At 39.0% G+C, this 72,089-nt stretch overlaps 1 protein-coding gene across 2 annotated transcripts; it reads right to left on the minus strand.

Moving 5' to 3' along the window:
• Window positions 1-791: 791 nt before the first annotated feature.
• On the minus strand, window positions 792-59,010 carry LOC139468084 (protein sidekick-1-like). 2 transcript variants are annotated; one of them, XM_071249801.1, is made up of 34 exons: window positions 58,371-59,010; window positions 38,708-38,977; window positions 37,676-37,972; window positions 36,427-36,538; window positions 35,919-36,142; window positions 34,532-34,682; window positions 34,078-34,205; window positions 31,201-31,317; window positions 30,149-30,316; window positions 29,340-29,633; window positions 28,660-28,800; window positions 27,702-27,890; window positions 26,669-27,292; window positions 25,492-25,590; window positions 24,872-25,063; window positions 23,898-24,268; window positions 23,305-23,545; window positions 22,588-22,703; window positions 21,905-22,091; window positions 21,127-21,414; window positions 20,567-20,765; window positions 19,952-20,055; window positions 19,099-19,169; window positions 16,336-16,561; window positions 14,758-14,873; window positions 13,985-14,165; window positions 13,353-13,490; window positions 12,713-12,871; window positions 11,970-12,095; window positions 11,396-11,569; window positions 7,962-8,093; window positions 6,187-6,337; window positions 5,435-5,564; window positions 792-5,174 (listed from the first exon to the last, which is right to left on the minus strand). In XM_071249801.1, the coding sequence occupies exons 1-34, from the start codon at window positions 58,492-58,494 to the stop codon at window positions 4,899-4,901; spliced, it is 6,516 nt and encodes a 2,171-aa protein (XP_071105902.1). In that variant the 5' UTR covers window positions 58,495-59,010; the 3' UTR covers window positions 792-4,898. The 2 variants fall into 2 exon arrangements, with proteins under 2 accessions (XP_071105902.1, XP_071105903.1); XM_071249802.1 differs by lacking the exons at window positions 792-5,174; window positions 5,435-5,564; window positions 6,187-6,337; window positions 7,962-8,093 and adding an exon at window positions 10,202-10,739.
• Window positions 59,011-72,089: the final 13,079 nt, after the last annotated feature.

The following is a 72,089-nucleotide window of genomic DNA, read 5'->3' on the forward strand; positions in this document are numbered from 1 at the left end:
AACGAGCATCCTAAGCGAAACTCGGACACTGGCTCTTTGTTACTGGCATTTACTGTACCATTTATTATTTAACATTCGAGCTGAATCGAGTCGAGTTGGCTGTGTTTGACTATGTGTTGAATCAAACTTCCTCGTTCTGACAGGTGGCCAATGGGCCTTCTCATGATTTCTTCCGTTGCACCGGCTTAACAGTTTGTGTGACTGGGCGTTTTTAGTTTAACAGCGTGCCCAGCACTATTCCAACGGCCTGTAATCCAATCTGTACCTGACAATACAGTGATTGACCATCCAGACCACTAATAGGAAAACTTCAAGCTTTTCAGTGTAGAGCCGTTTTATCAGAATATTTGATAGGCCTAAAATGAAAAGTGTAATTGACTTACGCTGTTTCCGGACAAACCCATTACAGTGAGTGACTGGGTAAGGCTTCTTTGAATAGCATTTCAAGTCCGCTTTATGCGGGGGGAAATCACAAAATGATGCCTTTACCACTTTGGTACCCACGAGTATGACAAGCCAAGAAACAAAATCAGGCAGAACGACAATTAAAAACCATGATCGTACATTAATGGTACATTTGAGGGGAGCAACTAAGCACTGGGATTTGGGGTACCTCAGATGACTGGGACACCCACCAATAATGATCAGATCACCAGTAACTGGATGGCAAGCAAGGTAAATAAATCATCATCAGTGACGTTGTGACGCCACATACTGATAGCTTTCATGATATGCATGGTTCCAGTGTACCATAGTTAATTATTCAACAACAAGAAACACTGACAATTTATTGGTCTTTTATTTATTTATATGAAAAACAGCTCATGCATTGTTCCATTCTCTCAAGCACATTTTTCACAACCACCAGTTTTCAATATTACATACAAAAGGTATTTCAAACAAAACACTACTATGGATTATTCTAGACAAAAAAAAAGAATATATCTTCCTCCAATCCAATATTCTGACTATTTCATCTTAATACTCCTAGGTTGTATTTCAAAGGAAGCCATGTCCTGGGAATGGAATGCTGAATTATTTCATGGAATCATATTTTATAGTTTTCTTCCAACAGAGACTGGACAGGACAATCATCATATTGCACTAATTAGGAACATGTAATTACTTGCTAATGACATATATTCATGATGATATATTCACCATTACAATGTACAAACTGTTATGAATAATTGCCATTGTTCAAATTTCATTTCCTACATTGATTTTTATATGAGAGAAAGTTATGTCCAAAAGCTCTTTGTCCCATATATATATATATATATATACACACAGGTATTATTGACCATTATTTAAGTAAAGTGTATTGACTATTGTTTAAGTAAAGAGTGCATATTTAGAAAACATAAAAGTACTGTAAAGTCTGTTTAAGAAATATATTAGATAACAAATATGACATGCAGCCATACTCATACCGACATAAGTTTGTACTAGAATAGGCATAAACAACAGGCTTCTAATTTATCCTTGATTACCAGTTATTAACAATTAAGAAGAAAAAATCATTCACTAATTTCTTTGAGATATTGTCCAAACATTAAATGAACTTCGAAAGCTTAAGTGTACAGCACTGATGGTAAAGAAACAGTTTCTTGTGCACAACTATATCTTGGAAATGCTGATGTGAGTGAGTTAAAATTTAATGCTGAATCAACATCGTTTCATCCACATAGAAACAGGAAATGATGAAGTTGGTAATATTTTATGCATGTACAACATTTGTGCCATATTCAGTACTGTATCGCATCGGAAACCTTTACCAGACCACTTACAAGCATTTGTATATGAAATATGTGACATATGAAAATGACACAGTATAAAGATAAGGATCATAGAAGCTACATTTACATTTAGGAAAGATATCTATGGCAAAATTCTAATGAAAATTGGAGAACTAGTAAAACACATCTCCAGATAAATATTCAGAAAACATACTTAGTTAAACATGTCATTCATTGAAGAAGTTCATATTTCATGACTGACTTCTATTATTAAGAGTCTGTACATTTCATCATATTTATCAAGTTTGTATCTGATATCAGGAGTCAAACCTGATCATTCTATTTGACAAGCAAACACCCTAACCACTGTGCTATCACACAGCCACTCACATGATACTATTTACCATGACAGTCACATCATACAGTCTAGCCATCCATTACTACTGTCTTATAAACACGGGTCATATACTGTAAAAATATTGCTTCTCTTAGAGCATAAAAATATTAGTTTCTATCATGTCTATGCAACTGTCAATGAATCGATGACAGAATATACTTTATCAGAAATAAAAAAGTCATGAGAAAAGAGTAAAAAGACAAAAGAATTAAGAATCTAAATAATTCAAGTAACAATAATACTTCAAACAGCAATGTAGTTTGTTCATGTACACAACAGTTTGTGAATAAAACAAACTGTAATATATTGCTGTTACATATAGGAAATCAAATGGTAATTGAATGGATATTATTTCTAATGTCCCTTCAATAGATATGAAGAGTGAGAAGAAACTATTCTCACCAAATCCATTACGTAGTTATCATGTGAAACAAAACATCAATAATAGTTAAAAATTATTCATACCTTAATTTTGAATAAACTACATCCTGAAAATGATAACATTTAGCAATGTTTCATTAAGAAAGATCATCCTGAAATATCATGGCTACTTGGCATAACATACAACTGAGGCCTTTCTGTATTGCTTGGTGTACAGATTGGTTGAAGTAAACTATATTTGTGGAAGTGATCACTTAAAGAATTGTTGTTGTGTGAATTAATGACAGGTCAAATGGTTATATCCACCTTTTGATTTATTTTTAAGTGTATAAATTACTAAAATAATAACCTGACAAAAGATGATTTCTGTCCACATTTGTGTCATTTGTTTAGCATAACTATAAAACAAGTATTAATGAATACACCCAACATCGTTCTGGTGACAGATTGTCATATCATTACCTTGGAGTCAGTGAGTTGGTTTGAACTGTACTGAAGTAATATCCCAGTCTGTCAGCTGGATGTGGGAAGGTAGCCCAAAGTGATGCAGGTCTAAGACATTTACCACTTTGGTGAAACCCACAAGCATGGGTATGGTGCTGACAAACCATGAAACAATCAGAGGTTTCTTGCAAAAAGTCACTCTGCATGTGTCAAGGAACACATTTTCCATTTTATACTTTAATCTCATTGAGGTAACAAATACCATTTCACATTAGGCAACAAACCAAGAAACCTTGTGAACTGCAATCAAGAACAATCAGAGAACATGACAAGAGTAATTACAATAACATAAGTCTTCTCACTAAATATTTTAACACTCTATGTGTATCTGTGGTTATATTTGAGCAAACACACCCTAATGGTTTTATCTTACAACAATTGGACCGTGTGTAGGTCAAAGGGAGACAACTCCAAGAAAACTGGCAACTGTAAGGCTAATTCTGGGTATCCCCAAACGAACCACTGTGGTCTCACTATCACAACATCAGAATTAACTTAACATTCATATTCATGAATACAGAATAATTTGATTGTACAGACATATGAAACAACGTTTTTAAATCACACTAAGAGAATGAATTTAGTCAAATATATGACATACATAAAGATCCGTTTTGGGGAAAGTCTTCTGATGTTAAAGTTCATAACAGGGGATACCCATAAATGTTTCTCCTCCTCCAACTCCATTGAGACACCTGATGCATTCTTTCATCGTATCACAGGTAGACTTGATACAAATCTTATGACATTTGTGAGATCTAAAATGTTCAACATAGGTATTCTAAAATTAGTAATCTGAATCAAACTGCAATTCACATTAAACCCATGGCAACTATGTGCAATATGTATAAGTAAAAATAACAATGATATGAGAAAACTAAAATCACAACCTTGATGAGTGACTCAATGGTTATTTACAAATGTGTATGGGATGTCATGTATTCAGTGTTGTAGTACTGAAGACTGTTCAGGATACACACATCCTCAGGTGTATCCAAGCAACAAATCTCCTAGCAACTGTTTCCTGGCAACTTCCTTGGTCCTACTTTTGCAAGATGAACTGGTCGGAATGATGATGTCCTCTGAATGAGTATACACAAAGATGGCTAGATATTTACAGGAGGCACCGATGGTTCGTCTATCATGTATGGATTTGCATACACTCATCGTGAGAGTTAGTATCCACATAGCATATGACATTTTTCTCCACACATGCTTTGATGATTGTGTTGCCTATTGTCTCAGAATTAATCCCTACATCAGGGTCTGAGCTTTTATTCACACAAGCTCTTTTCATATATGTAGCAAATTGGTCTGTTATCTGAGATATGGTCCATTCATATCCTTCTGATTAGTGTCCATTTGTCTTCTCAGCTATCGTTCTCATTTATCCCTCAAAATTGTGACCATGTATCTTCTGAGATATCTTCCTTGCATCGTTTAAGATGTCATCTTTGACGTCTCAGAATCTTCTGACAGGTAGTCATTCACTCATACCTCACTGTCTTCATAAAGCGCACAGTAGTCTCATACTGACATAAGAACTCACTCATTTTTTATAAGTTTTTGCCATTTGCTTTAAGCTTCAATTCCTAGGGAATCATTTCTAATGACTTCTCGTTCACTCTGTACAACTGTAACAAACTCCCAGTTATCCCACCTTGTGACTTAACAACACACAACATGACTGTATTCTGCATCAGTCCACACAAATGTGTACTTGACATAGCCATAACACAAACACACTCAGACTAACCAGCACCATCTCGGTACCAACGGTCCTCCCCACATTATTTGGGACTGGCTTTGATCATTTGGCTTTGTGAAGCACACATCTACATATATACATACACAAGTGTTAAAGAAGAAGGTCTTCGTCATACAAATGATGAGAATCCTGTAACAGGTGCACGTGACCCAGCACGGTTGCTGAGTAAGTCCCTGTCTCTGAGAACATGTCCACCTTGTAAACTTATGCCATAATGGCTGCTCTCAGCTTCACTGTCAGTATATGCATAAGCATTGGAATTGGTGGGGTATTTCCAGGACTGCCGCACATCATTGTTGACGTAATGAGCGCCACCAAATGGCGGCGGGGGAGGAGAAGATGGACTCTTCTCGCTGTCATCAAACTCGCTGTCATCATCCGATGGCTTGAAGAAGAAACACATATTATATAATTTCAAAAAGATTGAAAACATCCAGAAATTACTCTCTCTTTTTCCCACCTGAAGAACAAAGCCAACATACTGGGTGCAAATTCATTTCTTCAAAATTCATTTATTTCAATTTAAAAAATATCTAGGCCCTAAAACTATTAAGGGCACTAGATAATTTTTTGTGTCAACATATATAATGTGTCATGTCTTCAAAAACAGAATCCCAACTTCATTTTAGATAATAAAATACTCACTTCATCAGAATCCTCAAAATCTGACGGCTTCTCTGTGATGCTGCTGCAGTCATCATCAGGAAGAGGAGCCTTGGCAACAGCATCATCATCGGAGTATGTCACACTGGCAGGGCTAGGTCGCGGCGGCGATCTGGAACAGTCAGACTTCCGTGCAATATCATCCACGGTGGGTGTTTGATTGATCATGGTTTAACGCCCATTTGAACAGTATTTCAGTCATATCACAGTGTGTCAGCTTGATGTCGGACAAAATCCAAAGTGATTCAGATCTTAGATGCTTACCACTTTGGCGAAACCCACGAGTAAGTTGCTGACAAACCTACAAACATAATCAGGGCAAACCAGGATTCGAACCCACAATGATAGGTTCAGGCACACCTAAGAAGGGACACAACTCTGACTTAGACAACTGGGTCATCTGTGCACCCTATATCATTCAAGGAAAATATATCTTTTCATTTACTGTCAAACTTTTCACAACCATAATTATCAAGAAACATGTAATCGGTCGTGAATGAGGAAATGACATTGTTTTACACTTTGTCAGCTCTACCAAACTATTCCAAGGTGGCCTGTAAAAAGCAAGTCTGTTGACATGGATGACGGTTAAACAAACAGGTCATGCAAAATGACCAGTCATCCTTTTGTCTTTTATGAAAAGCATTGCATATCTGGAAATATTTCTGCACCAAAATCCCCATGGGCTGTCTGTAAGACAAACTTAGCTATGGCCATCAGGCATTCACACTTACCTTGCATAGATATTCTTGGCAGTGCCATTTCTGAGGTGCAAACTGCGCCTTGAAACTGGTTGAGTCAATTCCATCGAGGGAAAGCCTCCATCTTCTGGCTCGGCTGGCTCTGACATCACAGTGGTTGAGGTGGCAGAGCGCTTCATCTTGTCTAGAGGCAGGACAGACATGTTGCAAAATAAGCATCAACACTAGTTTACTGGAATGTTTTAAAGTCCGAAGGATGTGTGACTTAAACACTTCTAGTTTCTTTGTAAGATATATTTGATACATGTGCAAACGAATTAGAAACTTCTCACATAAACAAAAAATGAGACCTAACCATCATATTTACCACCTCACCACTATTTTTGTCACCTAACACTCACATTGGGCACCCATGCTACACATCCATAGTGGTCGCCTTACACCCAAACTCATCACCTAACACCCACAGTGGTCACCTGACATCCATATTTGTTACCTTACACCCACAGTGGTCACCTGACACCCATAATCATCACCTCACACCCATACTCATCACCTCACACCCACAGTGGTCACCTGACACCCATATTTATCACCTGACACCCATATTTATCACCTGACACCCATATTTGTCACCTTACACCAACAGTGGTCACCTGACACCCATACTCATCACCTTACACCCACAGTGATCACCTGACTCCCATATTTGTCACCTTACACCCACAGTGGTCACCTGACACCCATATTTGTCACCTTACCCACACAGTGGTCACCTTACACCCATAATTTTCATCTTACATCCACAGTGGTCACCTGACATACATACAAGTCATCTTACACCCACAGTGGGCACCTGACATACATAATTGTCACCTTAGACCCATAGTGGTCACCTGACACCCATATTTGTCACCTTACCCACACAGTGGTCACCTTACACCCATAATTTTCATCTTACACCCACAATGGTCACCTTACACCCATATTTGTCACCTTACACCCATATTTGTCACCTTACACCCATATTTGTCACCTAACACCCATATTTGTCACTTTACACCCATATTTGTCACCTGACACCAATATTTGTCACCTTACACCAACAGTGGTCACCTGACACCCATACTCATCACCTTACACCCACAGTGATCACCTGACTCCCATTTTTGTCACCTTACACCCAAAGTGGTCACCTGACACCCATATTTGTCACCTTACCCACACAGTGGTCACCTTACACCCATAATTTTCATCTTACACCCACAGTGGTCACCTGACATACATACAAGTCATCTTACACCCACAGTGGGCACCTGACATACATAATTGTCACCTTAGACCCATAGTGGTCACCTGACACCCATATTTGTCACCTTACCCACACAGTGGTCACCTTACACCCATAATTTTCATCTTACACCCACAATGGTCACCTTACACCCATATTTGTCACCTAACACCCATATTTGTCACTTTACACCAATATTTGTCACCTTACACCAATATTTGTCACCTTACACCCATATTTGTCACCTTACACCCATATTTGTCACCTTACACCCATATTTGTCATTTGATAATATTCAATGTCAATGGCAGAGGATAACCAGTCTCAGTTAGCCACCAAAGCAGATTCCAATGGGCTTAAAAAGCAAAATAGGTATGAACTTTCTATGAATGGATCACTGAAAATCAGTGTGACACCAGGTGTTCGCAAAAACCTATAATTATAAAGGTCACGATACTGGTACACGAGAATGAAGTCAAGATCTATCCAGTCCTGGATCCCAATGCTATTTTATCACCTTTGGAGTTCTTCCTTCGTCCAATGAGGCAAAGCAAGGAGATGATGATGAGGATGACGATGACCCCAGTCAGGGCAATGATGACCAGGAACCACCACTCAGAGTGGAAGGGTTTACCTACTGCTGCTACAGCTGGGGACAAAGAACAGCGTGTCACAATCAAGTATACAACAAATCCCAGCCCATGTCAGGGCCTAGTTTATGGCATGGATAACTACTGCTGTGAAACAAACACCAGAGAGGCACATACTGAAATTGCTTATTGCTTATCACAATTATTACTGTGGAACATGTATGTTTATCATAGTATTTGCCCAGGTGTTCATATAATTAATCAAATCATGACATATGCATGGTGATCGTTCAACTGAACAATAACAATGATATCTTCTATTATCTGTAACTATTATTTCAATGCATCTATTTGGGCAAGTGGATAAACATATTACATCTTCAATATTGTTGTTAACACGAAGATCACTGCAGTATCTCATCAATTTGATCAATTCCTTGTTAGACTTCTACAACTATGGCAGATGGTGTGCAGGAGCTGCTTGTGCATATAAAAAAGAATTGAGTGCAAACTACATCAGACTCACACATGTTAACACTAAGTCATTTTTGTGCCACAACGTTTAGATCTAGCCAATTCCTCCCATGTCTAAGTAGGTCAGGAAATGTTTTGCCACTTAATTATTTTACTAATCAATGGAAATTGGAGCCATTTGGCAACTTACATGTACCAGTGTGCATTACTGAACTTAGTAAAGTGGTGTAAAAAACGGATGAATGGAAACTACTCTCACATGAACTCTCAGAATCTTTAAAACAGATATATTACAAGTACATCACATCAGCTACCAACATCAAGCCATGCATTCTTGATACCTAGGCATAATAATGATACCCATAATATTAAATTGAAAAACTGGCAAAATTTTAGTTTTAAGTTTTGATTTAACAAACTTATGCTGCACACTTTCTTAAATGCATGTTAAGTGAATGCATATCACATTTAGTCCTAACTTCTTCTCATTCAGTCAGATCATTATTATTTATATTCAACCTTGAATGACAATTTGCACACTTATCATTTTGCAACAACAGCCACAACAAAGCAAACGACAAAACTTGTCACATATTAGTGGGTCGATATCTGTGGTGCATGAGACGATGCTGCAAATTCTTAGTAGTGTTACAGCAATACACGACTGTTCTGAATAAGTAATATTATGAATAAATGTAAAAGACATTAGGCATACATTTATCATCAACTGAGTTACAAACTTTTAAAGTTTTTAATTCCGTTCATTTGTTCATTCATTTGTTCATTCGTTCAATCATTCGTTCAATCATTCATTCATTCTGAAATGACTTGACTGCATAATGGCGGAATGTCATTCAAAATACACTTTACTGTATAATATATCTCAGTCTACCTCAACATACAATTTAGATCGGAAGCATTAAAGTATATAATCCAAGTCAAAGATTTGTTTGCTGTTAACAAATTATACAAATGTTAACCTTACTGTCTCAAGGATATTGATAGAACAGACAGATACTGAACAAACTCAATCAGGACAAAACCATGCAGAAACCTAGGTACTCTCTCACTGTGCAGTAGGGATGAAAGTAAATTTAATTTTTTGGTGCAGCTTTTTTTACAGCTATAAATGTGGCCTTGAAATTCACAAAGCAAACCAGTGGTTGACGGCATGAGGGGTGACCAATATCAATGGGGTGGCATAATCAATTAAGTCACACTAAAGCAAGCAGAATGGCCCAGAATGGCCACAGGGAGACCAGTGTACTGAGATCAGCCACAGGGGGACCAGTGTACTGGGAACCTGTCCTGGATCTGCCACAGGGGGACCAATGTACTGGGAACTTGTCCTGGATCAGCCACAGGAGGACCAGTGTACTGGGATCAGCCACAGGGAGACCAGTGTACTGGGAACCTGTACTGGGAACCTGTCCTGGATCTGCCACAGGGGGACCAGTGTAGTGGGAACTTGTCCTGGATCAGCCACAGGGGGACCAGTGTACTGGGAACCTGTCCTGGATCTGCCACAGGGGGACCAGTGTACTGGGAACCTGTCCTGGATCTGCCACAGGGGGACCAGTGTACTGGGAACCTGCCCTGGATCTGCCACAGGGGGACCAATGTACTGGGAACTTGTCCTGGATCAGCCACAGGAGGACCAGTGTACTGGGATCAGCCACAGGGAGACCAGTGTACTAGGATCAGCCACAGGGTGATCAGTGTATTGGGATCAGCCACAGGGAGACCAGTGTACTGGGATCAGCCACAGGGAGACAAGTGTATTGGGATCACCCACAGGGAGACAAGTCGATTGGGATTGGCCACAGGGAGACCAGTGTATTGGGATCAGCCACAGGGAGACCAGTGTACTGGGATCAGCCACACCCCGTGGCTGATCTCAGTACACTGGTCCCCCTGCGGCTGATCCCAGTACACTGAGATCAGCCACAGGGATCCAAGGATAAAATACTGGGGGTCTATCCTGGAATTTCCATATTTCCACAAGGATCTACTTTAATAGGTAAGACAGGTAAGTAGGGAAGGTGACTGAGCAAGCTCCTGGAGCCAGCCTACTGACTTAGACCTTCACAGAAGTTGCTAGTGAAGAAATCTACCTCTTTCATCCCTAATGTGCATATACACACATAAATGCCAAACAGAATTTCACAGAAAAAGAAAGGAAAAAGAAAGAGGTGTCACTAATACTGTGTTGGAAAACTCACAACTCTGATCTGGAAATTAAACAAATTCTCAAAATTAGTTAATGAATGGGTCAGTGTGAGGGGAAGGTTGGGATGGCCAGAATAGACAATCAGAGATGGCTGGGGGAAACAGACTGGTATCTGCCATTTGTGAACTTGGAGACAACTGTTCAAAGGAGTAAATTCAGTTCACTTCAAACAATATTTCAGTTACATCATAGTGTATCAGCATTTTGTGATGCTTCCAATGATGTTTGCCACTTGGGTAAAACCAAATAGCGCCGAGAGACATACAATAAAAATATCTGTAGCATGCAAATTTTATTACACAGATGCTGAATTTCATATTTAACTTTGAAAGTAGGTATGAAATCTGAATCAATGTCAATCAACTAACAATTGAAAATCCTTGAATGAATACTGATAGAAACTTTAAAGTTGTTAACTTGTATTAAACTGATGTCAGATACCAGAGTGAACTGAATCTGGAAGGTACAAAACAGTGAAGAGCAACGATCCCCACTAGCCTAGCAGGAGACATGAAGAGAGTACATCAACCTATTCTGCACCTGAATTCCAAAAGGGAGAAACATATAGGGGAACTATTTAGCATTGGAATTCCCACAGGCAATCTATTCTGGAAATCTCCATAGAAGTAAACATCAGAGACAAACATGAGGACTCACCTGGGCCGGGGGTGCGCCTCAGGGCAGAGGGTTCACTAGGGGGGCTGATTCCATCAGAGTTGATGGCGATGATGCGGAATGTGTACTCTGTGTTGGGGGTGAGGCTCTGGAAGCTTACTCGGGCCGTAGGTTCTCTGGAGTTCTTCTGCATGATTGTACTGTACTTCTCCTTACCTTGAAACAAAATGATTAAGATGTGTATGTTTTTATACCAGTTTGTGCATTCTCTATAAACATGGGTCAGATGTAAATCCAATATTACAAGAGCACAAACCACATATGTGTCTGGGTCTATGTGTGTACATTCACGGAACAGGATCATTGCTACGATTAACTACCTTTTGTGTTCCTTACACTGTTTACTGTTGTGCTGAAAACCTGCCTCATAATTAATCACATTAATTTTCAAAATTAACTGCATTTGTATGGAACATACATAGAATTCAACCAAAATTTGCCTTCAGCTACCAAATGTACACTATGCATCATGGTCATCAACATCAGCTGCTTCAGTGCCTGTCAATTCAAACATGTAAAGCTAATCCAACATAGTGTACATCCAATGGGTACCTACTTTCTGCTTTGGCTTGAATCATGTATCCATATATGGCCGTGTTGCCTTCAGCCCCATTGACCCATGAGAGGATGACCAATTTCTCCTTCTCCTCCAAAGTGGGAGCACTCGTGGACCCTGGGGAACCTGGAGGGCAGCAAGGATGCACATTTAGTTTGGACAATATCAAGCACAGACAAGGCCAAGACTGGTCCTCATTCTCGTGCCCACATCAGTAAAACACTCCAGCACATGGTATATTCATGTTCACAATACATTCTGAGGCTCCTTTGGCTCAAGTATACATCTTCTTAAGTAGCTGTTGATTGTTTGTTCACAGGCGGGTCTGTGTTTTACGGCAAGGCAAGTAGCATAGACGATAGGGGTGCAGCATCAATTCACATAAAATTCTAACATGATGCGGGAGTTGCTTCATTTAGGAAAGCAGTTGTTACATCTTGCTAAGCAGTTGATTCATTTCACTGGCAATTTGTTCAAAGAAGGTGATGTGTCCAGCACAAGACTACCCCACACCTTCTACTTGATGAGATTGTCTGAAGACGGTGATGTGCGTTAAGGCAACACTACCCCAACACAGATGATTTTATCAAAAGGAGGTGATGTTCGTTAAGGTAACACTTCCCCACACCTTGCAACAGATGAGTTTATCAAAAGGAGGTGATGTTCGTTAAGGCAACACTTCCCCACACCTTGCAATAGATTAGTTTGTCCAAAGAAACTGTCCCCCTTCAAGAGTGGCTTACCTGGCTGAGGCCCTGTGCTGACAGTGCCGTTGGTCTTGCTGCCAGTACCCTTGGCGGTCCTAGCACTGACTTGGAAGGTGTAGCTGCTGTTCTCCTCTAGGCTGTCTATGGTGATGTGGTGCTGACTGCCATCCAGGGTCAGCTTCACCAGCTTCGTTTCTATTGGAGTAAGAGGGTAGAGAGGTCAAGGTCAAAGTTATCTTGACATAATGTCACAAACAGGTTGTATCAGTTACACTGAATAGGATGAAATGTTGGCAGTTCTGGCTGTAAATGTCCCTTTTAACTTTTAATTAATTCATTTTTGGACATATTTAAAAGCAACTTTACACCAAAAAAATGCATAAATCACTTCTGCTTAATGTTTGTACAAGAAAATGGTAACAACTTCTGAACCATGTAATGTGTTTCCAATGCATACCACTATGCATGATACACCAAACAAATCAAGGCACATTCAACAGTTGGCTGGTTTAATGTTTCACACCATTTTTATAGATATTCAAGCAATATCATGGTCAGGAGACCAGGATCCAATGTCACACATTGTTACCAAGTTGGAATCAAACTCAAGTCTTCAGGGTGACAAATAGATGCTTCAAGTCAATGGCTACCATGTAGAAGGGAGTGCAGTTCTTACCTCCATCTACTTTCTGTAGGAAGTAGACCAGTTCATAGTTGAAAATGACACCGTTGGGGCGAGCTGGTGGGGACCACTTCACCGTCATCTTTGTCAGGGTGATGTTGGTAAACATCAGTGCACCTGGTGGACCTGGAACTGCAAACAACAGAAGTGTTAATCGAAACTGCATTAAAAAAATATCTGTACTTCATCAAAAATTACCTACAGATATTAAATGTCTGATGGGTACAATCACAGGTTCAGAGACACATTCACATGAAAACCTTTATCTCCAATTAAACCCATAGAAATACCAATTCCCATATGACATCATACTTGTATTTTGAATGTCACTTGTCTCATTCTTGAACCACAAATATTCTGGCAATGCATAGAAAGTATTGGCTTATGTTGATGAATCTAATGACATCATGACATATGTTGTTTGTTTGGTGTTTAACGCCGCACTCAGCAATATTCCAGCTATATTACAGCGGTCTGTAAAAAAATGAGTCTGGACCAGACAATTCAGTGATTGACATCATGAGCATCAATCTACACAATTGAGATATATGATGACATGCATCAACCAAGACACCAAGTCTGACCACCAATTCTAACCCAGAATATGACATATGTTAGTGACATACTTCCTTCCAGTGTCCTGCCCCTGAATACAGAGGTCTTGGGCCCCTCGCCGGCCAGGTTGTAGGCCTGTACTGTCATGTAGTAGGTGGAGAATGTCTCCAGGCTGGTCAGCTCCGCCCTGCTCTCCACCACAATGATCTGCTCCGCATCAGATGGCAGGGTCCCATTCAGCCAGTACAACACCTGCACACAGAATTACCAAGCGAGTTAGGATAATGCCTGTTTAAAAAGTATCTCAATATATAACAGCAATAGTCTGGATATCACTAGAGCTTTAGTTAACTGGACATTGAGCTGACTTGACTGAGGGCAGGAAAAATGTCTTATCCCTATCAATGGTGTTCCCAGTTTACAACTTTTCATCACAACCATTTGTTGTGGTGAGCCTGTTACGCACCTGCTCTGCAAAAACAAACATGGAACTGTACTGAAATATCCCTAGCTGAGCTGATACTGTGTATCATTGGTGGGAACATTGCCAAGGAGAATACATTACAATAGAAGACACTAACTTTGTAGCTGCACTAATATATACAGAAGGAAACCAATAAGTGAACAATGAAAAATATAAGGACATAAGCTTTGATGTCAGTACATTTGAAATAGCGAGCATGCAAATTCAACATGTTAGAATCAAATGTTGAGATGTGTTTGTGTCCATTGTTTCCAACACGTATTTAGTGGACAAGGATGCATATCAGTTTACTGTGTTCAAAACTAAGTGTTCCCTTATTAATTTCCTTCAGTATATAATCATGTTATCAATACATGATACCTTATAACCAGAGAGACCTCCATTTTGTGTGTTGGGAGGTGGAGGGTTCCAAGACACGACAAGCACCGAGGGGCTCTGGGCAGCGACCTGCTCATTTGAGGGGGGTGCTGTCGGTGCTGTAATACATACATCATACAGTGTGATTGTTGGCCTGAACAGAAATTCATGGCTATGACGTAATAGAGGAAGGGTATTTCAAGGATTATATACAGAATACACAGCCATAGAGGATGGCAGAGCCGAATTGTCTGGAGTCTCCAGTACATTGAGGAAGGAACAAGATTTCCTTGACAAGACATGCAAAACTTTGGAGTCTGTAGCCTTAATTTTTTGCTTATTTTTTCTTGTTTAACTGTCCACTCAGCAATATTCAAGCTATATGACAGCAACCACAATCAACCAAGTCACCAAGCCTGACTACCCAATCCACTGGACATATCCACCAGCAAGGGTTGCTGGGGACCTGTTCTCTCCCAGGATCCCCATGGGGCCTTATATTTTCTTCCAGCAATAAAAGCACACGTTTTTAGGCTTACTATATCAACCTTTTTAAAGCTGACTTTACCAGACCAAAACACATCTTCTTTGACTCAGATTTATATTCAGTTTACTGTCTCAATAGCTTATCATTACAAATACCCCATCTCCTCAGGGCACACAACGTAATTTTGCTTTAGAATACCGATCAAGTAACTAGCTGACGACCCATCAGCTCCATTCATCCATTTGAAAATCATATATAGACACAAAAACATGAACACATAATACATACACATATTTAAAATGAAACTTGTGTCTTTGTATTCTTGAAATACACATTCACATTATAAAGTAACTTTACAGTTTATCTTTAAGAACATTAATTTCACACTTCATGATATCAAGTACTGCCCAAAGCCTATTCTTGGTCAGGCCTCGACATATACTGATAGGTTGGGCTCAAAACCACTTCTAATAGTATTTCAATTGTATCATGTTGTGTCATCATAATGTGGGAGGAAATCCCGAAGGCCATATAAGTTTCCCTTTTTTCAGGTGCTTACAGACCAGGAATCATAATCAGAGCAAGTCTGGGACTCAAACTCATGATTAGCAGATCCCGACAGCTAAGAGGGACAACTCTGTATAGCAAGCTGTAGGCCAGTGGGTCACTCAAGGTAACAGAGAGGAGAAATACAATCCATCACTGAAACTAAGATTTGAATGTGCACACAATACAGACATATGCAAATAAATGTGCATGCACTGTCTGGAAAAGAAGATTGGTGATATGTTGTGATTGTGATGTGAAATAATGATAAAATAAGAGAGAAAAGAAAAATTAGCAGAGCATAGGTGTTTAAAACGGATCATGCAACGGCCATAGCTTCAACGATTACTTTCTATTTCCACCAACATCACATAACATTAAAGTCACAGATACCATCACAGTTAAACCGAACAATTATTTTTTTTATTTTCATTAAATTCAAAGTGATTTATTATATAATAGTGTTGCAAAACAACATTACAGTGTCGACTTCCTGTTACAGTCACTACAGTCAGGACAGTATGAATGAAGCATTACACAGATCTTACCCGCTTCTCCCACGTATATTGTCGCGGGGGTACTAGGAGGGCCCTGACCTATTCCGTTGAAGGCCAGGATTCGCACTTCATAGTGCATCGACACAATGAGATTCTGGAGAAGTATACTATTTTGTTCAAATGGTACCGACTCCTCCTGATAGTCTGGGAGTTGGAGCTGGCGGTACTGGATATTATAGCCTACAATCTGGCCGTTCCACGTGTTCCGTTCAGGTTGCTGGACAACAAAAAAAGCAGTGTGGGTACACACGTCACATGACAACACGTAGCAAGGACCAGATACATGATAGACAACAGCAGAGACGGAGTGTGGCCGTCCTAGATGGCGCAATCCTGTGTGATTCCACATCTTGGTTTCTTGCATCTTTTTTTGTTAATTTCTTTCTTATTAATGTTTCTTTATCAATTAAAAATGTCATTCCATCCATCTAAAACAAACAAGGGGTGGACAAATGTATTTCTAAAAAATGAATAATTCATTTTAAAACCGTTGGAATGAATATGAGATATGAAGTTGGTTCTGCGTTGGGGTTGCAAATACTCATTGAGAATAACAGTGCCCATTTCCAGTCTTGGTCTCCAACTTGGGTCTAGATGTTGCTGAAAGTGCCATGTGTGAAACTGAGACACTGACTGTGTAATTAGGATAACCAATAACAGCTAGGTTGAGAAAAATTAAACAACTTGACTTTGCAGACAAAATGGGTTTTGAATATCTTGATCAAAACATGGGACGTCTTGCCCCTTCATCTCCCCCATTAAACATTCCCTTCATTGGCATACACATTAGTAAAAATGCATCTACCCCCTCTGTGTTATACTGATGAAATAGATTTCAAAGTTGCACTTTTTACAAAACTTGGATACTGTTGCTCTGGGGGTTTCTTCAAAAGCATATTATCATATCTACCAAAATGAACCCAAAAATATTAAAATTTTGTTTTGATTTTAAACCACATCATCATATCCTCATGACCTCAAGTGTCAAGCTTACAAATATATGTGTATGTTCATGCAAAATGTCACCAAATGCACAACTGTTACTTAAATTAAAAAAAGGCTTCATACATTTCACAAAAGATACCAACAACAAGAATGTTCACAACAAGCTCATGCGTCAACTACGACGGCCATGTTCACACTATACTCATGCAGATCTGGCCATACCAAGTTCAAGGATAATGAACTCGCTCTTCCCCCATGGGCCACTGCCATTTGAATTAAGGGCCTGGACAGCAAGCTCAAAGGTATATCCACGAACCAAGTCCTCGATAATTATAAACTTTCCCTTCACAAAACGGAAACTCCAAATCCTAGCTGACCGAGTTTTGTATCGGAGCCTGTACTCTATTTCCATACTGTTCCAAGTAACTTCCTTTGGCGGCTTGGAAATACAATAGGTTAATTTGAAAACATTATCTATGGCATAATAAGCTAACATCTATAGGATAATGTGTTGCTGTAACAGAAACATAATATTACTTTTTCAAGTTGACGAAACATTGAAGAACTTAAAAACAAGGTTCATACAGATATAGAACACTAATACACAAGGCCTTAACCAGGCTTTTCAAGGCGTTCAACTGTCATATTCAAGGCTTTTGCACTTGGGTTATTAGATTTAGTCTGCCAATATTTTATTGAATCCAGGAAACTATATATTAGTCATGAGAGGCAGGCACTAAATTCTGTGCCATATCCACATGGAATGCTGCAGATATGTAGAGTTTGCTGTGGTGTAATGAAGGAGGGTTGTTCTATTACATCAGAGGCCATATTTTATAAGGTGATGGATTAGAGGGTAAATGGTCAAGGGTGAGCTGAATATACAGAATATCCATGGGAGACACATTCTGTCCCAGAATATCCGTGGGAGACACATTCTGTCCCAGAATATCCATGGCAGACACATTCTGTCCCAGAATATCCATGGGAGACACATTCTGTCCCAGAATATCCATGGCAGACACATTCTGTCCCAGAATATCCATGGCAGACACATTCTGTCCCAGAATATCCATGGGAGACACATTCTGTCCCAGAATATCCATGGCAGACACATTCTGTCCCAGAATATCCATGGCAGACACATTCTGTCCAAGAATATCCATGGGAGACACATTCTGTCCCAAAATATAGAACCATTCTGCCCAAGAATATCCATGGCAGACACATTCAGCTCCAGAATATCCATGGAACATACTGGAGAACCATTCTGCCCAAGAATATCCATGGCAGACACATTCAGCCCCAGAATATCCATGGAACATACAGAAGAACCATTCTGCCCAAGAATATCCATGGCAGACACATTCAGCCCCAGAATATCCATGGCAGACACATTCAGCCCCAGAATATCCATGGCAGACACATTTAGCCCCAGAATATCCATGGAATATACTGGAGAACCATTCTGCCAAAGAATATCCATGGCAGACACATTCTGTCCCAGAATATCCATGGAACATACAGGAGAACCATTCTGCCCCAGAATATCCATGGCAGACACATTCAGCCCCAGAATATCCATGGAACATACTGGAGAACCATTCTGCCCAAGAATATCCATGGAACATACACATTCTGCCCCAAAACTCAAAAACATGAAACAGGTCAGGTACATTAACCTACGCTACTGTTGCCTGTATTGATTCATTATTGTCAATGTTCTATCAAAGGAATTTTCACACGATTATTATCAAACTCTTCTGTAACTACTTCTTTTATTCACATGCAGTTCATCACAGCCATTACCTCCCAAGTTGCATTGATAGATGTTGTTGTTACTGCTGCCACCTTCAAGTTCCTTGGTGCTCCCTCAGGCTCTGCAAGACAGTTATGGAATATTTTTCAAAACTGTTATTCAAATTGTATGATTTTCCTTTTTCTTTTCAGGATATTCAAGAATACACAAACTGGTAATTGTATTTTCTTTCAATAATAATCTTCATCACATTAAGTTCAAAATATTTTGACAGAGGTAAAAACATTTGTAATACAACATTACTTACACATGAACATTTATATACAAAAACAACTTTGTCTTGTCTACAAAGTTCAAGTGGGTCATGAAGACTTTACTGCCTTGTCAGTGAGTGAGAAGGCCTTTCACACCAGGGACACCAGGTGAGGTGAGGTGAAATTGGGTTGAACGTCGCGTCCAAGATTATTGCACTTATATAGCGACGTGCATGTACGAGTGTGTGTTTGAGTGGCTGCTTGTACTAGTCCGGACTGATGCTGATTTATAGTGCTAGCTCACTGAGATACAATGCCGCAGTTTAACATGAATACCCCACTCAGACACAGTATACTGACTCCGAGCCGACCAGTCCTTGTTTTAGCCCCTTAATGCCGAGCGCCAGACAGGGTAACAACAAGTACCATCTTTTAACGTCTTTTGGTATGACGCGGTCGGGGATCGAACCCCGGACCTTCCGCTCTCCGGGCAGACGCTCTACCAATAGACCAAGGACACCAGGAATGGACTTCAGATGGTCATCCATATTAGGTATCAAAGCTAGGTCATCAGCATTGACAGCGAATGTTTAAACCAATATATTCAACCCACACACCTTCAAAATGATGAAAAAAACAACTGACTTACTGGCAGAGAGAGTATGGACTCCAGCAGATGCATTGCTATAGTCACTGGTACCAACATCATTTGTGGCCGCCACTCGGAACTTGTAGCAGGTGTTGGGGCGCAATCTGTGTTGTAAATATAATTATAAATAATAACAGTTCCATAATGAAAAAAACATTTTAAATTACGGTACATGTCCTTCTTACTGCCTACTTTTAACAGTATTTCAGGTATATCATAATTTGCAGTAAGATAATAGAGTGAGGATGAAGAAACTATGGGGCATTGGGGTAATATACTAATGCAGAAGGACCTGAAAACAAAAAATATATCATTAGTCTTGATGTAGTAAATACTTACTTTCTGACAGAGGCAGACTACAGTATATCTACTTTATATACATGTACTTGCCCAATAGATGGATGGGGGGAAGAGGTTTACAGTCGACAATAACAAGAACACACACCACATAGTCGCCAAATGTATTCACAGGTAATGGAGGAAGTGACAGTATACCAAAGAATAAGCTTCGAAGTATTGACAATGAGAAGAAACATAAAATCCATCAAAAGCAAGAAAGCATGGAAAAGAAAGCATGGAATTAAAATGGATTTTATTCATCTACCATCTACTGACCTTGAAACAATATGGGAGGTGGTGTCTGGGTGTACGGCATCAGGAACAGTGGTCCAGTCACCCCCGCAGGACTGATACTGGATGGTATAGTTGCGAAGTGGGCCGTAATTGTCATTGCCAGGACTCCAGCTGATTGTCACCTCACGGGCTGTCACTTGAGAACCACCAATTGTTGGCGTGGAGGGGCTGTCAGGACGACCTAGTAGGAAGAGGGAGCATGTTGGTCAGTCATAATAAGAGACATAATTATGATAAGTAGAAAACTTTACTTTATATGTTCCACTTTCTTCCATTCAAGGCAGTATCAGACCGAGTGAAACTTCATCACCTCCAAGTACTGGTAATCATGAATAATACTGAAAACCCTTCTATTCCATACTTCGATACAATCAGAATGTCAAAACCTGACCACTACTTGCAGGACCAAATTATTCCCTCAGAAAATGAAGTAACATTGTGTCACATAATATATCAAGTTTGAGTTAACAAGGTCTCTCTGTATAAAGAAAAATACTAATAAGAAATAAATTCCACATGCATTTGAACTATAAAGTTCATACTCCTGTCATTCATAGTGTAGACTGTGACATTGGCTGTCTCTCCCCATCCCAGTCTTGTCTTTGCTGTAACACTGAAGACATAGTATGTTTCTCTGATGAGGCCAAACACTGTATTCTCCAGATCCCCTGATGGCAGCTCAATTGAGGACTGGTTACTGGACCCCTGGATGGAGTAGGCTATCTTGTACTGGGTGATGATGCCGTTAGGCTCGGAGGGTGGGCTCCACACAATCTTAGCTGATGAGTAGGTGACATCAGGGAAGTAGATGATGATAGGGGGACCAGGAACTGAAATAGTAGTAAACCGGTAAGCAGGATGGGAGAAAGCATTGTCAACACTGACAAAGTACATGACACACATGGGATTTAAGACTGCACTTTTCTCTCTAATTTTCTGTCATGATTCCATGTCAAGGGAATGAGTGAGCTGTGCTTAACGCCATCATTGTCAGTATATTTCCGTCCTATCACACACTATGTCAGCTTGACTTTGAAGAATGCCATTAGCAAGGCAGATGGTAGGCCTATTCAATTTGGTGTAAGGCTGGCAACTGCTGGATTATAATCAGGGTGAAAATGGGATTTAAACCCATGACCAGTGTAATCTGACACAGCAAAGGGATACAACTCTGCACCTTATGTTGCTGTACCCAATACCACTGGACCACCCCATGTCCCCAAATGTCATGTGAAAACAAGTCAGGGAGAAAGGAGTCTAATCTCTAGCTTCAATATAAAAAGTATCACATTCATCGCTAAAATAACTGCATTTACTCACAATCTTCAAAAGTCTTGTCAGTTTCCACATTGCTGAGGACACCATCGCCCATCCTTGTGTAAGCCAAAACCTGAATTTGATAGGAAACAAACTTGCGTAGGTTGCTGAGGAGAAAGTGTGTGGTTTCGTTATGGTCCACCACCTCAAACTTGGCATCTATCCCTTCTGTTGGGGCAGAGTACTTTATCTGGAACACAATGAATATAATGAACAACAACAACATAACATTCAACATTCTTAATGCATTTCATCAAATATACTCCTCTACCAACCCCTTTAATCATTCCCATTCTGAATTTAAAGATAGTTAGAATAAAGAGAATGTTCTTGAAACCTTAGACACTGGCATATAAAAAAACACAAGCACACAAGCAACAAGTCTTTTCCACCCGGACAGTTATTTCAGTGTTTTAGCCTTTTATACCTTTGATTCCAGGGTATGCAATGTTTAGATTTATGATAATGACTTAAACTGCTATGTTTGACTGCAAATACAACTAATCCTAAAATATTTGTGCTTGTTTTCTTATATAACTTGTTTTCAAGAGGCATTTTAAAGAATAAGCTCAATCTTACTCTTGAAAAATTATTATTTTCACTTCCTGCCTTCTAGCATATTGACCATGCTTAAGAAAGACAAGATTGGTCTGGTTTTCCTAGATGAACTGATGTTCAAGATTCACCTTGTATCCCAGTATCATGCCGTTCTGCTGCAGTAGGGGCACATGGCCCCAGGTGATGTTGATGCTGGTGGAGGACTTGGCAACAGCCTTCACTCTGCTGGGACTAGCACTCGGCACTACAAGCACACAGCCAGAGAATCAGATATATACATGGGACCTGCTCACACCAAAACACTAAATAGAATAGCACTGGAATGCAGTTGTGTTTGTTTGACAGTATCATTGCAGGCAGCAATATTCCTGTTATGTCAAGGCTGCCTGTTAATAATCTGGAGAAACATTCTAACTCAGATATTTGACAGTTGGTCTCCATAGTGCCTTTCAGCACCATACAAATGCAACAGTTTATTAAACTTGAGATAATAAACTTACCTATGCTAGTAACAGCATTTTCTTTTACATTTTTAACAAATTATTTGAATTAAAGCACTAACAAAAGTTTCAGGGAGCGTTACACAACAATCAGCAATATTTTGGCTATTTCATGTTAGCAAGCCAGAGCCTGGTAAACAAGAATTTGCATGAACAATGATTCATCTGGGTATGATGATACACTTTCAGTTGTGTCAGACAGTGTAAGTATCTTCTCCTCATTAAGTCAACTCTTATATTACATTAAGTCAGTTCTTAGTATAGGGACTGGGTAAGTGTGATCAATTCTTCCCTGAAATTCCCATAAAGGAACACCATTTTGAGCAATGGTGTTGTGTCACTGACCTGACTCCCTCGTCCTCTCTATGGCCACAGGACTGTCGCTGCTGACTCCAACATCGTTGTAGGAGGTCATCTTGACCTCGTACTCCACCCACTCCTGCAGGTGGCCCAGGATGAAGCTCTCCATGTTCATGCCATTCTCCAGGGGCAGCACAGTAAAGTCAGCTGTTGGGTCAATCTCTTTCATCCTATAGTACAACTTGTAGCCCTGGGGCTCTCCGTTCCAGTCCTTGCTCGGAAGAGGCTGCACAATACAGAGGTGGAGACTTTCATCCATGAGTAGATATTTGGATGATAACTTGCTTTATTTTTCTTTAATCATGGGTGAATCACAAAACATGTAAGAAAGTCTGTTGCAGTTTTTTCTACAAAGCCAGTTGTCTACGAGTGAGTGCATATGGTTAAACTTCACCTGTATTAATATTCCAGCCATATCACAATTGGGGACACCAAGAAAGGGCCTCACACGTTAAACAAGCGTCCACATGACTTGAAGAGAAAAAAGCTAATTTAACCACAAGCCTACCACACCACTCATCTTTCAAAATTAGACAACAGTGAAGTTAAATGCATCTTTTAACAAATGAGAAACTTACAATCCAGCTGATTCTGAAGGCTGTAGAATTCAAGGCCCTGACTGTCACATTGCCAGGGGGGCCACCAGGAGCATCTTGCAATGTCTCAAAGATCCTTGTGGGTAAGCTAGCATTGCTCCTGCCCACAATATTCTCTGCAATCAACCGCAGTTTATACTGCGTGTAAGGCCGCAAATTCTGTACCAGAATCTCCCGAGCATCAGGATCATTCCGTGTGTAAATCTCCCTCCATGTGCTGCTGGTTCCTTCAAGAGCTTCCACAATCCACAGGGTTATGGAAGTCTTACCAGTGGAGCCAGGCAGGTACTGCAGCAGCACTGACCGGGCCTGCATGTTGGTAATGCCAAGGTTGTAGGGGGCCGTTGGCAGCTCTGGAAAAAGTAGGATCATGTAATCACATAAGGCCAAAAACTACAGAGCATTTAGATTCTGATTAAGACTGACATTTGAACAGCTCACTTTTTCAGAATCAAATAAAGAAATTTGGCCTAAATCAGAACATTTCACACCTCTGGATTGTGCAGCATGATCAGTCTATTCATTAAGCCTCACCATCCATTACATTATAATCAACACTTATGACAACCATAAGCAGGGCTTGGTTTAGCTATATAATTACATGCACCAGTGCAACCTACTATTGAAATATGCAACCTAGCTAATATTTATGTCAGCATGCACCAAGTACATGTCAAAACTGTAACAGAAAGTAATAACTGTATAAAAACCATGACACAGTCATCAGAGATCTGAGATTTTATCTATTCAGACTAGTTCATGCATCTAGGTTTCAACATTGAAAATATTTGCTTGTCTGGTGCAACTGGGTTTTCATGTCAACATGCACCTGGTGCAAGTTAAATGAAGTTCCTTAATTTGAGCTCTGATGGGGCATTGAGGATCAATTTCAGCCTTTGATACCTAAGGCACAAAGCTGAACAAGCATGCAGATTAACACATGGGAAAGGCATTACCTGGTGGTACACCTGAAGCAATGTCCGCTGAGGAAAATGGCCCCATCCCCTTCCTTGTCAAGGCAGCAACAGAGATGTGGTACATCGTGGTCGGCATGAGTCGCTGGATGGTGTAAGATGACAGGCTGGGTATGAGGTCTATTTCTATTCGTGTGGCCGTCTGGTTCTTCTTCTCATACCACAACTTATACCCTGTAGAGACAAGTCATTACTGTCAACATCGCAAGTGAGTTGATTTCAAATTATCAACATCTCAGTTGAGAGAGTCCATATTATCAACATCTCAAGTGAGAAAGTCCATATTGTCAACATCTCAAGTGAGAGAGTCCATATTGTCAACATCTCAAGTGACAGCATTCACATTGTCAACATCTCAAGTGAGAGTTCATATAGTCAACCCTGATTCCCGATTCTAGTAACACTGTGTTAAATCTAGTAAGCTCTGCTAACATTTCTACATATAATAACATGGAAATCTACTTAAAAGTCGGCTAGCAGACACAACAGTTTTTGGCACAGACTACTACATTGGCAAAGCAAACATCAATCATTTTAGAGCCATTCATGTTGTCTTGTCTGACCAATGTTCACGTAGGATACCAACTGATGCTACATCTCACCTTGAAGGATTCCATTCACCTTCAGAGGCACAGTCCATGACACACGTAATGTGGTGTCTTGAATGTTATCAAATCTCAGGTCACCAACTTCTCCAGGAACTGAAATGGAAACACAGCCGGTTAGTTTTACTGATGGCTGCTAGTACATGTCAATTGAGTGCAGCATAACAAACATTTATACTAGGATAATAAACAGTTGCAGCAATGACTTGAAACCATATAGTACTGTTACACAAACTGGATCTATATATATGCAATTCTGAGAGTTTGCAATCTCATTAAAATCAGATCTAAGTTCTAGCTGCCGCTAAAGAAAGATCTGAGGACATCCCATTACGGGTCACGTCAGACTGACCTTTTGCGAACTTTGACCGACCACTGAAACGAATAACAAGAAGTTAATACCAGCCAATGAGAAAGCAGCTTTCTCGAGCTTTACGGCACTCGTTTCAACCTGGCGACTTCCATTTCAGACTACGCTTGAAAAATTTGTTGACACAGTTCTCAATTAAAATTTTTAAAAACAGAACAAAAGAACAATCCGGAATGTCTAATATATGGCTACGATTGTATGGCAGTGCTTCCCTTGTACTGTCCATGCCTCCTCCTTTCAAATGTTTATCCTATGGAAGCGAGAGACAGATGATAATTTTGACAGAATCAGTCGTACGGGCCGTAACTGTCGTTCGGAATACCCTATTTTAACTTATCGAGGTTACATGTTTAGAAAACACATTCACTTTCATGATCTGGTAAGCGACGCTTTGATTGGTCGGATGAAAGGTCGTTCTGATGTGACCTGTAATGGGATGTCCTCAGATCTTTGTTTAGCGATAGCGAGAACTAAGATCTGATTTTATTGAGAATGGAGAGTTTGAGGCAGATATGATCATAGATATTGTGCCATGATGTTTTTGATTTGATTGACCTAAAGATCTACAGAGTCAAGCAGATGCATAGTTGATTATGTAAGTCTCAATCCAACTGACACACTTTCAGCCAGGTCTACCATACAAATGATGGTGCCAGAGAGTTTCTGTGATGACATGTACAGAGGCTTTGGCACTCACAACAGCTGCCAGCTGGGACATGTTCCACAGTTTCAGTGATTTAGACAACTGGGCCACCATGGCCACAGATGCCCCCCTCCCATGTGAACTTCACAGGTAGCACTCACCATCCTCCTGTGTCCTTGCAGTTTGTGGAGGGCTGGCAGGACCAGGGCCAGCTGTTGTCCTGCACACGATAGTTGCAACATACTCCGTGAACTTCCTGAGATCAAAGATCAACTTCTCCTGAGTGTCGTACAGGTTGTTCGGGTCAGACGGAACAAACACTGCCTGCTCTGTCTGTGTGATGGTTTTCCGTCTCAGCTCAATGGTATACCCTAGATTGACACCATTTATCTGAGAAGGGTCTGGCGGTAGCCAGGTAACCAACAGTGTGGTAGAGTTGGGAGATGTCAGAGTTACATTTGTTGGTGGAGCCGTAGGCCGACCTTCTACTGTCCATACTAGGAAGGCATTGCTGTAGTTGCCTGTGCCCTTGATGTTAAAGGCAGCTATCTTCACCTCGTACTGACTGTAGTATACCAAGTTATCTAAAAGGTACTGCGTGCTGCTTTGGCCGGTCACATTACGGAACTGAAGTGCTGTGTCGGGGTAGTTGGCGATCTTGTAGCTGATGGTGTAACCAAGAAGGGCACCATTCCATGTACTTTCATCTGGAGGCTGCCACTGGATTAATATAGCTCTATCTGGACGAGGGGAGCAGTAGAAATTCTTAGGTGGAGAACTTGGTGCTGAGAAAGATAAACACGTGTGAGCATAATGAAGTTAGCAGTAGTCCAGCTATACAAACCTGTGGTTCATAGCAACACCAACAATCAATGTTATGAGGGTAAATGACATGCAGTAAGCCAGGTATGGTCACCGCCTGATCCCCTTTTTGACACTGCAGACTGAGAACTATTTTGCACTATAATTCCCACTGGTGTGAATAAATTACACTTATTGACATGGCAAAAATCCATGTAGTTAACAACAATTATGACATCACATAACATAATGGTACTAGCAACAACTATCACAGCATCAAATCTTAAGGACCATTGAGCTTCATTTCACAATACAACTAATGAACTGTTATACAGCTATTTAGTAATGGGGAATCCCAGTGAGATCATTCACACAACATGATGGTAATCTTACGTTGAGGCGGCATCTGTAGAGCTTGATCTGGTTTGGGCTGACTAGAGTTGCCCTCCCCAACACTGTTGACAGCACTGATCCTGAACTTGTAGTATCTGGCAGCCTGCAGACCGGATACGTCTTGACTCGTTTTGTCAGGAGAGATGTTGACTGGGTACACCACCCATCTCGCATTCTCATTGTTTCCATCTGTTACAACATCAATCGTTGCAGTCAAAACAAGGAACAACAATTAATGAGTTGAATAATAATAGGGAATCAGAGTATTCCCCTTATTAATATACTTATCCTGACACAACAGTATGCAATATTCCTTCTTGCTTTGATCATATAACAGTGTAGACAATAATCACTGGACACCCTCCGACCACCTCGTTGATGCCGAAAACAACAAGTGATGTCAATATTATACTGTAATGCACAAGGTGAGGTGAAATTGGGTCACGTCCAAGATTATTGCACTTATATAGCAACATGTAAGTGTGTGTGTGTGTGTGGAGGGGGGGGGGGGGGGGGGGGGGGGGGTAGCTTGTACTAGTCCGGACTGATGCCGATTTATAGTGCTAGCCCACTGAGATACCATGCCGCAGTTTAACATGAATACCCCACTCAAACACAGTATACTGACTCCGAGCTGACCAGTCCTTGTATTAACCCTTTAATAAAGAATGGCTAGGGAAGCCCGGGCGATGAAAGAAAAAGTTATGAGTAGTACAGGAGCATGCTGGGAGCGAGGTGGTTGGAGGGTGTGTTCCGGTGATTATTGTTTTCACAGTGTTCTACACCGTTATGTGATGGAAGCAAGAAGGAATATTTCATACTGTTGAAGAGGGATGAGTTAACAAATATATTACTTCAATTCTGGAAAGACAAGCTTTTCAGTAGCTAAACTCAACCTTCTAGTGTAGCCCAGTATGATGATCTCAACGAAGGCAACCTTGCAATGGGTTTAACTTACTTTGGACTTCATCTCTGTAGCTGATGATATACCGCTGTATGGGGCTGTTACCGTCATAAGCTGGTCGCCATTGGATGGTGACCGTGTTTGATTTGGTTGTATGCAACACAACAGAGAGAACTACAGGGCGGCGGGGAAGTTCTGGAAAGGGAAATTTATGGCAACTTTAACAAATGTTAGTGACAACTCAAGAGTTACAAACATTAAATCCACATGTTTCCTGAAAAGTTAGAATCATGAAAAGGATGTCATACAAAAAGAAACTCTAAAACCATAATCTTAAATCATCAAGCACTTAAAACTGAAAGTAAACAGAAGTAATTGTTCACATCCCTCTTTCAGAATAACATCTATTTTTCATGTTTCACACCATTTTTCACATTTTATATCACATCCAGCTTTCACAATTTACATCCATCTTTCCCATTTACATTCACATTTTACATCAATCTTTCACATTTTACATCCACCTTTTACATCCATCTTTTACATCCATCTTTCCCATTTACATTCACATTTTACATCAATCTTTCACATTTTACATCCACCTTTTACATCCATCTTTTACATCCATCTTTCACATATGCATTCACATTTTAAAATCCATCTTTAACATTTACATTCACATTTTACCTTCATCTTCCACATACATCAGCTGCAAAACCTGAAATTCAACTCACCAATGACCATAAGTGTTGCTACCCTGCTGTCATTGCCCCCTGGTGAGATGACCTGACACTTGTAGCGACCTATGTCCTGACCAGCAACTCCGCTGATGATAAGGCTTCCCTGCTGCGTGATGAGATGCCGACCACTGTTGCTGATTGGCTGCTCCACATAGTCCGGCTTCTTGTAGAAGTACCACTTCCATACGACCTGGACATTTTCATCTCGGGTGACGCCACACTCCAAGGTTGCGCTGGTACTCAGGATGGCAGTGATATTCTGTGGCGGACGCACTATCTGTGTCTTGACTGCAAACACAAGGTGTTCATTTGATACAGAGGTGTATCAATACGCTTTCCAACTGGTCAGTATTTGAAACTTTTCTTTGGAAAAATTTCAACTTTTGTGAATAAACATTTCCCAATTGACATATTCTCCATATGTTAGTTTCATGTTTTGTCAATAATATTGGGCAGCCCTAATTGCATGCAGAACAAAAAAAACATATCTGAAGGGATCACTGATGAATTTGCGTACAAATATTCCAGGATTTTCAACAGATAGATGTTTTTTTAATTTTTCAAAGACAATCTTTTTTCAATATTACTTTAAATGGGTACTAAACTCGGCCATGTTACATTCAAGCACATTCAAAAACATTTTATGATTTGTAGCATCTTGCAAGGATGATTGCCCTAATTAAATGGAGACTATGAGTCAAATAACTGCTATTTACATTGTCAAGAGTTGACATATAACTGAGTTTAGCAGATGCAGTCTAGTCGCCCTTCAAGGGTCATCACATATCACAACAAACACATACTGATGACTTGTAAGGTGGCCTCTTCGGAGGCATTGCCACGGATATTGGTGGCAATACATCTGTAGACAGCCGAGTCTGACTTCAGGGTAGTGGCCATCAGTAGCAAGCCATTGTCCAGGATCTGGAAGCGACCACCACTCGAAATTGTCTCTTCACCGCTCGGTGTCACTGACAACACAAAAGAAAAATGATACATTGTTAATGGCTAATATCTTCAACCATGAGCATGACATACAATCACATTTAGCATGTTTTGTTAGTTTAATGCTGCATTCAACCGTATTCCAGCCAAATGACGGTGACCTGTAAATAATCAAGTTTGGACCAGACAATCTATGAGCAACAATACACATTGTGGAGGTACAACAACGCACTATGAACTAAGTCACCGAGTCTGACCACCCAATCCCTTAAATATAAGCCGCTTCTTATGACCATCATAGGTAGAAGTGGACCTGTCCTAAACAGAATCTCCACACGGCATCTAACATGTGCCTGTATCGAAAGAAAGAGGATATGTCCCAGAGCTGCACAAGCAACTTTTTGAATAAAACAAATCCATTTACCCCCACCATCAGTATTACTATCAAATATAGCATCATTGTGTGTGAAACAAAAGGCTGCCAGAGTATGATTACACACAATCAGGGCCCCATTCATTAAAGCAATCATTGTGCTTAGATCTCTTTGTGGAATGAGGCCAATTCACAACTGACAGTGACTATGTGGTCCGTTGCACAACATGCATAGAGAACTGCAGACCTAGGGAAACAGCCTAATGTTGAAGCAGACCCTCCAACCGGCAACAGAGATCAAATGATGTATCAATCTATATATATATATATATGTATTACAAAAAAGGGAGACAACTGTGGTCATTCTAATTCAAAAGCCACAGCACATATGCAAACAACATGCATCAACAGCTTCAGTTGGACAATAATTTTGACACATTAATACACAACAGGGAGCAATAATACATGGCCATAACATATAATCATGTACAGTCAACTGTTATAAATTACAGAGAAAGTACTATATATGCAGACTACCTTTCTTCCAGGTGATGACAGGCTGGGGGGCTCCAGTCACTGCACATGGAAACCGGGCCTCGTTAGTCTCTACCACAGTCAGATCCTGCGGAGAGGTCACAAACCTGGGCGGAGAACCTAGAAACAAACACAGAGAGACTTGTAATCTGTATACACTAAAAATCTTTCTTAAATGCACATTTCAAGCTTGCCGCAGTCGGTGGATCCCTAAACCTAAATATTTAATACTTGTCACCCCTTGTCACACAAACAACTTAGTCTGATTTTGATCAGATTTTTTAGAGTACCATTGTCTATTGGAAAATTAACATGGTTTGTTTTGTTTAGTGCTGCACTCAGCAATATTTCAGCTATATGACGGCAATAACTTTCTACCTGAACAACCTGCAGAACTACGCATTATAGAACTGTATTCAGTGCTTGTTATTATAAAGGAATCTTTGAAAACCATTGTCACAAAAATATCCTCTTCCTAACTTTTTTCAAAATAATTCATAAAGTTCTTTTTTTACCAACAACGCTATTTTATGGGGGGGAAATACCCCAAACAGTTTGAATCTTCCTTAGATAGAGTCCATGCAAAATGATGGTGGGTTACCATCATGACTGTGACATTTAAATGTTGTAGTTTTTTCCTAAATCCTTCAGACAGCCAGACTGAAACTGATTCTAGTACTAAACAGCTGAATGTACTTGAAAGAACACATCATTACCCAGTTAGCTGTGTAATGCATGTTGCTGTCACGATAAGAACAGCTAAACACTATCTATATCAAACAAGCCTATATCAAACATTACTCTCTAATCAAAGCAATACAAAAGGAAGAATTGAATTTCATTAATGATTTACAGATGAATTTGTTTTGAAAACATCTCCATGTTTTATCTCAAATATGTATGGAGAAGCATTTTGATGAAACTCAAGTACACTATAACTTGAGATAGTACATCAAATAGTACTAACGTCTCTCAGATAGAAAAACTGAGGAGAGAAAAAACTGATTGGCATGTTTCTCCGGTCAGTCATTAAAGGATAAATATTTTATACTTGACATAAGAGAAACAATGACTCAGATGATTTTAGCATTTAAGTGGATTATCTCCGTCAAATGATTTTTATGATGACAAATTTCTTTCGACAATGAAGAAAATGAAATTTTAGCATAATAACTCATTTGATAAGACTTTTTATGACCAGTTATTAATTATTCAGTGTACTTTGACTTCTCATAAACCATGACATGTTTCCGGTATTGGTCACAGGCATCTGGACATATAGCTGCTGATACAGTACCTACGGATAAGTAGTAGTGCCATTAGTGCTGATTCCTGGCAAAATAATTGAAGTACAGTAGGCATGTAACTCACACATGCGATATTGTAAGGTATGCAGTTGCTTGCTAAGGATATTTTATTAAGATTTGGTTGTCTTTTAACTTCTTTAATTCATGAAATTTAAAGATGAAACACATCGGGTTATGCTTAACACTTCAAATTAACATCAAAGACATACATGTAATCCTAATCTGATTTCATTACTAACCCAGTACACACAAATATTATTGCAAGACATATTTTCCATTATTATTTAACTGATACCACAATTGATAACAAAGTCTGAAAGATGTTCGTTGGTCTGTATTAACTGGGTATAACTATTGTCAATACCAAACTGTCCAAATACCAAAGGAATGGGGTTAGTGTGCATTTTATTGCTAGACATACTTGTTTAAAACTGGGAAAATTCATACTTTACTATAGAGGCACATAGAAAATCATTCTCTGTGTTAACAGTTTCCCAAAACAAAGAAATTAATCAACAATATTGAAGGGTTTTTTTAAATTCCACCACTCACAAAATATAACGAAGGTTGATATGAAGACATCATACTTTATAGCTGTTATTGTGTTAGGTGTGTTATTGTATTCGTATATAAATAAAAACACTCCCATCTATACATATTTTCCCCACTTCCTAACTTGCAGAAACACTGAATACATCATACTTTATAGCTGTTGGTGTGTTATTGTATTCGTATATAAATAAAAACACTCCCATCTATACATATTTCCCCCACTTCCTAACTTGCAGAAACACTGAAGACATCATACTTTATAGCTGTTGGTGTGTTATTGTATTCGTATATAAATAAAAACACTCCAATCTATACATATTTTCCCCACTTCCTAACTTGCAGAAACACTGAATACATCATACTTTATAGCTGTTGGTGTGTTATTGTATTCGTATATAAATAAAAACACTCCCATCTACATATTTCCCCCACTTCCTAACTTGCAGAAACACTGAAGACATCATACTTTATAGCTGTTGGTGTGTTATTGTATTCGTATATAAATAAAAACACTCCCATCTACATATTTCCCCCACTTCCTAACCTGCAGGGACACTGAATACATAATACAGTGATGTTAGACAATGATGATGTCATAGCTAAAAGAACATTGCCACACTACTCTCATTTGGCTTTGGAGAAAAACATGGGAATAAATTCCCTATATGTTTTGTATCGAACACTGTATCTTTGAGGATTTGATCTTTAGTCTACGATTCTCAGCTATACTGCTTCATATCACCAATAGATTTAATATTAAGTAAAGTCACATAATCAAAGCTAAACCATACCAGCAGACATTGTTAATATTTAGCTTTACATTATTGTACTAAATGCAGTGGTCAAATGCCTCAAACTGTGCCTGCAACAGACATGTTGTCTGGAATCCTAGGTAAATTCCTGTAATGTTCCCATACCTTTTGCCACTTGACAAAGAAGATGTCATACAAAAGTACTGGAACATATTCAGGCTATACATTCACAATGTGAAAGGTAGATTCCAGCAATGCACAACACTTACTGTTAACTTTGAGCCATGTTGATGCAGACACCTCCCCAGCCCCATTACTGGCTATACATTGAAACACACCACTGTCTGGCAAGTCAATGCTTTCAATTATCAGGGTGCCATTGCCCAGGTCCCTGTATCTGTGGACAAATTAGTTTACAGATGTTGACGAGAACATACAGAACAACCACAAGAATTGAACAACATTATGTAAAGGCCTTGTATGCTAAAGACATACCATTCAGAAATTAAAAAACCTTAGACTTATTCTTGAACGAGTGATATTATATTTAAAGCCAGAAAAAAATGAATAATGTTTTTCTGTATATTTAAGTTGTATTTAATATTATTGGGAAGTTAATCCCCCATTGCCTCCTGCTTCTTAGTATGTTGACTGAAATCATTTGTAAAACAATTCTGAAACTGGTTCCGCCATAGAATGATTGAAAGCATGTAATCTGAGTACCTTGCATTGCCGAGCAGTTTGACCTTTCTGCCATTGTAGTACCATGTAAAACTGGGAGCAGGCTGCCCCACCGCCTCACAGACCAGCTCCACCGTCTCACTGAAGTCCTTTTCCAGTGTTGTAGGCAAGGGCGGGGTGATGAGGGGGCGCTCTGCAACAAACATTCAGGTGTACAACAGCATCAACCAATTTCTTCAACACATCAGTGAGGAAAAATATTCATGCCGTAGTGAGAGACTGATAGAGGACCTGAAGATACATTAGTAAATGTTGTTTATCGGCAGGATAAAGCCAGGGGATAAAAACGATATCCATTAGGGTCATATGCGGATAAAAATGCAAATATCAAAGGTCAAGTAGGGACTACTTTCAGTGTTTACAAACAAACATGGCGTCTCCCTATGTCCTTCGGCGATCGAGTCAGAATTAACCATCAGGAATCTGGAGAAACTACTGGGATAATTACTGTCATTATCAAAAGAATAGTCAAATATACTGAAAAATCAGTGTCTAACTGTAACATAGCCAAGGCAATTTACAAGTTTTGGCAACTTTGGAGATATAAAAAGCGAAACAATTTAGCAAAGTCTATCGGGATCAGTGTCCATATCTGTACTTGTCGACCTATGTGGTTTGGAACCTTTTCCCCAAATTAAAGCAGTGGGATATTGCTGAAACATGTCCGAATCATTACCTTGTTTTGTTTTATCACTGTGTGCACATCTGACTGCACTTCCTAAGGTTATGACAGAAGAGGCAGACTCTAAACAAACCTGACGTATAATAGATTAGGGAAGTTACTCTAGCGGACAGAAAGGTAAGTTGAAACAATTTGCATTGGCAATTGTTGTTTTGCCTACACGTGGTTACGCCACTGTATAAGAAACAGATTCAGTTGGAACAATATTGACTGTCCGATTGACTAGTCAGTTACCTTCTGACGTAATATATTTTAATGCACACATTCCAGGAGAATTTGCAATGTTTAGGTAATGTTTGTGAGAGATGGGAAGAGATTTTGAGCACAGCATTGAAGAATGACATTATATGATAAAGATGTTACTACACTAGTGTGTTACCATCCCCAAACACACTCATGTGATAACCTCTATTTACACTGCAGTTCGCAATAGTGAACCTGTTTCAGTGAGACCTGTAAATAATCTTGCCTTGACTAGAGAAGTAAATAAATGATAACATGAGCAATGATTCATGTCCATCGGGGTATGATGACATACTGTAATGCATTTTAACAACCAAATCACCATTACAGATGCTCAAGCTTTGGGCACTGGGACCTATTGTGCACCAGTTTTACCACAGGGTAATGAGCAGACACATCTGAATGATGGAAGGTTAAATCCCCTCCATACCACAGGCAGCCTACCTCTGATGGTGATGTTGGCCCTTTTGGTAACGCTGGGGTACTGAGGGCCACCAGGTATGGACAGTTTGCCCTCACACTCATACACTCCATTGTCAGCCCTCACTGGAGACTTTATCGTCAGAACTCGCTTGAATGGACTGAGCAAGTATCTGCCCCCACGTTCTATCTCCGTCCTGGAGTCATCTGTCACCTTAAACCAGCTGATACTCAGATAGTTGATAGGTCTGAAACAGAAGACAGTAGATAAGTAACCCTGAGGTGAGTGAGTGAGTGAGTGAGTGAGTGAGTGAGTGAGTGAGTGAGTGAGTGAGTGAGTGAGTGAGGTTTAAAAGCTTTTGTTCAAAATATGTCAGTCACATAATGGCATGTCACCTGAATTTGGGGGTAAAGTTTGCAACCATATTTGTTTTTACAGTAAGTACAGTCAGCATATTAGAAGACACACCCCCAAAGCATCATTATATGTGATTCCAGACTGACTACATAATGGTCTAAGAGACCAACACACCTTGCATTGATGACACACTCCACTTTGACATCGGAGTCCCCTTCATTAGCTATAACAGACACTGGTGGAGATATCATCTCTGGGAGAAGGTGAGCTGATCGGTTGCCATGTTCTAAAAGAGAAGGTTACTCTCATTAATTGTATGCCAAAATTGCATGATAACACAGGAATGGATCAACATCCTATGCATTTTTAACACAACAGTTTAACAATACTGATTATTTCTGAGCATTAATATTTATTGTGAAAAGACATTGCAATGTTTTGTTATTAAAATTATATTTCAAGGTCATTTATATGAATATATACAAATCCTTCTTTCTAAATCACTGCTAATAACCTCTTATCAATAATGCCCCAAATATAAACATCAACTACATAAATCTTAAAAATTAGCAACTATTTTCATGCAAAAATCTAGAAACATTTCTTTATTCTTGTGACAGTCACTATATGAAGAACACTACAAACATCTTTGCAATGGGCAACAATAAATTAATAATAACATTTCATCCCAATTTTGCAAAACATGTGAAGTTGGTGGCATCTTATTTTTTTTTAAATAAAACTGTGTACTTTACTGGCAACTGATGTGATTCCCACGAAGCATGAATGTTTGGTAACACTATATATGTGGTGATTTTCATTAAGGAAAGGAAGAACTCATAGTCTCTGTTTGGTCAAGTATGATTACTTTATCATGGCTTTACATGACAAAATCAAAACCATCCACAAGACATGACTGTGCCCAAAATTACATACTGCAATGAATACTGCCTTTTACATCACACATCTTATGACATTACTTATAAGTTATTATCAAAGATTACTAAAACATGTTGAACATGCTTCTGATCTAGTAAAAAATCTTCACTTTGACCAAAATAGGATACACAAGTCCTGCCGTAACTTTTTGAAGACTTCTACAAAGTATCAATTGTCTACCTTAAAGGTACTTCATTCATATAGGACATATAGCTGTTATCCGAACTTTGAGATCTTTTACAAGTGCTTAACTTTTACAATGTACGTAGGTCACAATGACCTGACAGTTTTTTGATAGGTTGCCATTATTTGTTATCAATAAAACATGCCCCAAACTCACAAAACGAGCTGGTTCAACTTCAACTGAACATGACGCCAAAGGACAAATTCGATCTTAATACACACTTCAGAATGGATCACAAGTTCATTATATCTGGTAAACTGTCTTCATTGTTTGTTTTGACGGCACTTCTTCAACACTCACCAACTATATTGATCACAAAAACATGGCTCTGGCTTTGACTGCCAGCACCGCTGAAGCCATTGACAGCCCGTGCTTGGAACTGTCTTCCTGAATCAGATATGGAGTTGGACAACAAGACTAGGTTCTTCTGGAGAGTCACATGATGGTAGATGGACTCAGCAGACAGGGTGGAGTTGTTCTGCTTCCAGTCGATGTCTGGGTCAGGCACACTGTCAAGTGGGGGCAGGTTGAGGATGACGGCCCGACCTTCATGGACTTCTGTTGTCTCAGTGTTTCCCGGTTGGAACATTTCCATGTCTGAAAGAAATATCACAACACTGTAGGGCATATCAAGGTGGTCACTATACTCGATTTGACACTTTAAACAAACTTTATCATAGTCTGTTATCTTTAAAACCATATATCAATATTTCAAAAGTAAATGATGTACATTTATTTTCATGACCCTCCCAAAATCAAGGCATTTTTGTAAAGTATGACCCTCTGAAATACTGATGACGTCCAAACCAAATAAGCAAATGCCAGGTGGACCAGTAGCTCTTCAATAATCCAAAGTCACAGTAACGATCATAGGACATCATGGATTTGGATGACTGGCCAAGGCTGGCAACAACATCTAGATAATTTGTAAATGTTTTCTATATATACATAGTTAAAGCAGTGATGGTAGCTGTTTATATTTAACCATACAGACTGGGTAAAAGATTACCAGACCTCCTAAATTACTACTGGCCATGCAATAATAGTCAAGAAACTGTTTTAAATATTGTCCAAGTACCAATAATACATTACCTATCCCTTTACCACACAAGTCCACATACCAGGTACAGGCACAAGAGCGAGTCAATGAGTTTGGTTTTACAGAGTTTATCATGGCAGGGACACAGAGAATGGCTTCATCATGTTCATAAATTGTACCCGTTTAAAGAATCAAAGCCAGGTCAAGCCACTAGCCACTAGCCCACCTTAACCACTAGCCCCCCCCCCCCCCCCCCCCCCCCCCCCTCACAATCATAAGAAACCAATACATACAAGCCACAACAACATGGGCTGGTTGACTGAGGAAGGCACCCAGCTTGTTTCCAGCCAGACATCGGTACTCCCCAGCATCGCTGCGCTGTAGGTTGGGTATCTCATACACGTTCTGTGAGGTGTTTCGGAGCAGGAAGGTGCCATCCTTCAGCCAGCTGTACACTGGCGTCGGGTAGCTCGAGGCCTGGCAGGTCAGCCGTTTGATCACATTCTCCGGTTTTGGGTCACCGGAGGCTGGCTGTTCCGTAATCTGCTGGGGAGGGTACTCTTCTGCAAAACAAAACACTGACATTGCAGGGATACACAAGACACAACATTGGTACACATGACATACAGTAACACTGTTCACAAGTCTCTGTAGTTTGTTATCTTTGTTTTCCTGTAGCCTGGAGCATTTACTATGTTTACAATGGTTGCCTATCTGTGCCAGCCTATCCAATTGGCAAATAAATTTACACTGGATGTGTAATTCAATTAAAAGTAACAATCTTAAGACTTGACAATCTGTAAAATTTAAAATTTAGCAGCAGAAAGTAGTAGTAGTAGTAGTGAAAGAAAACGACGTTGGGAGTATTTATATACATATGCAACTGATGTCTTATGAAAGAGGCTACAACCATGACGCATGGTAAAGGTTATGTCCATAATCCTGATGTTGTGACATATATATACCATCTGTCCTATCAACAGATCTAGAACTGAGAATAGACATCAGTAACATAAAAACAACTGTGCCAGCTTCACGGCTCCCTTCCTTAATTCCAAAATGAATTATCACCAAATGATAAAAACAAACACATTCAACCTTCATCTTGTAAATTCCTCTCGGTGCTAGAAATGCGTGTGGTATCTTTTTCCTGCTTGTCACTCAAAATAGATGATAACAATTGTGTCTGGCATCTGGCATCACAAATTAACAAACTTTTGAAACTTTTCATTTCCCTGTTATCATGATACTACTATCCTCATTAGTATCATAATCCTAACTACCGTATTCGACGTAATAAGCGCCCCGTTCTAATAAGCGCCCAAGGCGATATTTTCCAATATATTGGCTAGTGAACAATCCCAATCAGCACCCTTCCGACTGATCAATGTACACAATTCGTGTACATTTATTCGTGTATAATACGCACTCGTGTGTTACATGCACCCTTAATTACGGGCAATTAAATTCTGGAAAAATATATCTCTCGTTTATAATACGCACAGCCTTTTGTATCATTTCAGGCTGTATGATTTACGATCTTTCGACTCTTTCACCAAAATTATATTCTAATAAGAGCCCCTTATCTCTAATTTTGAGAGCGCCCTGGGCGCTTATTACGTCGAATACGGTATTGCTAAGAAACAAACAATATAACCAACTTATTCACACATCTTCAACATGCTCAAACAGGATGTTAAGGTATAAATCAATATTCATTTAATCCCCTCATCAACTCAACATGCTTAAGAGATTGAGAAGTTAAACCCCTTTTAGAAAGTTATTAAACCAATCAGTATTTATACTGATATCAGTCTTCTCATATTCTTGTACTCAAATGAAAAGGAGTGCCTAATCCCAGATGCTTCACAGTCCATTCACAAGTATATATATTCCTTCAGATGAAATTCAAACAGAACACAAAAGACTGTTGTGTCTGTCATATTGATCAAGTCAATGTGACTATTATCATCACTCTTACAAAATATTTTCTATAATTTGCACAAAGCGTGTGTGTTGCCACTGTGGCCTGTGTAAACGGTGTGTGTAGTACAGCTGTGCGGGTGTCAAACCGTCACATTGAGATGTAATTATGGGCTCCAGCTGGTGTCTACGTCTACCGCATGGTAATTCCATTAACTCCCTACCAGACACCCATTTCTTACACCAACTAAGAAGACAACCAGAGACGAAAGTACACTTATTTAATCAACACTATTTAGAGAATTGCATGCGTTTGTAGACTTCGAATATTGACGTTTTCTTACATGTCGTTAAACTCTTTTGAGACTGAATATCCACTTATGTCTGTGAAGTGTTCAGAATAGTCCATGAGAACAGTACACAGTGCTGCATATGGCAGCTAGGTTGATCAGCATCCAAGACACTCAGTTTCTATCAGTTTGTCGTAAAGCAGAATTTTATTATGTTGGTATAAAGTTTTCAGTGATCTACTTCACTGGTTGTTCAATTTTCAAAGCTTTACATTTGACAACTATCTCAAGACAACAAACAGGAAGACAGATTCCTCTATCTACAACATATAAATAGCATAAGCCTTGACATGGCTCAGATTTGACAGGTTAGGATATACCAACATCACTGATTTTCAACTGGACATTGCAATTCTGGGTTTTTTCCTATTTCCATGAAAGATTTGTTTGTTTATTTGTTGCTGAACTCCACATTCAGCAATAGTCCAGTTATATAATGGTGGTCTGTAAATAATCAAGTCTGGACCAGACAATTCAATGATTGACATCATGAGCATCAATATACGTAATGAGATACGATGACATGCATCAACCAAATCAGCCAGCCTGACCAACCGATCCCATTAGTCGACTCTTACGACAAGAATGGGTGGCTCAAGACCAATTCTAACAGTTTCTTCATGGGATTTCAGTGAAAGCATAAGAGAATGATGTTTAATGTTGCAGTCAGCAATAGTCTAGCTAGGCCTGTAAATAATTCTACCGTGGCCAGGCAAACCATTGATATCAATGACACACTTGATAATTCATGACACAAATAGGAACCACCAAATCCTTATTTAAGCCAGCCCTTAGCACACCTAAACATGGGGATATTTGGCAATATATATCACTGTTCCAACTTGACATTACACGTACACATTAATAAAGAATTCCTTCAACAGGACAGTTTGAGGGTCATAAATCTATTATGTCATATAGTATTAATTCCATTGATGATTGATTATCCCATATAAGTCACATTTCTTCAAATGTGTCCAAATGAAAACCATAAAGATTAAGTATCAAAACTCATACTTCGTGTGCAAATAAGTTTGTGAATATTTTGCAACACACTTATGAAACTGCAACATGTACAATGGCCCTCATGCACTCATAAAAACTAACTTGTCTACTAAAAATGATTGTCAAGACAAGGATGAAGAGTTATTTTTAACACAACATACACAAGATAAATTCTCTCTTCACGGCTGCAAGGAATATCTATAAAACATGAACCAAAAATAACCCCATTTGCTACTCCACTGTTTAACATATACTAAAAACATTGCTGAAGCTGAACAGACGGTCAACAAACTGCCCACTTTTCATAACATTGGCCCCTGTAAAAGCCCTACATGTTTGCTGTCCACGTGTACACAACATCATTGCCACCTGGCCCCTGAGCACTCAAAGGGTTAATTTGGGGCCACTTCATCTCCAGTGCACAGTCCCCACCTCCATCACATGCAAATCTATTCAATCCATATTTCAGGATGGCCAGAAGCAGTAATTCTGCGATTTCCTATCAATACAAACGATTTCTTGTGATGCCAAAGCTATTTGGGAATTCAGATTACGCTTAAACCCCAAAAACATGTTGAAGTTATTGATCTGCCAAGTTTGACAGTGTCACACAGAAAAGCAGCATAACAATGAATCTGTCAGATGTCTCTAAATATTTGACAAATGACTGAGAAATGGTAATCTTTTCCCCCAATTTCTTTAAACACACTTGTAATGGCAACAGCTGAGAAAGCTGAAAGCTCTTGATGATTACCTGTTTAAAAAATGCATAAATGATAAATGGACATAGGGCTATGTTTATATCATGTTATATTGCAACACTGATTTTTTTCTGATTTTTTCATTAACCCAACATGCGATGCATGGTCGAGGGAATTATCAAACATTCTGATTAACCATATGAACAAAGAACAATGTTATGCATGCTGTATAAGGCCTAAGGTGTGTTTCTAAAATCTACTTTTTCTGAAGTAAGGCCCAAGTGATATATTTGCAAGTAGACTTTGAATTATTACACATTAATACATTAAAAATTGGTTGATATCCATAACATCATAAACATTAACATACAAACAAATGCAACTAAAAAAATAATTTGGTCCAGAAAATTATGGAAAACAAAAAAAAAATACATAAAAAAGCTATTGTACATTGAACATGCTTGTTGTCAGGAACAAACCACAGCATGTTGAAGACACCAACTACATGTACTACATCAATACACTACCAGCCACCAGTGATTACCAGAACGTTACTGTCTTGATTTTGTCCTGATCTGGATAGGTGTATGCTCATTGTTCCAGTTATTAGCCTAATTATCAGTACCTATTTTGGTCTGACAAATTCTCTAAATTCTCTATACTTACCAGGCATTATGCTCTCAGTGGTAGGAAATGCCACTGCTTTTTATCAAAAGCATAGAAAGAAAACTTTCTATAAAAAAATATCTATCATCATGCAGCATATAACATGAATACATAATTGTTCCAATTGTCAAATAACAATGGAAAAACAATGCTGTAAATTATCAGAGCACTGTATAATGTCCAGCCAACTGAAAGAAATGACACATTCTTCCTTTTCCAAAGAACACTTCACAGATACAAATGATGAAAAACAATGCAAACAAAAAATCATAATGTAAAATGTCAAACAACTTTTGATGTGTTACTGTAATTACTAAAGTATCTTATGTAATGAAAATTTTAAAAAAAGAAATTTCCTATTCATGTTTGACATGATAACAATTGGACATTTTACCATTTTTCTCTCTGTCATGTTATATGATATCACGATACAGTGTTTTGAAACATCTAGATCATCAGTAAGAGATAGCAGGGAGATGTGGATGTGGTCTTTTCAGTGGGAGTATGTGCATGGTTTTACACTTTTTCATGGCGGGGGATATCAAGATGGTTTTTACAGGTACCAATGTTTGAAATATAACCAACCTGCGGATTAGTATTAACAACAGATGCTTGAACCCTTTGGCTACCCTAAAGCTACCCTAATGCCCTAGTGCTGCAGGTCAATCTTTTGTACCACTTTGGTGAAACAAATCACTTGGATCATAACTTAGGTAAATCTGGGATTCAAACCCATGATCAAGAAAGAAATCCTGGCACAGCTAAGGGAAGCAACTCTGCACAGCAAACTGCTTCTTTAACTGCTACCAATGCTCCCATGGAATAACAAAAGTTACCATAAATATACAGTATGATGAGCAAGTATTTGGAATTGATCAGCTTAGATTTAAGAATCTCCCACAGAAACATTACAACCTAAGGTTGATCACAACTAAGGCCAATGTGAAGAGAGATATATCAGCACGATCAGCAACTATTACACCTCAATAATATTACATAGTCCTGTATCATTCAGGCCCTACGGCGAAACCTGTTTCAATCTATAAAACCTTAGTAACCATGGAGACACCAGTTTGAAAAAGGACATGCTTCTCTCTCCAACCCCCCCCCCCCCCCCCCCCACCAAACATGATCCAATATTCATTTAATAGTACACACTGGACCCCAAAAACATTTCTCCATGGTGCTCTCCTCCCTTTTCAGCAGGTATTGAGTGATTACACAATGGAAACTCAATGCCTATTTATGAAGGTGTACTTTGGTAATTGTCCATTAACTTATTTATGATATCAGGTAGTTCTTAAACATTATTTTGTGATGTGAAGATTTTCATAAGAAGTTCTCCCTTCTTGCATTTTGGCAACTTACATTGTGACAACACAGAATTAAGAAAAAACACATGATAAAGGAGGTACTTGAAACATGTTAAACATGTTTTCATTATGCACAGACACAGAATGGCAGGTAGAATTTTGTTTCCTTTCTGAAACATATACTAGGTCATTGATTATTCACCATGTTCACAGCAAAGAATGTCAAAATTCGACATTTTTCAGTTTAGCAAAAGGATCTGAATGTCAGAACTTCAGACAGAGAATAACAATATAATACTTCGCAGTACCTGCTGAAAAATATGTGTGAAAGGTATAGAGTTTCTAAATTGACAGACACTGACCTACATCTTGCCTCCAACCTGCAGGCTGTGTTGGGTCTATTACTGGCTAACTATAAACATAAGTGCAGGTATGACTGTAACTAATCTCGCAGATAACCCTCGGTCAGTTGCCCTCAAGCAGTGGCCATTTTGTGATCGATTTGTTATTGATTGAGAAACACTGTTGATGAAGCTTCTCAAACAATGTGGATGAATTGTATTCATTAGGATTTACGCCTACAGACAGACAAGTATCTTTCATTGTAGCTCTCCACTAAATCTGTCACCCGGCCTTGCTTAACTACAAGCTGATGACTCATCAATAGTCCCTTCCGTTCATAATATCAATATTTCATAAGACACTTAAAGAGTTGGGAAATCATTATTTTGGGTAAGAGCCACTGAGTAGGACATTGTCCATTGATAATGATTGATTTGTATACAAAGGGATAGACATTACAGAGGATTTTACTGGCATGGAGATAATGATGTTTAAGGTCATTCAATAGGATTGTGGCAAATTAAAACAGTCATTCACATCATCCCAACAGATAAAGTAAACTCAAACAATCCATTCAGCAAAGCAGCATGCCTTAGCTTGTATGAAGAGAAAGCACCAGAGGAACACTGCGCTGATTTGAAACTATTAGTGCAAATTGCTCCTGTCACGTTCTTCACTCTTCAAGTTTGTGTTTAACTTGCCAAACAGTATTACAATGTTACAGAGTGGTCTCATAAGATACAAATAGAAATCTTGAGCTTATTAGTTCTTTGTCAATGCACTTTTAACAAACCTGTTATGACCCAAAATAATGAATGAGAGCCTGGTAACAAATCAGATTTAACACAAAATTAAACCAATTTACCAGTGGTGTGATTTAGAGTAACTGATAAATTTCTTATTTCACATTGTAAGTACAGTTGCAGAAAACAAATAAAGTGTCATATTTTATAAAAAAAATATAACTAAATTCAGATCTTTTACAATGATTCGATACCTCTCTCCATCAAAATGTTAGAAACCCTTGGTAAGAGTTGTTTATAAATTTGTGTTTTGACAAGGCTCTTACACTTCCATTCTTATTTCAAACATTGTTGTTTTACATACACTTCTCTGTTGGTGCTCATGCAAAATGAATCACTCTGCCCCTACTCCACTGTACACCAGTTTGTAAGACACCTCCACTAGTCATATACAGCGGATGGTGCAGTCATCACATTGAAATATTCTATCAACAAAATGTCACAATACACACAACATGAAGTATGACCTTACAAACCCATAATTATAACTTTGTTTTCTGTCAGGCAAGTTATGTTGATCTTGATATACTTTAAAGTCAGCTCAATCACATTCAGGATTTGGGGTAATGTCACTACAATCATTTATATAAATCTTTCTGTCTGACTTTAAACATGTTAAATTATAAATCATGAACATTTAACCAATAGAGTTAAACAGTCTTTTTATCTGTCACAAAACAGTAAATCAACTATATCAGCTGCACCATAGGAGAGCTAAATCCCATGACAAGTTCATTAGCCAGTAATTACACAGGTACCAAGTATAACTATTGCATTTCTAGCTCATATAAGATTTGACATGAAAAGAAATCATATTTGGCGCCATCCGGGTATGACATCTCATCATTAACCACAATATCTAATTTCAAATGTAAAATTAGTCCAAAACTTTCAACATCCTTCAAAAGATGAATATTGCTTGGCATACCCCCTATTGCTATGGACAATCTTCCAGTCAAATGTCTGAACATGAAAAATGAGTCTATCACGAACAGGATGGTGTATAACTAATATATCATCCCAATGGAGCAATATGAATGGAACTAAATGAGTCTCATTATACAGGCACTAACATGGATTTCTAAAGTAGTCAGCTTCAGATGACAAAATAAGATCCCTGATTAGCTCTAATCAGATTTGCTGGGTTCATATAAAATCAGATGTTGGGATTCTTTATCTCTATAACCATGATGATTTCTAGCTTCATCTGTTATTTAAGAAAAATAGTGGTAAAATCTGGTAATGAAATTTAAAGCTTCTTCAAGCACGTCAATGGTGATAATGAACTTAAAATTTCTTTTCAAGGTTGCAATGGTTCCTGTAATTTCAAAAAGTCCAGGAAAAGAAATCTGAATTTCAACTGTAAACAACTGGTTAAGACAAACATTCTAAATGTGTGAGAGAATGTTGTTTACCATGTATATACGCAGCAGTCAGCATGGTCAGTAATATTCTAGTCGTAAAACAGTGGCAGGGATGCAACTTAACCTGAAACATTCATCAGCCTGAATAGTGATATCATATAAGGACACCTTAAAGCCCTTAAATATCTTAACATTCGACCCAATGAGTAACAATGGCTAACAGGTTAGTGCCACTAAGTTGCATCCTAGTCGGATCCAGACAACAAGCACAGATCCTGAAGGCCCAGTCAGATCCACATAAGCAAGGAGTCCTATAGACCTTGTCAGATCCAGACAACAAGCAGGGATCCGGTAGGCCTAGTCAGATCCAGACAACGAGCAGGGGTCCTGTAGACCTAGTCTGATCCAGACAACGAGAAGGGGTCCTGTAGACCTAGTCTGATCCAGACAACGAGAAGGGGTCCTGTAGACCTAGTCTGATCCAGACAACGAACAGGGGTCCTGTAGACCTAGTCTGATCCAGACAACGAGCAGGGGTCCTGTAGACCTAGTCAGATGCAGACAACAAACAGGAGTACTGAAGACCTAGTCTGATCTGGATTCCCCATGGAAAAAAAACACTGAGACAAAATTTGCATCTTAACCACAAAAAGATATGTAAAATGTTCTGTCTTGAAAGTTGTGCATACATCACAACAATAATCTTACATTATTCGGTGCTTGAAGGCATAACATTCATAAATTCCTGCCTCTCTTCTCATCTGCATCCAAGGAGCAATACAATTCTTGCGAGCAACACTTGGATGAAGATTGGTCTATTTTAGGGTAGTTAACTTGCACTGAGCACAATGCTTTTTGTGACTTTTAATTAAATTCATTTGACCTGAAGTCGAGGGGCCATACATTTTCATCATTTCACAGTGTCTTACTGATGCCACAATGACCTACAGGGCTAGTTTTTTCCTATTTCAGTACATAACATTCAGCTGAAATTTTCCCTTCCTTTTATTATTTTATTTTTTTACTCAACGTTCATGACAGGGAGTGAGATTAGGAGATTATCAGACATTGACGAAGGGCAAAACAATATGAAATATGTCTCAATTGCATCAATTCAACCCTAATCTCCTTCCTGGTGAAAGCTTAAGCTTTATACTTCAGAGGTAATCAAGGCCACAGAGATCTAAGATGTATCATTACTTGTCAAAGAAGAGTGAAAGACGTGCAATGGAATTTAAAAGGAACACAAGGAGCCTGGTTATAAGGTGTCTCTTGACTATGCTACAAGTATTCACTTTTTGAACAGTTCAACTGATTCAAGCACTTGCTGTAGAATTTAACAGCCCTGTTAGGTCATGGACTTACAGATAGATCAATATGAAAACAATTCCATTTTTTCAGACCTCACATAACAGTTGGCATATGAATATTGTAGTGTCTTCAAAAACCTTAATCAAAATGCCACTACCAGCATAGTTTGCTGAAATGCACCCACTATGTTTGGAATTTAAAGGATTGAGCCATACATTCCTAAATCTCTGAACATGCTGAGGTTGAAAAAAAGTGAAAAGAAATATAAAACTTAAATTTATTTCATTATTGCCATACCATTAACTGATTAGAGCAATAGCAGGGTTTTTTCATTTCTCTGATTTAGAAATTAAAATCTAACAGCATATTCATGACTGAATTAATTCTTCAGCATGTCCAGAGACAATTAATTTTTAGTGCATTAAGGATCTTAATGATAATCAATATGGCTGGAAGATTTCAAATAAATCTTTATATTCTATCCAAAATATTTTCTTGCTAATGAATGTGCCTCACAACTGAAAGGCAAAAGCATCTTCAAACAGCATGTGATATAATCAAGGTAATTATTCCATTGCCAACAGCACATCGAGAGCTATGGTATTAACGAGGTTGGGTTCACAAAATACTGGAAGATGAAAATGTGTTGTTTTTTCCCTCCTTTCCCAAGGCGCTAGAGAATGATTGAATCCCATGGGGATAATCAAAATGTGAAAAATATTTGGATTTGTCTATAATTAGTCCTAATCATGCTCAAACTTAACTTCAATGACAAAAGTTTATTATGTTCGACAAAGTGAAAGAAAGGCTTGATGAAACTCATGTTCATTTCTTGACACCTACATTTATTAAAACAAGCATGAAATACTCATATCCCCTGCCATTATGACATATTCGGTTTTGTGCAAGGAATGATCCATGTGAACTATGTTCATTGGACCTTTTCATAAATGGCCTAATTGCAAGCACTAAAATGATAGAATATGATGAAACAGTATTTGTGATGTGTTGTGTTATTCCTAAAACAATGACCAGAGAAGTAAGGGAGTTCTTACTTTACTTTGAGATCATTGAGTGCAAGGGTAATCATGAGGGTACTGAGAAGTACAGCCGCAATCATCTGATGATCTGAGTAGTAGACTGGAGTCTGGAATGCTACAGTACTGGCAAGATCAGTTAACAACAAGTCCAGTGTAGCTCCAAGACAGTGAGTTCTAGAGTGAATGAGTTGAGTCATTTTCTGCACATTAAAGAAATCTTCAAGTGTCAGTTTTTTCTCTCAGATCACAGTTGAAATCCCCAGTAACTAGGACATGTTTACATACTTGCTACTAGGAGAGATCCTGAAGTTTCAGCATGAAATCAGTAAGTGTATGTGACAACCATGACCATGGCCCTTTTGGAGGAACATGCACTCAAGCAATGCAGAATTTGCCATCAAGAAAGGAAATGTATTCAATACTGTGAGATGACATTACTGGACTGGCTGGACACTGTTCTTGAAACTTGTTGAAACATACAGAACAATACCACGTGTAGAGTCTCCTGTATCATGTGTATGGACTTGACATCCTTGGAGGTCTCTTTCACTGTAATCATTTATGTGAGTTTCTGTGAAAAACAAAACATGAACCACACCGACAAACTTATCATTCTTCACATTCTTCAAAATGAGCCCTGGGTGATCAAACATTCACGTGAGCTACTTTCAGTGCATCACCATGACTGTCCTCTACAGGATGTGTCCAGGTGAACAGTCTTTCATTCTGCATTCTAGTCATCTGATCCAATGCTTTTTTTGTTTACTACAATTGTGTGTTCATCAAAACCTACGAGTATTTGGCCTTTCCTTGATTTGAACCAACTGAGAATTGCATACACTTGACCAGACTGGGCTTTAAATTTCAAGTCAAGTGGTATACATCTCAATTAGGTAAGTATGGTAACAGTTCTCAGACAACCCTGCGTAGATTTTTTTGCAGAATGTGTAAACAGTTTCAGAGTTATGCTCCAGAAATGAATGCAACATGTATTTGAGCCTAAGTCCAGTTTCTTGCCAAGGAAACATTCTGAAAAAGTCCTAAACTATCAAAAGGCACCAGTTCACCATGAGACCTATGTATGTGCCAAGTTTGGTGAAGAAATATTGTATGGTTTTCCAGATCTGCTCCATAAATGAGCACAACAGCCATTTTCAGTCTAAGTCAAAGTAGTTGCTTTGTAAACTCAAAAAAAAAATTGATTAAAATACCAAACTATCAAAAGGCACTAGTTCATGACTAGATGTAGCTATGTGGCAAGTTTGGTGAAGAAATATTGTACTGTTTTCAACATCTGGTGTGTGTGTGTGTGTGTGTGTGTGTGTGTGTGTGTGTGTGTGTGTGTGTGTGTGTGTGTGTGTGTGTGTGTGTGTGTGTGTGTGTGTGTGTGTGTAGTGAGTGAGTGAGTGACTGAGGCCTCTCAACATTGTTCCTAGTAGATCCTTGTTCCTTGTAGCATGTTTACAACAAGTCCAATGACTAATTCAAATTAATCTAACTGAATCCCAGGGTAGTTGCAACCTAATTTTGCTAAATACTACCACCGGTAAGTTCAACTGAAACTAATGGGTTTGTGAGTCATCCCCAGAAGCCTCTTTCCATAGTGACATGATCAAATTCAACCCAGCATATAAAGCACTAAAATATTACAAAAAAAGAACAGTTGTGATGTCAAAAATTATACAAACAGGTGGACTGACAAATGTAATGAGTAGGAATCTTTCTACTCATTACTTCAAACCTGGAAGAGATCACTCAAAATTACATATTTTTAATCCTGGCATAGACTAATAAGATGGGATCTGTACCTTACTGCCAGAAGGCACAGATCAAAGGATCCTGATATTCTTACATCACCTACAAAATCAACAGCATAACTACACCCAGAACCACAGAACATCTCCAGCTTGTGGAGGTGGCAAAGAAGAAGTTATTTTTAATACCATGAGTGTCCTTCAGGAGCACTTGTGAGAACAAACACGGCTGAACTTTAACGGCCTCCAACCCGACCGATCTGCAACCTCTGGCAGCAACATGGGGAATGAACACCAAGTGCTCTACAAGTCCATTCTACAGGCATAGCTGACAGGTACCATACAACAGAGCTTCTGGTACAAGTTAATGTCCAGTAATTTGGTATGCTTAACGAAATCTCCCCAATGAGGGAGAGCTGAATCATATGGTTCTTTGTTTGATCCTGATGAAGTCCATCTAAAGAAGAAACCTGTCAATTGGTGTTGGCTTCGCTGGTAATCTGCCTCTAATCTGTCTTCATTAGAGCCGTTTTCAACAGGAATATTTGTGGCAAAAATAGGCAAATCAATGTATCCAAGCAAACAGGAACCATCAGTAAAGATTACATCGAAAGGAAAAGATTGTATGACACTGCATTGCTAGGTCATGTGAAATAATATTTACTTCTGCCTTGGGATAAATAACCTGGAACAGTTGATTTCATTTCCAGAAGAAATGAGTGTCTTGATGACAGGACACATGAAACCAAGGAATCAATTGATAAATGAAAATGGAGCACACATCAGCATGACTATAGCTTCCGTAGTTGGGGGATCTTGGCATTGCTTCGTGGTGCACTTAACATATTCACATTAACATTTGCTCTGAAGTCAAGGATGTTAAACCAAATGGTTGATTAAATGAGTTAAGCAACCTTCGCAACATGCTCAAGTAATTTCAACAAAACCTCTTATCGGTTAAACCACATAAAATAATAAAAATTAAAATATATCAATTATCTAAATCTAAAATTCTTCATCTATCCTCTCTACTGCCAGATCCTTTGGGTTTGCTATTACCTATATACATGTAGTAAATAATACTGTATTCAACATGTCTTACACTATATCCGGATATGACCACCATTCCACATACCCACCACAGAGTCGTCCCCTCTTGGGCACAAACAGTTCAAGTGTTCTTTATTCAGACAATTCTTTGGAATTTCCCACCTGGTCATAGTTCTTAATAATTTCTGTGAAGTGATCAGAATCTTAACCTACTTTAACATGTTACATAACTTTGAATAGGATGAAGCTCCATATGGCCCAGGGCACTTAATATATCGAATGAGGTACTTGTTAAAGAAAAGTGATAATCATGCAGAAAAAAATATTCAGTAATGGATTTGTCACTTTCTCCCAAACCCTCAGGCTGCTTTCAAAATGTTATGAAACAGGCAGTATGCCAATACAACTTATCAAGACCAACTTGAACATGTTTCAATTCATATTAGGATGGAAACATCCTGCTTGGCAATATTTACCCTGTGGAAACTTGCCATACTCAAACATCAATTCACCATTGTAGATTCTGCAGATATTTCTGTCCACAAACTTACAATGTCTGGATAACACATCCACTTGAACATCTTAAAAAGCTTATTATGTGTCAATTTTCTTATATTTTTGCTCCAGTAGTACAACATTACTTTTTCCTTATACCATGTGCATAGTACAGACAACTATATGCATATATCACTGTCAATACATCAGTGTACATACAGAGTCCATACTGTGTACACAGACAGTTATTAGTTATAACACATCAAATCAAAGTATTAACTATACACACACATATCATGGACATGTAAGTGCCTATTTGCGTAACATTGTTAAAAGGGCCTATACTAGGAAACTCAGCAGTCCTAGAAACTATGAACTTGGTCATTCAAACAACTTTTTTTTGCCACACCATCTAAAGGACGTGTTATTACCCTGGCTGATTGGCAGATTACCTTCATTACACATGACACACTATGTCTCAATTTCAAAGGGCCTAATAACACTTTCCAGAGATGTATCTACAATGTCTAGATCATGTAATCTGCCATCTCTTTAGGAAATATAACGTACTCCAGACAAATCATACATTGACAAGAGAGGTGAAGTTGAATATAACTAGGATGGACAAATATGAAAATATACTGATGGAAAAGTAAAGGATCACAAAGAAACATTGACATTAATGTTTGCTGATGCGTAAAGGAAAATGCTTCATGTTTTCAAACTTGGATACTGAAAACACTGTTATATCACAAATAATCTGTTTTTCTCATGAGTACATACCAAATTTCATGCCGAACCTTGATTTCGTGAATAAAACCACTGTTTCGTTCTTTCAATCAGTAAATATTAAAGAATCCACCATTTTGCAAAACAGGGATGGTGCACTATGTTCTACAAATTCAATCCATCCATTTTAGGAGGAATTGTGGTGACCTTGAGATTAACTCCTACAGTTCAAGTTATTGTCAGCATTGATCCTACGACAGACAGGCATGGCTGAGGCACATTCGTATTCTTGTGAAAAGTAGTCATATAATTACATCTTTCTAATTATGTCGATGTTCATAATTTGTGTCAATACAATTACAGAATAGTACCAGTAGCTTTCAGCACATTCAGGACAAGTTAACTGTGGTTTCTACTTGACTGAAGATGTGATCATTTTTTCGACAATCATAAATCAATGCATTTGTTTTTGATTACAGGTTTAACACAATTTTTGAGTAATCATGGTAATCACACTGTCCAAAAGGAACAAAACAAAATATAGAAAGCTTATTTCATGAGAAGACAGGAAAATGAATATATGAAAAAAATATTAAGGCCCCTACACATTTGACATGTTTGACAACAGAAGAAACTATAAAACCATTATCTCTGATCAGCTGCTGATAACGTCTGGTTCAAAATATACTGCAACACTAGACACAGCAAAGTCATAGTTTGATACTGAACAACAATCATTGATTTGTGCATGAAGTGATTGCAATCTATCATCACACCAGTTGTTTGGAAAGCATGCATATTCTGCCAAAATGATGTATGAGAAAAACCTGATCTCAGTCCCCATCATGATAAATGTTGATGATGTAGCATGTTTTATATTTTAGTATTATGCACAAAATCAACAAGGTGCTACAAACATTTGCGTCCAAAGTCAAATACCAGCAGTGATGCCTTACTCTCAATACGACCCATTGATATTTCACGGCATCAGTGGCTGAATACTGATCCCCGCTTCACAGGAAGCCCATCATCAGGGCTCATGATTCCGAGGAAAGTCTCGGAGAATTAGTGTCACTGCTCCGTCCAAGATCTCCATCAGCAATATTCAAGAATAGGTGGATTTGAGGTGTTACTCTCTGAAGGTGGAGATACAACAACCAGCGTACTTGATAGAAACCTCCCTGAGTCACATCCTCTTGTCAAATCACACTGAAGGATCAGGCATGAAGCGTAAAAGTATTTGAAATTGTTTAACTAGACTTAATTACTTAGTCAAGCAAAACTTCAGACATTTGCAGTCTAAAAGTAACACTATTAAGCATAAATAAAGTCAGCTATTCCCTTTCAGTTGATCAGTGTTATGCTGATGTGGGGAAAGCACTTAACTCGGTCTTCACTCCAGTTAAGTAATGATCCATGTTGTACTCAACATAAAGAAACGAACACATATCAATACTCATTATAACAATCCCTTCTTTAAAGTGTTTATGGTTAGATATCTGATAATGTATTTCATGCTGTATTGCTTTCTTTCATAGCAGTGCCAAAAATATGTTCACCTTCTAGCCTGAACTTGTCTAACGGAATGATAAATTGTAATACGAAATGTAATAGCGTATCAACAGGACTAAGTAACGGGTCGATGGTAGACAGAACAAAGTCATCTTCTCACCAGTCCCCCTGATAGGCAGTTGAAGTGTAGTTGACCATGTGAACTGGCTGATAAACATGGAGACAAGGTGTTTTGGCATGGCAGTTATCATGTTTATGGAAGAGACTCATACACGTTCTTATACTTTGAAACATATCTTTGACATGGCAAACCCTCAAAGTGTTAATTTATTGTTTTCCAGTTTTTATTGATACAAAGAAAAACATTTCAATTTGTACCTTGTTACATTGATGTAAAGTGTCTATACTTAAATGCAATGTTGATTATTCTCTATATCTTTTAACGTGTTCTTCACATAATTGGTTCAGTTTGAATATATGGTACTGACGAGCAGTTTCAGATATGTCTACAATTTCTTTAGGTAGTTGATAATGGTATTCATTAAAACCTTAAATCATTTTGTGTCTTGGCATCAACACCCATCAAAATTGGCATATTTGCCAGAAAAATCAATTGCACCACAATACACATTTGTCATAGAAAATAGAAACAGAAAATAAACAAACATTCTTGTAATCAGAATTTTGCTTTCATTGTGTTTTATTATATTGATCGCAATACATTATAACATAATATGTTCTTTCCCAGTGTTTCTTCCATCTATTTTATACTGTGGTTTTGTTGTTTATCTATGGCTGTTTACACATGACCATAAAACATGTCTGAGAGCACCCCTAGTTCACTAATTCTGCTGCCAATAGATTTCCAACCTCCCCAGAGCTTAGACATGTTAAATGCAATGTCCATGTATCAGGTGTATCAAGGGATGAAACAAGTTGAACACATTTATATTCAGAGACACAATCCCCAACAGGGAATGCGACAAGAATTTAATGACAATAGAACACGACTGAATGTCCACACTCTCTGCGTGTTAGTCAATTATCATGGGTGCCCATAATGACGGCCTCTTGACAACATAACTATGTTTAATGATGAACACAACCAAGGACACCAATTAATGTGTAAGGTTTCTTTGAACTTTTCCATAGTTCACCCTAAAAATAAGTGTAACTGTTGAGTGGTCTTACGACCTTCTGATAATGACCACCTTGTGAACCATCCTAGTACACTTATCACATTATTGTCTTCATCATGCTTGTGAACTTGTTAATCTTTCATCATGAAATATGCACACGATTAAAACCTAGTCAATTTTCGAAGCACTTATCTTGTTATATTAACAACTGACATATAGGCATGCTGACTACATAATAGGATGCACTTGCCTACATAAAGGAACAGTTAGTGAGTGCAGAAAACCTATTTCCCATTACTGTGATCAAAATCAACTAATTCACATTTTTTTATTATTATTCTACCTTGATGGCTGTCCAAAATGCACCTTACAGTTACCATGGATAGTGTACCCTAATTTCAAAAAAAATTTCCAATGGTGACAGTTGGTTTCTTATACTACAATATTATGTGAGGTCACTGTACTCACTGTACTTCAATGCTTAAATTTCCTCATCTTACAAATACTCCTCAGTATTAGTATGATATTCTTATCATAGGCTATCAATTTCACATGTTGTTCTCAGTCCTATGTCAAAGTAACTTTCTGAAGCTTGTAGCAACCTCTCTTGATAAGTTAACTTCTTGTTGTACCAATGTAGCACCACTTGGTGAATGGACTCTTGCTCATTGTTGTTGCTGCAGCCTTTGTTGTTTGTTGGTGGTGGTGTTGTCATTGTTGTTGATGGTGGTTGTGTTTCCATTAGTATTAACTGAACTCTAACTCGAAATGCAAGGACATCACTTACAAGCTACTTAGAAAAGTCTCTGAACTTCCCAGTGTACATATTATAAGACCTCTAACATGCTGGAGGAACGTCTAGCAGCTGAGTACAGTGGTCTGGTTCATGTGTTTTTAACAAAGCAAAGGCTTTAATACTTATCCAGAGCAGAATTGTCACAAAAGTTAGTGTGTGAGTCATCTTTGAACAGTAATGCAGTTATACCAGTGTGTGAGTTTGACAACAGACATTTGTCGCTGTACATGACCCAGTAAATGATGTATCTTGTTGTAGGGTATAGTGGCCATAAATGATTATTCTTATACGTGTGTACAGCTATCAATTCCTGTTGTTAGAATTTGGAGGAAAGCCCAAAGATAATTGTTATAGATCATCATAATATTTTTTTAACATTGCCCTTTGCATCAGTTTCAGTAGATTTATTGTGATTGTTATTGTCTAATTTATTGTTATTATCTGGACTATTAATAGCTGAGCTTTCTAGCCTAAAGTGAATTTTACTAGACTCTGGCTTCAAACTAGTGGCTAAAGTCGTAGACTGACACTCAAGTAGGGCTGGGATGAGTCCAAATTTACTACCCAGGTACCCACCCCCCTATTACCCGACCCTACCCGGGTACCCGCTGTAGGTCTCAAGAGATAGGTACAAAATGTCCGATTGGGAAACTTTTGACCATATTCCTGTCAAATTGTATTTAGATACAGGTATAAAATGATCTGGTCATGCATACACTGAAGTTAACTGCAGTTTTATCTTTTTGCAAACATATAAAGTCAGAATGTGTGCAGAGTCAGAAAGAAATGTGATCATTTGTCACTGATTGTGTAACCATAAGAGTTCTAGATAATTTTTACCATTAAACAATATAATCACGTGATTAACCCATGTCCAGGTAGTCGTGTGAGTACCCGGGTCCTACTCAGTACCCACCCGACCCGAGTTACCCGTCCCAGCCCTACACTCAGGTATGGAAATCATGGAAATATCTTCTCTGATCGACATACAAACTCATAGTGGATGCTTGACCAATCTCAAATGTGATCAGACAACTTCAGGTTTTGCAAGTTATACCACAGCTATCAAAACAAATTATGCAATAATCTGATTGCGAGGTATTGTTTATGGTAGAGTCTTTTGCTCCCTTATGACAGCTGTTGCGCTTCCAACATAATCTGCTGACACTTTCCAATAGCTATCACCTGAATGCCTCTTCTTGAATAACAAGTAACCTGCACACTTGAATGTATGACCTAGTTTAAATAACTACATTCTCTTAAAAACCAATGCTACTTACACACTTAACAAGCTTTCCATTGAAATAAAATTATTCATATTTCTAAATATTAATCACAGACAGAAGTCAAATTGGTGGACCATGCAGGTGCAGGCAATATTATTTATACACTATATTATATTATCATTGGTGACTCACGTGTTGTATGGAAAGTCATGAACTTTAGCATGAGGGAAATTACTGTTGATGTAGGGCCTAGGTCAATATTGATATATTTGCCTACTAAGTAACAAACAAAAATTTCTTATGTCAAAAACGATATAGTGGCTGGTGAACCGTACATTTGTTGATACGTGTTATCATCCAATCAGACACTTAAAATATCTGTAACCAATAAAGGACAATTATCCCATACTAACATGGGCCAATGTCCCGTCTCTTACCTTGTGAAACTGTTGTTGAAGTGAAAATGGCCAACACACAAACAGCCAATTTCACAAACAATATGTGTGACTTTTTCCATGTATATCCGTTGCTTAGTGTATAACTCCATCTTTCTGTCTTCATCTTCACAATTTACATCATCCCCCGTTTGTTTGGGATTTCAACGACACAAGCTCGATTTACCACTGTTGATTTGATTAGGCCGAGGAAGACGAGATATATGCACAGCGATCCTGTCCAATATGCAACCGTGCTCTCTGGCTTCGAGACACACGCTAGAAAGCAGCCAATATATGAGCAACAGACAGTTGGCTCTGCTAGTGCTTACTGGACTATTTCACAGTGAATCGTATCAACTAATCCGAATATACGACAGTTGTACTTGGGTTCAACAAGTTTGATCGGAAGTTTACACCGACGCCATGATGTGATCGACTCTGGATGGTGTCACCAGACGACCGATTACCTTTCACGGGTGATCATTCCTTGCTTGATATCTCTCGTTACCTGGTGAAGAATACACACATAATCCAATAATTCTTTCCCAAAATGATATGTAGATCTTGTGTTTCAACTCCACTGTTCACACGTTAATTAAACACGGCAGGTACTCGTGCTTTGTGTTCGAATACAATGAGTCACGTGACACCTACGACATTTCTGATTGGCTAATGTCTCAGGTAAAAGGGGAGTGGTCAAAGTGGAGGTATACACAGTGAAATACCAGTGCAGTGACGTGTAGAGCAACACTCATTTCATTTACTGCTTACGTCAAAGGCGTTTTAAGAATTTGGTCTGGATGACATATACATTCTGGCAAGCTTACTGTATAGCTCAAAGGTACTTTGAACGTTTTGCTGGCTATAAGGGACACCTGCCGACAGATAATCGTCCGACAAGTGAGATATTTTGTTGATTCGTGGCGTTATGGTGTTACGTAACACAACACGCTTATGTTTTAACGATTTACAGACAAATTGATGTATGCAATCCTGTTGTTTCCTTTCAATGACTATACTAATCTCTTTCAATGAATTAGATATATATTTGATATACAATTATGTTCATATGTAACACCTGTCATAATTAATTTTGACACTTAATGTGACGTGCATTTCATTTGAGACTGCACATGTAGGCATATTTGGATATGTTTGTTGTTTATTGACATTTGACAGTTGGTACTGATGTTTGTACAAAATTCATTTGTTTAATGTCATTGTTGACATTTACTCCCGTCAGAAAGTCCCCCACAACAAATGTCACGACAGATAATGTGTGCCACGTGTTGAATCAAGGAGTCTATCTCATGTAGACGTCCTGGTCAAATACATCACCTGTAAGCGATCGTCCAATGTGTGATATCGTGGTACCCACATGCATACCGAAAGCCTGTATACGTACCCTATACACAGACCTAAAGCTTATATCCATATCACACCTGTATGGCATTGTAAACCTCGGACATTCACGCCGGACGTTCACGGGTGGCAATAAACGCAAGATACAGTGGTACCCAGAGCCATAAAGAAGACCATGGAGATTCGGTATCTAATTACCTTATTTTAATAAGCGCCATAACACACGCCGGATACATTTCATATTCATATACCACACCGTTAGTGTTTAAAGTTTATTATCCATTCAAGCGATCGTTAGCATATTATTATTTCTTATTTACTTATCGGTATTTTATTATCAAGGGATCTGATATCACGTTCTTTTATTGAATTTACAAAATTCCCAGAAAATGTCAAAGTGTCAAATTGACATTATAAGTCTGGAAGATCGTACATTGTCAGATTAATTTGCACGATTATGTCGTGGAATATCCCAAATGTGACACACGTATATATCTGTAGGCGTAATTGCCTGTCGGGTAATGGAATCCCGACATCTTACTCCACTTTAATCCCAAAGGTCCATATGGCATTGTCGGTACGCATTTGGCTTTGATTTGAACTTCGAATTGCCACTTGAATAAAGCTGTATCCTTATTTTCTTGTTGCTAGGATGCGGGGGAAGGCCCCGAGCGTTAGTTTAGTCGATAGTATGGGAGCCTCGGTCTATTGTTTAGGCCCCCACACACAATAGCACCCCGACAACCATTTCTTCTTATCATTTACGGTGTCTGTTTTCTGTCGAGAATTCTTGCTATGGGGAAATGTCAAGGAGGCAGGGGAGTGGGTACAGGGGGCAGGCGAGAGGGTAAAGAGACCAGGGTTCGACTGATAACACCGTCTCATAACGTCCCCACGTACATCAGTAGTGGTAAAACCAGACAACGTGTGACCTGCCGCTTTTAACACTGAATGTCTGTACAGTTGTCGATATCACATGTATGTCTAACAGCTGATGGCCAATTGCAGGTGTGGTCGTTTTATAGTGATATAGTAAGGGTGAAGAGAAGGTCAGTATATATACAGTGCAAACTGTAGATATATCCAATTAACCTAGATTCATTCAACTTTTTTTTACTTTAATTACGAATATTTAATCGCAAGTTTAGTTGTGAAGGTATTAAACTACACACTGGTGAACCATTAACAGTGTCATAATACAGTGGGTGAGTGAGTAAATGACAGTTTGCACAGGTTAAGTAATTATAATATATTACAGATATACAGCACGGGGGGGGGGGGGGGTGAGGGGGGGGGGGTGATAAAAATGTAGGCCATTTGAGTTAAACATATTTTATTGACACGTCAATCTGGATTGGGAAAAGGCGCAGCTTGTTTTCTGGACCCTATTCAAAAATACATTATACATATACACATCATCATAAGCATAGACAAATGAAACTATATTTACAAATGTAGCATAAAATACGGAGAAAATATATCATGAATATCGTATCATCAAACTAAGGAATCTTTTGCTTGCGGTGATACAGTTATTGTCCTTCTAACTTCGTTTTACACTTTTACCGAAATATTTACATTACCCAACATATGTATCACCACTTTTTGAGAATTCAGAAATTAATTGAGAACCGAAATTGGTACACCTTGGGCTTTGAATTTAATGAAAAGCCTGTTCACTTTCTGAACCACAATCGCATGATTGGTTCTAACTAAGATTTATAGGACAATGGTAAGATTTCAGCGTCTTATATTTCAGTCAAGGCAATCCAAACCATTGGTTGAGAAATGAGCCACGTTGTCGAGGTATGATGGAACACAATCTCTGAGATCACGTATTGTGAGCCTCATTTCTGTCGGAAAAGAATTGGGACATATTCTGACCCGGGATATACCACGGTGAGAGAAGTATGGGTTACTGGGGACCCATTCTGCCGCGGATACTCACGGGGAGACAAGTAATAGGGTGTTGGTGATCTATTCTGTCCCCGATTCCGACGGGGAGACATGCATAGGGTGCTGGGGACCTGTTATTCCCCGTAATCCCCACGGGTAGACGTGTATTGAGTGCTGGGAACCTGTTCTGCCTGGTGATCCCCACTGGGAGACAAGTAGAGGGTGCTTGCAACTATTCTGCCTCGGAATCTCCACAGGGTACAATTATAGGCTGGTGGGAACCCATTCTGCCTCGGAATCCCTACGGGTAGACGTGTATAGGGTGCTGGGGACCTATTCTGCCTGGGTATCCGCACTGGGAGACAATTATAGGGTGCTGAGGACCTATTCTGCCTCGGAATCCCCATGGGGAGACGTGTATAGGGTGCTGGTAAACTATTCTGCATCGGAAATCCCACAGGGTACAATTATAGGGTGCTGGGGATCTATTCTGCCTCGGAATCCCGAAGGAACACAAGTATAGGATGCAGGGGACCTATTCTGCCCCGGAATCCCATATTGGATACAGCGGTGGACCCCCTTTGCCCCGGAATCCCGAGTTTTTCGTTGTGCAGGGAAAGGAATATTACAAGGTTATGTGTCTTGCCAATAAAATATGTATATGTCGTTAATACGATACTGCTATTTACTAAATTCTTCCCCAATGCTCTCTCAGTATCATTTGACATTTGCAGGGAAAATATAGATAAGACAACTAGGTTTAGGTGAAATTATTATTTCATCAATCGTCCGTTCCCATCAGTGTCTCTAGTTAATAACCGATATGATTTTGATAGGATATACACGACACCAAAGTAGAGTAAATAAGAATACATAAAAACTGCTAGGATCTTTGTCTTCTAGTAAACACCATTTTACCGATCTAATTTTACGCTAAACTGAAAACACAAAATTTATACTTCGATATTTCTAGAACACACTACAAGCCGACGACATTTACGGTGAATGTTATATAAGAAAACAGATAGAAATTAATTCAATATTTTGATCCTTAAAACGAAAATACTTATGTAGTAGTTTGTTTTGTTTGTTTGTTTGTTTGCTGTATAACGCCGCACTCAGCAATACTCAACCGGTCTGTAAATAATCGAATCTGCACTAGACAATCCCGTGATGGACATTATGGGCATCGATCCATGTAATTGGGATACGATGACATGCATCAACCAAGTCAGCGAGTCTGGCCACCCGTTCCCGTTAGTCGCCCATTACGACAAGCATGTCGCTTTTTACGACAAACATGGATTGCTGAATATCTGTTTTAACCCGGATCTTCACGGGTCTTGTGTAGTAGTAGAAGTATTATGCAAACAAGTACCAATCAATAACGATAAATGCAGAAAGAAAATGCATGACATACTAATAGCATTTATTAGCGGGGAATACCATGAAAAAAGCAGATTTACATGCACAGATACATACACTGTACATATACACACAAAAACCTAATATACATACGCGCCATTTGGGGAAGACCTTGCAAAATATGACGTCATGAATGGAATTTCCGCTGCCATTACTTATGAGGTGCGTTAAAATAGGTGTATTGCATTCAAACTGCGGTTTCAGCATGCTTGGTTATGGAAGAAAAACATAATGTAGGCGACGTTCTTTTAACGCAACGCATAAAGTTAGTGTAACAAATATGGTCGCAGTGTGAATCCAACCTTAGTGCGCTGACCTTATACTACATCAATATTCAGTATCAGTAAATGACGTGGGTGGGTGAGTTGGGTTTAACGCCGCTTTTAACAGTATTCCAGTTATATCGCGGTGTGTCAGCTTAATGTGGGAGGAAAGCCTGAAGTGATGCAGGTCTCAGACGTTTACCACTTCCCTGAAACCCACGAGCACGAGTATAGTGCTCACAAACCTAGAAACATAATCGGGGCAAATCGAATTCGAACCCACAGTCATAGGTTTCTGGCGTGCCCAAGGGACGCAACTCTGCACAGCGAATCACAGCGCCTTAGACGACTGGGCCCCCGTGTCCCCCAGTTAATGACGACTGTAATCACTTTTCTAAGGAATATTTGTGAACACTAGAATAAGTGAAGGTGAACGCCAGTTAATGTTACAGCTACGTCATAGGGCCTGTAAATAATCGAGTTCTCATTTTAATATAAAGAGTGCTGGGATTCTATTCTGCCGTACTTGCCAGGGGCTACAACATTACATAGCTGTGATATGCATAGGCCCAGAAACAAGACGTATAAAAGAAACGTATATGTTCACTCTATCGCATCGTGGGCTGCCCATTATTGCGATTCATCATTCGAATTATGTTTTGGGGTATCTTTCAATGCACCCATGCATAGTCCGAGTTAAACATGGAGTGACACAAATATCATTTGCATTCTAAGGCCACCTTAAACACAACTTGTTTCTCATACAAAAATGTAAGTTGAAGTTTAATTTGACTTTTGATTTCCTAACCACTCAACTTAAACTCACAATTACACAAAAACGAAAGTCGTCGAAAACTCGCATCTCTTTCTGATTTGCAGAATCACGATCGGCGTGGCTGGTCTGCTGTCGGGGTTACATAAAAAAGTGCAACACTGGAAGGGCAAACATCTAGGGAAATAACTGGGACCGGAACCGAATTAAGTATAGGAAAAAAATATTACAAAAAATACAACTTTCGGTTCGTGTTGAGTTTTAGGGCCGATCGATGATAAGAGACATGACTGTTTTTCATATGGCCATATCACTTTACACATCCCATCCCAACAAGACAGATCGGTGGACCTGACATGGATGTGACATGGGCAATGGGTCACAACACGAAAAAAACACCATCTCTTCAAAGTTAAAAAACTTGCTATACCTGTTTAGCATGTGTAATCACAAGAAAGCTTGAAATGCCAAATGCGTGATTTCGATCGTGGATTTCTTCAAACGGAATACGCATCTATATCTCCTTCCCCGGAAATAAGCGTGTTGTTTGGGATGCAATGGACATCTGTCTCTGTATACATATCACATGGTGCACTATTCTCAACCACAAATACACGCTTAAACCTGATGTAAACAGTGTGCATGTCCCCTCAAGCGGCTTCACTCGGTGTCCAGCTCCTCAGCGTAAATAATATCCTTCTTTAATACTCCTTATCGGTCAGCCCGACGCTTAGGTAAATACAGATCTATTTCAATCACGATTACTGCAAATGTAACTGGAAAAAATAAACAAAAGTTAGCTTGTCCCATCACTGTCATGACGAGGTGGTGATCGATATATCGATATCTGTATGTGCTGATTACGGATACGATACCGGTCAGTGTTAACTGGTCTCAGCATCTAACTATACGACCAGACATGCGTTCGTGTATAGAAAGGCTCCTTCACCATATATACTCCAATCTCCGAAATGGATATCTTTTTCAGTTGATTTGACCAAGTGCCATTTGCGCTGCTATCGCGACAAAAGTTTTTGGATTAATTGAAATTGTCTAAGTGTAAGATTCGGGAAGCAAAAGCAAGAACATGTTTACACAATATCTATGTGGTTATCCACCATTCACGAACGAACGGTTCGATGGAAAGTTGTAATCTGATTCGCCCTGTTTCTAGAATTATAAGCTGTTGGAAGTTGGAGTTGGATCAGAATTTTTATTATTCGTCACATCTCGACATTATTCGTGTGCAGCACGAAATTACTTCTGGTTGACACTGGGTGGCACGAGTGATCACGAACACAGTTAAAGAAGTTAGAAAACGTACAGTCATGAGCTATTGTTACACTTGAAAGTTCGAGCAATAAAACAAAAACGGTTGGTCCTGCTCATTTCGATTCCTTCCGCGATCATTCGGTTTGACACGAACACAGTTAAAGATAGACGCTTATTTGTTGCTTCACGGCGCACTCAGCAATATTCCAGCTATGGCTATTGCTATTGCATCCGGACCAGAAAATGCAGAGATTGACATCATAAGCATCGATTCACGTAATTAGGATATGATGACATGAGTCAACCAAGCCATTGAGCCTTACCACCCATTCGCCTCTTACGACAAACATATCTAGATTGCTGGGGACATCTATCCGGAATATCCTCACGGGTTGAAGATATGGAACATGTGAGCAAGCAGGACCCGTCATTTCTTACTACCACGCTTTCCTGTTACAATATATAGTGGCATGCTGATGACTGTCTCTCTGTTTATGTACATGTTCTGATATTACACACGAATTAACCATAGCATTAAAGAACCGTGAAGATCGGGCTAAAATAGGTCTTCAGCAATGCATGCTAGCCGTAAAAGCGATTGTATGCTTGTCTAACGTGCAACTAACATGATCGGGTGATCAGGCTCGCTGACTTGGTTGATGCATGTCATCGTATCCCAATTTCGTAGATCGATGCTCGTGGTGTCAATCTCTTGATTGTCTGGTTACAAAACTGAACTCTCAGTGATATTCTTGCCATGCTACCAAGAGGTGGCTTCACACATTCCCTGGTCGTCCACGGCGCCGCAATCTGTTGTACAGAGTTGCTCATTTGTGCCAGACATCTATATTGTTCGAATCCCACATTCACCCTGATCAGGCTTCCAGGTTTGTCAGGACCATACCCGAGCACGCAGGTTTCACAACAGTGGTAAACGTAAATCCCTGGGGTTTCCCTCACATCAAACTGACACGCCGTGATGTATACTAACTGAAATACTGTGCAAAGCGGCGTTAAACCCAACTCACTGACACGTGCCGTCAACGTGTAACACTCGAACCCAGGCGTGACGGCCGATCGCGTTACCACTGTTCTACCCACTGAAACTAAACATGATCGTTAATGTTTACCTACTTGGGACTATGAGTGGGGATTCAGGCGATTGCCTGCACAAATTGGGTAAGAGGGACGGCGTCGTTGCCAAGAACTTCTGAAGGTGGAGAAGCGGGGAAAAACAAATGCCTGTCGTGTTGTTATTGAATAAAACACATTGTGGATAAATTTCACGTCAGGGGTGGACTTGAATTATTCGTTTCCCCTTTTCCCGGACACCTGGTGGCATCACTGATGTTCAGTGGGCCATTCATATGTTTCTCAGCTATTTTGTCCTTCACGCCAAATGGAATCCGTTTCGGCGGATAAACAAGACTGCTTTAGAAATATCCTCTTGCATTGGCATTTTATAGTTTCTTCACCAGCAAGACTTGTTTATATAGTTGTATTTGTCTAGAGATTTAGCGGGGCTTATTTGTTTTGTTCTCGTTTGCGAGTAAATGACCCCCAACGTTTCCCAATTACCCGGATGTGCAATGACGTGTTTTACAAACAGGCGGAACCTAAAAAATATCGAACAGTTTGTGTGATCACCATCTCGTTACGTATCACATTACGCTATTTCGACATCAGTAACTCCATAGCTGCTGATGGGTTACACCAGGACACATGCTTTTAATAATGGCCTTACAACCTCTTCACATCCAACCACAGGACATAAAACACAACATATCATATCTCATATCCCCAGCGATAAAATCACTTTCAAATTCATTCAATTTGTTATACATTCAAACATATCAGTACACAGTGCTTTAATTAAACAGATGCTGGTTTAACTACGCATCACGCCAGTGGGTGATGGTGAGGCTTCTATATATCCTAATGACCACGTATATCAAAGCGATATTGATTCTACACAAATATCCCTGCATGCGTTGCGTGTGTGAACTTACCAGGGCAGGAGTTGCATGTTAGCTTTGTTGGGATTCGTTAATTACAATTACTTAATTATCAGTTAATGGTTTTTGTCCGACAAAGACTCGAGCTGATCGATTATCTAACAGAGCCGAAAGATACGGCACCGGTCTAATCACAATGTTGAAGCACTACCGTAACATTTTTTCCTGTTCCAATCGTAAATCGTTGACTTAAAACGCACGTTCTTGTGATGAAATAAGCGGCATATTGATTCACGGTTAACAAGCTAGGAAAAGGCTAATCGTTCAACTCGCTTGGCAAGAGATGAGTCGAGGACTTAGACAGCAACTTTTCAGGCGACAGATTGATCCCTATGTTGTACTCAACCTTTTAAAAAAATTCAAGCAAGCAGTATTGTGATATTTGGTCTTCTTTTCAAGATTGACTCCCCCCAATAGCAAGAGACAAAAGGTTCTGGGTTATATTCACAAATTAGTGCTTTCAATGAGTACCTTTAGTGTGTTTACGCTATTTCTTTTGCCTTCCCACACCACTTGTGGACGATCTTATGCTAGGGGTAATTCCAATCGAATTCGTTAGTTTAGAAGAGTTTAAGAAAACATTAAAGGACGGAAAGAAATGGAGAGATTGCGTTCTGTTAGGGCAATAAGAAACCAAATCAGGCAATCGACTATTGATGGTGTAGCTGGACGATCACATCCAAAGACGCAGCCTGAAGAAACCATTTGATAAATTTTAGTTGCCTTTTTGTATTGCAATGTAATGTAACGATACCAATAAGACAGAAATCTCATTTTACACATGAGCACTCATCTCCGAGCCACCGGTCTAGTGGTAGTGAACTGAAACAAAGACGTTTTATTAATCAGTGCCTTGCTTGTTTCATTTGATACCATTATACATGTGGAAATATATACTAACATATACACGAAAGGATAATAGCGGAATATACAAAACCTCCAGGAGCCAACTGTAGTTTTAGAATCGTTTAAGAAACGATGAAATATCGGAAACTATTTGGAAGAGTGGATTCTGTTGGCCAATAAGGACCGAAAGCAATTGGTTATTGATGGATGAAGCTGAATAGCCTGAAGCACATGCTGAGGAAACCACATCCAAGAATTAACCTGTCATTTTGCATGCAATTAAATGTAACGGTTCCGATATGATAGAAATCTCATGTATCTGTCACATCAAAGAACTAAGATCTATGGTAAAACACAACAAGGAAATACATGGTGTCTAGCCGGTTGAGCCACATTTCAAAAATGACTATTGCCGAATGCGCCACATTTTCAGCTGTGTGCATTTCACCTACTCTAGCCGGTAATTAATTAATCAGATTACCGATACCTTTAAATGAGTGTCCCACATTTAAATTGAGTAAACGTTCGTAATTGATATTTAATTAATTAATCCTGTTATTCATAACATATTTAAGTGACGTCCTGTTCACTCCATGTCAGAACCATGGCAAATGCACAAGTTCAAATAAAGTTCATTGAAAGTGGCAGAGGAGGCGTCATTTTGTACTATGATGGCTTTAAGTTTCGGTGTAAGAGCAGTCGTGGTGAAAGAAGATACTGGTCCTGTATTGTCAAGGAGTGCGCTGCAAGGGTCACAACTCAGGGTGAGTTGCTTCACGCCACCTCGTGACAAGGTGGATGATGTGTGGCTTGATGCTATTGCTGACTCTCCTGCTGGCCCTAAAGTGACTGCCTTCATGGACTATGTGACAACCAGTTGGGTTCAAGGACAGGCCTTCATCCCAGAGATTTGGAATCACTTCGACAACCAAGGCCACCGTACCAACAATCACCTAGAAGGGTGCCACAACAAGATAAAGAGACTTGTCAAGAAGTGCCACCCGAAGTGCCGATCTACGAGGTAGTGAAGCTCTTTCAGCGCGAGCAGTCACTCACAGAGGTTGCAGTCCTCAGACCCTCTCACAAGTGGTCAGAACCTTCACGAAGAAGGAAGCACAATTCATTACACAATCGTGACCTGTAATGTGACAATGTAATATGACCTGTCATGATATCCATCAATTTAATGTTGAATGAATTATCCCTGTTATGATCTGAATAAAAAATGAGAAAACAAAACTTGTTTTGTTAAATACGGCAACCTGTTAGAATCACAAAGCATGTTTTGACAGCACAGCCACGAGAGCCACATTCCACAATCACGCAACCGTAACCATTGCCACGAGAGCCACATCAATTTTGGCTATCTATTTTCGAAATGTGGCTTAGGCGGCCTGTAACCAAATACATGCTTAGTGGACAATCTTTGACAATTATACATGACCTGGGCTGGAAAAACACATATGTAGTTCTAGTTTATGTAAACATTTATATAACCCAACCGTCGTTAAAAAGACTATAGTAATTCTAATTCTATAGTTTATGCACAAAAGGTTCTATATGTTGCAGCAATGTTTTTCTTAATGGTATATAAAAGAAATCTGTGTACACAGATACAGAACGCAAGTATTACAAAATGCACACATTTGAGCAGCTTTGGCAAAGGGATATAGAACCTACTGGACATATATTAGCGCTTATTGCAACGGCTAAGTATATTTCTCGAAGGACACATATTTCCTGTTTATGTAAACATATATATAAACAACCTATATACATAGATACAGTATCGGACACATAAAAGAATAAATACCACCGACTTTAGGACTTACGACTGGTTAATCTATGGCATGGGTAAAAGTACACGCATCGAAAATATATCGGTTCATTCTTCTATGTGGTTTATGTGAGGTAAATTCGATATATCTTCAAACACAAATGCTATAGCGACAGCTGGAGATGTAAGACCGGGGATGCTACACGAGGCGCACAGACTGTCGATATTTATAAATCATGATCAGTCTGCTACTAGCCACTGGTCCCACTTGGACAAAGCAATATACCACAGTCGCCAGTGTGACTCCGGGATGGCACACGCCTTCAACGGTCGTATACAAAATTGCCTGTGTGTGGTTTGGTGCTCTCATTAGACATCACCGGTGTTGGCAAGTATGTTTTGCTACACCCAACTGTAGGGTCCATGTTAAGGCTCGGATAATTGTTCTCCTCAGTTCAATACAACCATCACTGACCATGTTGGAGTCATGATAACATGTTCTGATTGGCATTGGTTGTTGTAAACCAAATAAATCCGATTTGTGTAACTAAAACGATGTTGGTTATAAAATACATCGAATTTTCAAAATTTCCAAAATACTGAACGAGTTACAATTTCAAGGGAAGAAAATTCGAGTTCGAAGAAATTGATGTTATGTCTGTGAAAGTGATATAAACACTGTACAATTGCCCAAATATCCAATGTCTATCAATCATGTACAGGTACAGTGTATTTCATAAGCTGATGCTCTCACCTGAGCAAAATTAAATTTTCTTGTTTTGCTCTGATGTGTTAACAGTGGTCGTTTGTTTGTTTGTTTGTTTGTTTGTTTGTTTGGTGGTTTGTTTGTTGTTTAACGCCGCAAACAGCAATATTCCAGGTACATGACGGCGGGCTGTAAATAATCGAGTCTGGACCAGACAATCCAGTGATTGGCATAATAAACATCGATATACGCAAAGTGGGTACTATGGCATTATCAACCAAGTCAGCGACCCTAACCACCCGATCCCGTTAGTCGCCTCTTACGACAAGCATGGTTGCCGAAGACCAATTGTAACCCGAATCTCGACGGGTTTACAGTGAGTGATAGCCAGCAATAATCCAATATACCATAATAAATGTAAATGTAAATGTAAATAATAAAGTCTGTTCCAGGCAAACAAGTTAGTGACAGCATGATCAACGTACCACACTCACCTATCACTACACACACAAACAAATTCTCTTTGTTTATACTAACTTTCCAGTCAATGTTAAACGTTAGCCTTGGACCTTCAACAGTTTCATAAGCTATTGCTGTTGTTGCTGAGGGTTGATCGTGAGAACGTCAGAACAAGTAAATCAACATGAATGATCGCAATTCAACGTCAACGAAACACATTTGTAAAGCCTTGTACTCATTCGTGTGTTTAAAAGACACTTGTATTGCTTGCCGATTATATACAGGATACAATCGATATATATATATATATATATATATATATATATATATATATATATATATATATATATATATATATATATATGAGCAGAATAGTGCCACGGCGCACTTCTACACACAATACATCAAGGTAGGACTACGTGTGTGTGTTGTTGTTATTCATGTACAGCTTTACCTTCATGACATTTTCTCGGAGACCAGGAACTATCCCCCTGTGACCCTACACCCTCAAAGGTCATTTGATATCTTGCAGCGGGAAGTATAACTCATGCACAGGGATATGTCGCTTCTCTTAATCTGACAAGGGAACAATTCCTCTCACATGCGATGCAGACACATACGCCTTAATCAGATAAACCCTGATAAAATACTCTTGCGTGGAAGAAGGGCCAGCGTATCTGTCCTGTATACACGACTGAAGATTGAATAGACCTGTCATTTATATCAGGAATATACTCTCTGATAATATCGAAAGCAGGATTGCTTACTGCTTGCTATATGAAATTTGGGAATAATACATTGAGACAAGATGTAGGCATTCCCATGGGCACCACTTTTGCTCCCCAGTTCCTGATCTGTTTTTCTGTATGCTTACAAGTCAGAGTTACTTCTTGGATTGGCAAAGTTAAAACAAGGGAATTGGGTCA

Source organism: Haliotis cracherodii, unplaced genomic scaffold (genome assembly GCF_022045235.1).
Source record: "Haliotis cracherodii isolate W230 unplaced genomic scaffold, xgHalCrac1.p SCAF_2, whole genome shotgun sequence".
Lineage (NCBI taxonomy): Eukaryota > Metazoa > Mollusca > Gastropoda > Lepetellida > Haliotidae > Haliotis > Haliotis cracherodii.

Coding starts and splice junctions, on each gene's coding strand:
- LOC139468084 (XM_071249801.1), bottom strand. CDS start 58,494: ATGAAGACAGAAAGATGGAGTTATACACTAAGCAACGGATATACATGG. Junction 23,546..23,897: donor CCTTCAGAATCAGCTGGATT/GTAAGTTTCTCA, acceptor TGTATTGTGCAG/CCTCTTCCGAGCAAGGACTG. Junction 5,175..5,434: donor ATTTTGAGGATTCTGATGAA/GTGAGTATTTTA, acceptor TTCTTCTTCAAG/CCATCGGATGATGACAGCGA.